Below are 69,001 nucleotides of genomic sequence, written 5' to 3' on the forward strand. Positions count from 1 at the left end.
TTGAGGGAGTATTCATATGGCTAATTTAGAAAAAATTAATAAATATGATAAATATGTGTTATATTTAGAACCAAAATTAATTTAACAATTAACTCCTATATTAAGGATTGAAGGAGTATCTTTTTAGAAAAAATGACCAAAAAAAGAAGCTATAAATTTATAAATACCAAGTGGAAATGTCAATAAAAATTTGTTGTCATTTACAAATTTAATATTATCAACACAAATTAAAGTATTGTTATCATTGATTAAGAATTTAGTAACTTTCAACTCTCTTTTTTTTTGTGTCATTCTCCCATCTTTTTAATTCTATAATTTTAATCATGTTAGTCTCAAATGATGATTATCATTTTTTGTGTGTCACTCATTGTTATTTTAAAAAATTAAACTTAATGTGTTAGTATTTATAAATATTTTGTTAACATCTAAAATTTCAATGTGATCACCAACAAGCTATTGGTTGAGGTGGTACGCAGCCCTACTTTTATAAGAAGGAGAACATAAGTTTGATTCTTGAGAAGCGTAGTTGTTGATAGAGATAAAAACTTTTTACATTCTAAATCTTGAAAGGAGAACTTTTGATTAAATAAAAAACAAATTTCAATGTCATCTTTTTGCTGTCTTAGAATTTAAGAACTAAAAAAGTAATTTGTAAAATTAAGAGATCTAAAGGTATCTCGTATGCATTTTTATTTATTTGTACGAGGAAGGAGCATTCTGAACCAATGAAAGTGATAGATTACACCAAGAATGGTTAAATAGAAAGAGTTGGTTTCTCACGGCATGACGAACCAATGTATGAATCTCCATTAAAAAAAGTATTTATATTTAATATCTGATAGTATTTTAAATAAAATTATCTTTAATAAAAAAAATATAAGTACCCAGTGATTAAAAAAATGAAAATGACGACTGATACCGCCAGCATAGAGGGGGCAGTTCTCCACGTCAGAATAAATGCCCGCTACCTTGAGACGGTGAAGCAACCCTCATTTAGATATTCCTTTGGGAAACGAACCTATGGCCTTCCTTAAACCTGCACCTTTCTTCTGTCTGCAGCTGCCAAAGGCAAATACGGTTCAAATCAGTAGCATCCAGTACTTGTTCATCTATGTCCTCTCGCATTTCCTTTTAAATTCTTTACTTTCCAATTGCATTTACTTCTGTAGTTCTGTTGACCAACAAAATTGTGGTAAAGGATCTTCAGATCACACTCTACAGACATTTTGACTGAGGCCAACGCACCTCTAATACCCAAAAGTAGCTAGGGGCCTCCCTCTTTGAGATAGCATTCAAGAGCATTTATAGGTATGTTTTAGGTAATTCAAAATAATTTTTTTCCTAAAATTATGTTTATAGTGTTAGGTACCTTGTCCTTGGATAAATCCAACCCCTTTTCTAAAATTTATATTATAAAAAATAATTTTTTCATATATATATATATTTTTTTCCATATTTTATAAATCACAATTAGAAAGCTATTTATAAGCTAATTATACGGCCCTACATCGTTAACAAAACGGGAACGATTTTATTAAATTATTTAATTATTCCCTCCTATCTCTAATATGTATTACATCCTGCTCTTAGTATAAGACCTATTTAATTAATTTGAGTAAATAAAAAAATCAATTAAATAATTATTTGTAACAAATATAAGTTGATTTTTCTAAAGTATTATTTTTAATTATGATTACCCTTGAATGAAAACCATTAAGGTACTTTATTTCTAATTAATGGAAATATTTTGGAGAATAAATTATAAACTTTAGAGACAAATTGGATTAATGTGTTATATTTGAGATCAAATACAACTATTAATTATTTCTTATATTAAAGATTGAAAGTAGTAGTTAGCTTAAGCTTACTTTTGATCATAAATGCAAGCTCTCAACTCACTGTCTTTCTATTTATTATTTTTTCTCAAACTAATTTGTTTCACCTAGTGTTATTAATTTATGATCTAATGTTATGTATGACTATTTTAGGAAAATCATGTTATATTTGTTTAACTAATTTATTTGAATATTTTAATGTATTAAAATTAATAAGTAGTTTTTATATTAAAAATAAAGAAGTATTAATAAATTTATACTCTCTCTGGTCCTTATCATAAGACCCTTTATAGAACAAATTTTTGGTCCTTTTTATAAAACTTTATGATAGTTTTAATGAGTATCAAAATTTTTTTTCCCATAAATGCTCATATTTAATAAGGATAGTGAGAGGATAGAAATTTTAATAGAGTGTTGAAATTTGGTGTAGTTAGAGAAGGTAATATTGAAAATTACTTATTTTTATGATATTTAATACTTTGAATTAGTATATGTGCATTAGTTAACAATCCCTTATAATAAAAATAGGAGGAAGTAACCAACAAACTTTTAGTTAAAATGATAAGTCAAATTAAAACACTAAATAGATACTTTAGTTTATTTATTTAGAAGTGATGGAACTTGGAGGGACGCAGCGGTTGTATTTTGTAACCATCGTGTCCACATGTTGCCATTGCCAATGGGGTTTAAATACGGCGGCAGGAGAGATAGCTTCGTTTTCGTCCACTCTTTTAGCTCAGTCCCAATGTGCCATAGCCAAAATGCTTGTCTCTGCAATCACCAACCCCCTCCCCTCTCTCTGCTTCTGCAACCACCTTCTCTGCTCCAATTCCAATAGCACCAATCTCCTCCTCCTCCTCCACCACCACTTCCCGGCTCCACGTTTTCGCTCGCCCCCGCCATCTCTTCATCTCCAACGCCTCCGCTTCTTCTTCCCTCCTCCTCCCTCCGACACATTCTTCCCAAACTCTTAGCTCTAACCCTAATCCTGATACTGATACGCTTCGCCATGTTGCTCAAACGACACGGCCTGATGATGATGATGATGATGATTCCGAGCAGGCTATGGTGGCTTCCGCCTCTGCTCTCGCCTCCGCTATTCGTAAATCTGCTACTTCCCCTGTTGAGTTCATCCAGCGGATTGAGAAGAAACGAAAAAGCGGACTTGTACTACCTAGTCATGATTTTCAGGGACTTTGTGTCGAACAGCTTGACCTCCTTCGTAGGATATTTCCTGAAGCTCTGCTCTCGGTTGGCCTCTTTTTCCTTTTTTTGTGCTTTATTTACTTGCCCAAAGTCTGGTGCTTCTGTTTGAGTAATGCTGATGATTTTTTCCCCAGGTTTATGTTAGACCAGCTGGTAGCTATGTGATGGATCGTCTGGAGTTGCGGAGGGTTTCTCTCAACCCACGAGATGCAGATGACGTTGTTATTTTAGTTGGTCATTTTAACATTCCTACAGGTTTACGTGGTGCCGAAGCGGCGCTTTCGGAGTCGCAAGTATGATCATTCCTGTTCTCCTTTTTGCCACTCTGATATAATTAATTAGTGAATTTGGGATGGATGTGAATATAAATTGTAGGCTGAAGTTGTTCCAGAAAGTAAGGCTGTGATTTTCCCAATGGTCAAACACCCGTTTGTTGTTGGCTTCTTGGTTGCCGAGCTTCCCGCTTATGGATGTTGGAACATTTGAGCAAGCTCACAGAGATGAGCGAGATAGGTGCCTCTCTGTCGAGAAAACTCATTCGTTGCCGCCTGTTTTGATAGAAAGCGTAGGCAAATTCAAACTGTTCAGGTCAAGGACAACCAATCACAAATGGGAAGTTCACTGACGAGCAAATATCAAATGCTGTCAACATTTCACGTTTCATAGCTGTGGCATATGTTATGGATCAGGTATACTGCATGCGGCAGTTTGATCATAGTAGTTTGGTCCTTACTCTGAACATTGAATACTGGAAAGTTATGATTTTTTTTAAAAAGTTCATAGCAATTCAAACTAAATGTAACATTGTTGTCGAGAAAAATTGACATTAATTTATAAATATTCATGTATTGACTGTTTCACATGTTGTTGGCTTCTTGGTTGCCGAGCTTCCGCTTATGGATGTTGGAACATTTGAGCAAGCTCACAGAGATGAGCGAGATAGGTGCCTCTCTGTCGAGAAAACTCATTCGTTGCCGCCTGTTTTGGATAGAAAGCGTAGGCAAATTCAAACTGTTCAGGTCAAGGACAACCCAATCACAATGGGAAGTTTCACTGACGAGCAAATATCAAATGCTGTCAACATTTCACGTTCAATAGCTGTGGCATATGTTATGGATCAGGTATACTGCATGCGGCAGTTTGATCATAGTAGTTTGGTCCTTACTCTGAACATTGAATACTGGAAAGTTATGATTTTTTTTAAAAAGTTCATAGCAATTCAAACTAAATGTAAACATTGTTGTCGAGAAAAATTGACATTAATTTATAAATATTCATGTATTGACTGTTTCACATGCTATGCAAATTGATTTAATTGATTTCTCATCCACTAATTGTTATATGATTGTGTTTTTAAGAACTACTTTGATGCTTGGCATATTGGTTCCTCAATTCTTCGCTGGCTCACTGGTGTTGTCCTTTTACAGAAAGCAATGTTACTTCAGCAGTCAACATGGCAAAATAATGTCCGGATGAGTAATCTAGTCGAGCAAGTATGCCTTTCCTCGTTTTTGTTATTGTCCTTTTTAATTTCACTTGATTTATTTAGCCCATCTTAATGTCGTTTTTGAACAAAACGTTCAACGCAGATCCGGGGTCCTCTTTCCAGTATCCAGACCTTAAGCAAAATCCTGTCCACTCAAACAAAGAGAAGTGAGGTTTGTATATCACTAGAGTCATACTTGATCTAACATGAAATTACATACAGATCATTAACATGTTTGTATGTGTGAGTGGGAGCCGTTTTGTTTTTTTCCATCTTATAAGTCAGCGTTAATCTGGGGCAGGATCAACTGACATCAACAATCTTTCCACTATGCGACACCTTTTTTGGTGGAATAATTTTATAAAATGTGAAAATTGTTTAGGCAGACATTTTTGTATTCTTAATTAGAAACCAAACAAACTGGAGATATAGTTATTTACAAAGTGCACGTTTGTGAGACCTTAGTTGGTGTGAGGGCATGAGGCTTGTTTTGGGTATGTTAAAATGTCTTGGGTTTATCATCTTTTTAGTTCTAGGACATAAGGATCATACGATTGCATACTATAGTGGGGGAAAAAAAAATCAGTAGTGAAAGGTGGTGTCAACATGAAGTGTGCGTATCCCCAAGTTTGGCTGTGTACATTGTGTTCTGAATTGTAACTCAACGACAGTTATCTATATTGCGTGTGGCATATTGAGAATATATTAAAATGTAACCTGGCAGGTTGCATATGACATTATTGAAGACATCCTGTTGCAAGGTGATCGTCTGAGAGATGTCCTTGGACAACTCCAGGATGTGTTACTTGACCAAGGTACCCATCTTCTCTCCTGATACAGTGTTGTAGAAGTCTTAGGGAGTAGAAGAAAGGAAGTAGGAGAAGAGAGAAGAAGGAAGGTAGAATCAGAGACACGAGAGAGAGAAAGGAAACTTCGATGAATATCATTCATCAATCATTAACAGCAACTCAATTAGGCTACCTAACTCATATATGTAGGTGATAGCCATGTAATGTATTAACTGTCTAATCCTAAGGCTAATTACCTAACTACCCTTGAGGACTTATGGACTTAATAACCCTTTGTTAATAAGTCCCTGTGGCTCATAGAATTAGTACACCACCCCCCCATTCCAACTATTTACAATTATATAACAATACCTCCCCCCCACACCCCCCCCCTCAAAAATAGGGAAAATTACACTCAGGTCCCACAGAGTACAATTAATATCAAAAAGGTCCCACGAAATCGCGAAATGATTCTGAAGTCCCCAGGGACCTGTGTGTAATTAATTCTAATTGTGAAATTACCTACTTACCCCTGTTAATTTTATTACAACAATTCGTTTACAATCTCAACAGTGGCTGTTAACAACCCGAGAAGACGTGATTGACAACCTCGGCAGTGCTCATGACAACTCACTCTGTGGAATGCCAGAGGCGTTGTTGAGGTTGTTAACTACCTCTTCTCGGGTTGTTAACAGCCACTGTTGATGTTGTAAATAGGTTCTAATTTTATTTACAATCTCAACAGTGCTGTTAACAACCCGAGAAGACGTGATTGACAACCTCGGCAGTGCTCATGACAACTCACTCTGTGGAATACCAGGGGCGTTGTTGAGGTTGTTAACCACCTCTTCTTGGGTTGTTAACAGCCACTGTTGAGGTTGTAAATAGGTTCAAATTAACAGGGGTAACTACGTAATTTTACAATTAGAATTAATTACACACAGGTCCCTGGGGACTTCAGAATCATTTCGCGATTTCAAGGGACCTTTTTTATATTAATTGTGTTCTGTGGGACCTGAGTGTAATTTTCCCAAAAATAATAGAACCTACCTTTGCCCTCAAGGGTCTTGTATCTGAAAAGAGGGAAACTACCGCTGCAGTTGGTACAGCAAAACCCAACTTACTTGCTTCTTCAGGAAGATTTTCCACTGCACCAACACCTCTAACAATTCGACCCTTCTAAACCCTTTGGATGCTCACACTTACACTGCATACACTACAATCGATTCCTCTTCTTTCTTTTATGTCAGATCTTTTCATCTCATTGTATCTCTTCCTCCATCGATATATAGGAGAAAGCTCCTTTGTTTTTATTTATTTATTTATTTATTTTTTTCTATTTTGTTGTTACTGATAATTTGTTGTTAAGAAATTGTCACAACTCACAGCACAGCTAGGTGGCTAGAGTAGTTCATGTTGACATGGTAAAGGTAGTGGTAATTGGTGTTCATCTGACTTAGTAGAAAAATGTGGCAGCTGGCCTTAGATGTCCTGGATCCATGGAGTAATCTAACGCCAACTTTGAGCCTCGGATCTTGTCTTCATCCAATGGCTTGAATCCATTCAAGTTAGTTAAGGAGATTGATATCAACTAGAAGAAAGACAGACCCACTTTAATGCATTCTCTAGTATATTATCTTATGGTACCAATTAATGTTACCCTATACTAGAAGTCCGTCTTCATTCTCGTCTCTCTCTCTTTTTGGGTAGGTTGACCTCTTAAGAGGTTGGGCTTTCTCACTATCAGATGCATGTTGATATTCTTATGCATTTAACGATTTGAACTTCTGATGTTTTCTTTCTTCTTGTTTTTTTTCGGGTCTACTATCTAGGCTAAACATACTGCGCTACAATGAAGAAGCTATCAAGAAAATGAATGGTTCCACTAATACTTGCTGAGTCACTAAAATCTCAGTTGTTATAACTTTCCAAGGGATGATTCTGAAAACAAATGCATAAATCTATTGAGTCACATTCTCTAAGTGCTGCTGCCAAGGATATAGAGATGCCCCTACCGCCTTTTGCTCTCGCTCCCTTGCAACATGGAATTAGGTGAGTTTCAATGGTAGATTAATGAATATGCTCCTTTTAATGAAGAGTATACTATAAAAAGCTATTTTGAGCTTTATAGGTATTATTCAAAGTCCCCTTATTTTTCAAAATATTTAATTCAGTTCAATTTTTTTTTTTAAAACTAAAATACCCTCTTTATAAAATATTGAAGTTAAGAGGGTATTTGTCCAGTTAAGAAAAGAAACTATTTTAGTTACAAAATGTATTCAGGTTAGTGGAGGATATTTTAGTTGAAAAATTTAAACTTGTACCAAAGAGCAGCATATCTTTTTGTTTCAGTGGATGTCCGTGTATATTTTAAAAGTAAATATAAGGTCTATGCGATTTTAGCAATGTTCAAAGGAGGTTTTACAACTGACTCTTTAATAAAATAGCTAATTTTCCTTATATATCTCTTCCATATATGTTCCCCATCATGAGTCATCTCCATGCTAATCTGCATGAAATGTAGACTATAATGTAGATTGTTTTTGTTGCATGTATTAATAATATTATCATATATTTCATTTTCTTTTTCATTGGCTGTTAGGTCATACCACCCCTCCCCCCCCCCCCCCCCAAGGATCAGATTATTTCCATAATTCTTTTGCTTATACTTTATTTTAAACGTCAGGAAGACCGTGCAATGTTTCTGAAGTATTAGCTGACTTGGTTGATGCTGCAAGACCTCTTGCCCGGAATCAAAAACGGACAATAGAACTAAATGAACTCTCAGCACCTTTGCTAGCTGCTGTAGAAGGACCTGCTTTGCGTCAGGCTTTTAGCAATCTCATTGAAGGTGCTTTACTACGTACACACGTGGGTGGTAAGGTTGAAATTGTGTGTACTGATGCTCCAGCAGGTGGTACCCTTGTAATGATTGATGATGATGGTCCTGACATGCAATATATGGTAACTCTCCCTCCTGTTATCCAAACAGAGCTATAATCAAACTGGTAGCTTTTGTTATGCATGTGTGCTAGTAGCATTTCCATGGGGGAACTGTGGAATGGCTTTGCTTCGGGAAGCTTGTGATGACATGTTTGAGATAGGGTGGAAAATACTCTTCTATTAAAAACATCTTTACCAGAAAGTGGTGAGGTAGGGAATAGGACATGTTCAAGGTGAAGATAATCAATCAGAATAAATTGAGCAAGGATTTCACTCAGTCTTTCTAATGGCTGGTGGGGAATCTCCCGAACAGAATTGATTAAAAACAAATGACCAGTGCAAGATAAATGATTCTACCTATAGTATATATAACTGATAGGACTTCATAACTGGCATTGCTGCCCTACCACTAAGTAAGACATAACCTCCTTATCTGCCAAGTGGGCATGACTCAAGTGCTAATTGCTTCACCATGCTTTGCGCTTATGACTTCTCCCTCACTTGGTAACTCAACTCCTCCCCTTGATGACTAGGCATCTGATCTGGTGTCTGACCAGGTGTTCCATGCCTAGGCATCCTGTGTCTAGAGATGTGATCAAATGCCTCTTGTCAGAAAGTGAGAGTGTTATGACCCACCTCTAAACAGAAATATTAAAAAGACTTGAGCCAGAAATAAACAACAAAGAGTGGGAACACTTGAGATTGATAATGGTTTTACTGAATAACAAGGGAATAGATGACTCCTAGATACTGATGCCTGAGTTACATAAGCTACAATGAAAGCGACAATTACAGACTAACAAGGAACAGAACAAGATTCAGCACCATGAACTGACAGACTCGCCATACTTTCAAAAGGTTGGCTCTCTCCACTCCAAGTGCCAAAACCGCACGTCTAAATTCTTCCTTGCCTCTTCTGCAACCAAAGGGAAGATTATAGACCCAAAAAATGATTTACAAGCCCTCACCTCAAAGACTTTGACTATAGCAGGCCTATAGCTACCCTATTCTTTACAACTTTCTTCAAAATAGCGAGTCAAACTTCTGCCCATCAAAAATATTTTTCCCTTTCCATGTTTCTTCTCCCAATTATCCAATGCGCATGATTGAAGAGAATAGTCTTGGGAGATCAACACACATTTGTGACAAATAACCAATTTACTAATTTCCTTGATATCATCTAATTGTTTATTTAGCTCTTATATTAAGGATTGTAGGTAGTATAAAGGAATAATAGAAAATAAAGCCTTATACAGAAAAAAAAAGAAACAAAGAAATAAAGCCGCCTTAGGCCAACTCAGGTGGTAAGGATGGGATGGGTTACAGATAGAAAAAAACCTTCCTAATGTATACGAAAAAGGAAAAAAAACAGAAAATATGACAAAATAGTGCATCATGGGTGATCGGCCTTTCTGCTATCTTGCCCCACTTCTCCACCATGTATCCTTGATGACTGGCCAGATCCACTCACCCCTTCTCCAGCTGATCTCCTTTTTGAGTAAGTAAATCTCTCATCATGCCATCTTCTGAGAGGATGAGTACTAAAAGTGCGAGGATATTAACTGAGAAATATCAGATTAATATTATAAAAAAGTGACAATCATTAAAATTAAAAATTAAATACTAACAGCATGAAACTTAGAATTCCTTGATGATGTAGTTGTCTAACCTTGAATCTTAAAACCTTTCTTGTTCACGCCAATGTTTTGGTTAGTTACACCTCTAGAATGTAAGTTATATGCATCATGTAGATGGATGATTAAAAATTAACCTACAGCTTTTTCCCCATTTTCATCTTTTCTATGAAAACATACAGGGACATCTTGTGTCTTCTGTTTATAGTTATTCTTTGACTTCTTTTGCAGTCATTTTAACTAATCACTAGTGTTGCCGTGAATCTGGAACAGAGATGAAGTTGAAGGCTACTGGATCTAGTAAAGATACTTGTCATAATTGTATAATACTATTAGGAAAAATGAAAAAAGATAGGACCAAAAGCGTTATACGTGTGTGATAGATTATTTATGTTGACCTGGCTTGCTTCTAATGATATTGATGGTTGCTTTTAATGCAACCCATGATGAAGGACTGAGTACATGTCATTTTGTGAGTGAACTTTGTTGGTTATGAACTTGTCTGCAGACCCAGATGCATTCACTAACACCTTACGGACCCGAACTCCTGTCTGAAGATATGGTTGAAGACAACATGACATGGAATTTTGTTGCGGGTCTGAGTGTTGCCCGTGAGATACTGGAGAGTTATGGATGTGTTGTGCGTGTGGTATCCCCTCGAATCAGGGATGCACCTCTAGGGGCTGGGGGAACTCGCGTGGAGCTCTGGCTTCCATCATCTGCAAACTCTGATTTGAGCAGCCACATGCAAGAGTTATAACAACGCTTTTGGGTTGTCCATAGTAGATTAAGAGACATTTCAAACTGATCCCATCACATTTTAGAATAGTGAGATAATTAGGATAAAGTGGTCTGGCATGTATTAAGAGTTCTTGCCTTAATCATTGTGAGAGATGCTGTTGGGTCCTGTATATAGTACGCTTGATAGCTCAATGTACAATTTTATCCTTAATACAATGTATAAATGATAGAAACCATAGCGCTTTAAGCTTTAGCTGGCCACACGCGGACCCTTTATGAATTCAGTATGAAGTTGATATAGTTGTCATGAATTGCCCATTGTCCCATTCGTTGATTTAGCCTTTCATATCAGTCTGGTTTTTCTCCACTATTTAATGAGTCCTGGTTGGGACTGTTACTACCTCCTCCTACCCTTAATATAAGAGTTAGATAATTAATTTAAGAAGATAAAGTAAATTAGTTAAGTTAGTTATTTGTTATAAATATATATTGATTTTTTTAAACTATTATTATTTTTAATTATGTGCATTGAAATTATTCATTCGTAGAAGCCATTATAATCAATAAGGATATTGTAGAGAAAAAAATTATAAATATGGGAGACAATGAATTGAAGTCTTGTATTTATAATTAAATTTAACCTATCAACTAGCTCTTATATTTATGAATAAAGGTAATACAAATATATGATTACTCATATCACCTGAAAAAAAAAAGAGAAAGAGATATGATTATTCATACTTGATATTATATATCAAGTAGGATATATTTTAAAATTTTAGGGTATGCGTGCGTGCGTGCGTGTAAAACAAATTAATGTGTGCAAATGAATCATCCCGAAAATTGAGTTTTGTTCAAGTGTTTTAAAGAATAGATAGACATTCATACCAATCAATCAAAAGATTTAGTTTTCTGCAAGTTTTCAAGTACAATTGGAATATTTTGGAATGAGAAAAAAAAAAAACGAGGGATACAAATGTCATGTGTTATGTCTGGTGTGAAAGTATACAAGATATGCAACTAACATGGATATGTCTGCATTTTAAGTATTGGTGCCATAGAGGACCATTTATCTCAAATATTAGAAGTCCAAATCTAAATTAATTTTTCTGTACATATCAATATTTTACGAAGGAATTGTAAATTTGATTATATTAGAGTTGCAGTGGCCTCTTCACTGCAATGCAACTGGATGAGATTCCAGCACAAAAGTAGTCATATCCCATCTGAATTTTCAACCTAATCTTGGCTCACATTACAAGTCTTGGGAGTTATCAAGTGGTATCAATTACACGTTGAAAGAATTATGAGGCTAAAAGTCATAATTGGAGTGCCAAAAGGTCATGAAGCCATAATAATTGTAGTTTGGCAATGCCTTTGGTTGAAATTAAAAGCTGAATAAAGGTGGATATGGATTAACACCATGATTATAGCTACTTCTGTGATCCGATTTATAAGGCATTTCCAGCATATTTCACACAGCCTTAAAATACATTAACTCTCTATTAAAATATAACAAATTTTTAACTTTATCCATATTTAATATATACACCTTTCAAAAAAGATAACTGCCTACACCATAATAAATGAAGGACAAAATAATATATTTACATTGAAAATTTAATAAAGTAACTTATAAATAAGATAAAAAAAAATCTCCTCTCTGTCTTATAAATAAGATAAAAGGAGCTTTTTTTTCATAGAAAAGAAAAGGCATGAGGACACTTCAACCAGAGACTATACAATAATGGCACACTCAAGAGTCTCAAAATACATAGCCTGAACTTAAGACTCTGGGGGCAAAGGAGAAGGAACCACCCCCCCCCCCCCAAAAAAAAACGGCTTTTCAATTCCTCCCTTGTAGGGTTGGGTAATACTTTACCCATCTTATAAGATGGATTAATACTAATTTTACTCCTTTAGATTTGATTTTATTTTGGTCTTGATCTTTGAAATTTAAAACCTTATTTTAGAAATTAAAAACACTATTTTAGAGATAAAAAATGTTTATACATATCAAAATAAGATTAAATTTTAGGAAATCAAACTGTGATTTCGAATACCAGAAATCAAAATTAAAATGAAATCAAATTTCAGAATTAAAGATGATATTACTCCAATTTTAATCCAATTGTTGCTATCACCGGGTAGATAGCGAATTACCCAACTTCTGGGATATGAGGGAAATTTAATTCTGAGTGGGACCAACTAGACAATGCTTCCAAGAGACCGGTGTTTCATGCATTTGAGGGCAAGTTAGGGGATTGACTTCTCTAGCATATTAACTGCAAATCAAATGCGTTTGTGTGTCTCTCTTTCTGTATTTATATCTAACAAAAAGAAAAATAAAACCTTCTGGTAGGGTTGAGTTAAATTTTAGGTGGCTTGGTCTTACCCAAGGTCAGTATGGTTGAGTAGAATTTTTTGGGGAAGTTTGATGAAAAATCACTATTTGAGAAATTTATTGGCAAGGGGAAAAAAGAAAATCCTGATTTGAGCATTATCTTTAGTATGTATAACTATTTTTTTAGTTATTGTACATGTTTTTTTTTTAGCAATGTGCAAATGACTTTTGTTGTGAAGACTTTCGCACATAATTGAAAATAGATTATATACAGTTAAAAAAGAGTTACACCATGAAAAATAAGTTGCATCATGTTCCTTTAATCAATAAAATTTTTAAATAGAGACGTCTCAACGAATTTTCTAATTTTTTAAGGAGTGATGAAATTCTTATATGTAGTTCATTAAAAAATGTTGACTTCTACAAATGTTAAAATTTTATGATTTTCTCGTAATTATGGTAATAATTTGTTGAGTATAATCCAGATAATTTTTACTTTTATAATATTGTAGTATATTTTTAAACTTAACCTTACAAATTATAAAAAAAATTATAGTGAGAGAGAATGTGTGATAATGAATGTCAAGAGATTTTTTTAATAAGGATACGAATGAAAATAGTAATTTAAAATTTTAGGAAAAAATGTTAGTATATTTTAAACTTAACCTTACAAATTATAAAAAAAAATTATAGTGAGAGAGAATGTGTGATAATGAATGTCAAGAGATTTTTTTAATAAGGATACGAATGAAAATAGTAATTTAAAATTTTAGGAAAAATGTTATTTATAATTCATGATTAACCCTATATAATTGCTCATATGTAGAGCCAAAAGAAGCACGTATAAAGTTTTACTAGCATTAAATTTTTATAACAATTCCATAAAAGCTCAAATGGGGTGACTTTTTGGGTTTTTAAAATTCATATGTCGTTTTTTATGAAATTTTTTTTATCTTTTTATCCCCATCACTTAAATTTGAAACCTTATTTGAAGATACAAGTCTTGAATTATTTAGTCCTCGTCTGGAGCTTTTTGTTATAAAGATGCTTACATAAATCAAGATAAATTTTTTTTTTTCATATTTATCTCATATATTGTAAATCATGATTGGACAGCTAATTTTTTTTAAAGATTTATTAATCACCATTTCAAGCGAGGCCTTAAACTACTGACTTTGATGAATGGCCAATTTGGATGTTTGGAAAATTGGAATGGGCAGGGCATGAAATAGCGGATGGCCACGTGGACTGGTTTGCAAGGTTAAAATGGGAAAGGCCAATGAGAAGAGGTCAATGGTGACGGGGAAGTCAAAGTTTGCGTGGCTTGATGAGCCGCATTTATGGGCCTCACATTCATGCCCTGCCTAACTTCATTCTCAAAATTATTGCACCATCAATGACTCCCCATCAACAAGTCAATGCCAATCAATTTATTATTCTGCTAAAGAAAAGTCTACAACTATTATTTTCAAAGACTTAATTAACTGTTTTAAAAATAGTAAAAACTGTAAATAAATTATTTAATTATAACATATACATATTACCTTATATTTTTGAAACACTTTTATATATTATTAGATTATACATCAATTTACATTATCTAAAAAATGATTATATATCAGTTTATAAGAAAAATAATAAATATAAATATTTTGAAATAATTTATTTAGTTTTTTTAGTTTTTTCAAATTAGTCTAACTGAATCTTCTATTAAGGACCGGCTTAATAATAAAACTCATTCCACTTGAGGGATGAAGTGCCATGTTTTGACAGGATTCAAAAAGTGGTATGTATATTTACCAAATCATCCACCCTTTTTTCCTCTTAAAATTATATATATCTCTCCTTGAAATTTATGTTATGTGTAGACAATCTTTCCAAGTTTTAAAACTTTATAATGAATCCCTTTAAACTAATATACTTATGCATATAATTCTCATATTAGTAATTTTGTTCACTGCTTATTTGCGCATATCTTAAAGTTTAAAGGGCTCTTATACTTTCTGGTAAAAAAAAAAAAAAAGGGCTCTTATACAGATAACTCAAAAGTTAACCAGGTTTTATGCACACCAAAATATACGAGTATGATTTAAGAGGGGGCATGGTTGATTCTTGGGGCCATCTACACATTGTTTTGAAAATTTAGGAACGGATAATTATTAAGTTTTAAATGTATAAAAAAATTATTTTAGAGTGTTAAATGTATCATAAAATATTTTAATACATATAAAAAATATTTTAAAATATTGAATACACATTCACGTTTTATAAAATTTTCCCTTTATTGGTTTATTTTCTCATTTCACGACTCTAGAGGAAGGGTAGAATTGCCCATACCATTACTAATAGTTGTGTTAGCCATTTTTGTTGGGTTATTTAGGAAAAGTTACAACGAGGTTCTAAGATAAAAATAATTACAAAAACAAATATGAGTTATTATTTTTTATTCTGAAACTTTCAGGTTGCTTAGGTTGTTGTGAGAATTTTTTAGTAACTATTTTCCTTCATTATAACCTCATTCTAATTCTCCTATTTATTTATTTTCACCAATCATGAATTATCCAACCAAATTAATTAAATCTGTGAAAGGGAAAGTATCCCTATAATTCCAATGAATGAAGTTAATACCAGTCTTCCCCCTGCTGTCATTAAAAAAATTACGTATTTATTATGATTTTGATTCAGGGCCCGTTTGCTTGATATTTTTAACAAAAATGATCTTTTAAAGATATTTTTGAGAAATTTTACAATGTTTGATTTTTTTCCCCCCTTTGCCATCATTTTACAACGCTTGTTTGGAAATCTAACGAATCTTTCCTGCCATCATTATTTTTTATGGTTAGCCTTGACTAACTATGTTTATTGCATTCATAACTTATTAATAGTAAAATTTCGGTTAAAATATACATTTAGTTTTTTAAATTCACATCAAATTTCAGTTTAATTTTTTTTAAAATTTATAAAATATATCTTTAGTCACTTAATCTTAACAATGTCAATCTCATTTAACAAAAAAAAAAAACTTATTTAACAAATCTTTCTTTTTTGAACTTAACAAGTCTATCTGGTTACTTTGTAATTAAATATAAAGAAAACATATAGTAAATTTTAATTCTTTTAATATAATAAGTTTTATATTTTAAAATTTAAACACATTTTGTTAGCATTTAAGTCGCTATTTAAATTTATTAAGTCAACATTTTTTATTAAATGAGATTATCGATATTAAAATTAAGGAATAAAAAATATATTTTAAAATTTAAAAGACTAAGTTAAAATTTCATATGACTACTTTATCCTATAATGTTTTTGTAAGTTTTATATTATCCATGATGATTTAAAAATTTGAGAAAAGAGAGATAATAAGAATATTAAATTTTACTGAACTTTTTTGTGAGATAAAAAGGTTCGGACTATGATTATCATATGTAATTGTCAGTTTCATTTTAGCTGAAATAGAAAGAAATTGTTCATCATACTAATCAATCCAGGAATACATCTTAATCACTAACTAATTCCTTTAATTAAGGTAACGTCACTGTGACAAAGAACTGTATTATGCAACTGTACGCCTTATTTCATGGAAGAGAATTTTCTTAGTCAGTTCAATGGATGCCTAAGCTGTTTTCTTTTTCCTTTTCGGAAAAATCATATTGGAGGTACTTATACTTTTTTTCAATTTTTAATTTGGTACCTATGTGTTTTTTGTTCTTGACTAAATCTTTATTTTTCCTTTATTAACATCATTAATCTTTATGTAGAGACTAAAAATATCAATAGAACAAAGTTATAAGAGCTAATGTTGCTAAAAAGATAAAATTAAATGTTTAATTAAAGGGAAAAAAACACATAGGTACCAAATTAAAAATTAAAAGAAAGTATAGGTACCTTCAATATGGTTTTCCCTTTCCTTTTCTAAATTGAAATTAAAACATCCCCAAGAAGGAATTCTATACTTTTCAGGACGGTCTGGTAAAAGAGAAGTCGTGAAGCACACAATGACCTTAAAAAGATTGACTGAAAAGTCGCCTTAATTCTAACATATATCTATCTATCTAAATCTCTCTCTCTCTCTCTCTCTCTCTCTCTCCATATATATATATATATATATCTCCTCAATGTACCAGTACCACCAACATTCGCTCAACCTTTTTCTTAAAAAAATAAGGTTGTTTTTGTTTGTTTTTTTGGGTGAAGAAACAAGTCCAGAGGAGTCGTGTTTCATTTTCAAATTTGAAAGTGGAAGAGAACGGGAAAACCAGAAAATCTCAAAGATCTTGTTCGCCAGTGCTGCAAACCCAAACCCAGTAGGAAAAAGATTCCATTCGTTTTTTCTTTATTTGCTTTCACCGGTAAATTCTCTGTTTCTTTGTCTCCTTCTTCTTCTGCGCTTGTTACCCTCGGAGAAGTCGAACCCCATCTCCTCAGAGCTCCGATTCCAATTTGCAGCCAGTGTTATTTCTCTCAATACACTTAGCATTTCATAAGAGCACCCTCCCCCTTGCCAGATCTTTCCTCGGTCATCAGGACTGCTTACAGGTATTTAGTTACCCAATTTTTCTGGTCTTTGCTTTGAAGAGCCTTACATTGAAGTAGAGATGCTGCAAGGTTCAAGCAATCTCTAGTCGCTTACTTCTTTGGAGTATCCCGTATATTAGGCTGTTTTCTTGAGCAATTGGAGATCACGTGTCCCAAATTTTGAGCTTTTTGACTCTATATCCCTTTAGTTGCAAGCTTCGGTTGGACTTTCTGGCTAGTCGATTTCGTGTAGGTGCCCTCTAACGCGGAATTTACTCCGAACTACGTGGTTTTAATATTTAAGGAGTTAATTTGGGCTTCTCTGAGAGATGGGTTTTCCCGTGGGTTTCCGTAGGCTAAGGGGCACAGTTGTCTAACTTGACTACAGAAAAATTAAAAGTTTTATTAATTTTTATTGTATTTAGAGGGTATCTCCAGAATTAGGCAAAAATTGATGCTTGAATGTGTAACTGCGGAGGTGCTGAGTTTACCTTGTTGAATCATATTTAATTGAAGAGATCACATGATTCGCTTGCCCTATACAATTATTTGCGGAGATCATTGGGGGTAAAGCACATGCTTTTCTTGCTTATGGTTCACTTAGTTATATTCAAGAATGGCTGCTTAAAATTTTTAGTTCCTTTGCAATTGCTTCTAGCATACTTATAAGCTATGTTGGAAAACTAGTAAGACTTGTGAATAATACTGGTATATTTAAGGTTTTAGGGATTTCCATGGAGCATAATCTTTTCCCCTCATGAAAATGCGTGCATGGTGTATTTTCCTCCTATGGTTCATTTGAACTACTGTCTGGTTCCGTTCTTTTAACATATTCAGTTCTGTCTTCTGTGTACATTTATCAGGGGCTGTATCCTAATAATCAGCACTTCTGTTCATACTTGGCGGATTGGTGCCATTTGCTATATGGTGAAGGGTGGTTTTTGTGTGTAATTTTATGAACATTCGGTCAGAGAAATTTGTAGATGATGGGGATCATTTCTCGCAGGTATGAGTCATATTTATTAAAAAAATTTTATGCTAATCATTCTCAGTAATGATTTTTAATGGCATCAACTTCTTTTTGGCTGCAGTCCGACTAATAGAAAACCAAGTGAAAGTATGAGGCTTATTGTAACTACTTTTGTTGGAGTGATTTTTGGCTTCTTCATAGGTGTATCGTTCCCAAAACTGTCAATAACAAAGGTTCGACATACTTTCATTGTCTTCATTCTATTCAGGGGGTACTACATACATGAGTGGAATATCTGAGTATATAATGTTGATGTGATCCCATTGTGGTTATGAATCGAAAACTTTGATTATAGTCTTACTGTTGACACTCCCATATCTCTTGTTTCTTTCATCCTTCTAAGGTGCACCTTATATTTGGGTGAATATCTGACAATTTTTTGATGACTTGATGTTATTACACTTTTGTGGAACACTAACCGTGATTATAAATATGCAGTTGAGTCTTCCATCCAGCCTGCTTCCATCCATTGATCTCACTTACATTGAAGACAAATATACAGGTAGCTATACTTGGTCATTTATGAGGAGTTCCAACAGAAGCTCATCACAAGATCAATCATTGATTGATTCATCAAAGGTGCACTTCTTTTCCCTCTCATTTTTTGTAAGGATGTTTGTACTATCTTTGATTGAGGGGAAGAGTATAGATATTTAGATTATGCTTATGAATAGTTACAAACAAGTCTTCAAATTCTCCCAAGATTATGCACTTATGATATGAAGGATGCTACGGAAGGCAGTGGATTTCACTTCTGTCTTGCCTCACCCAACAAAGAATTTGCAGAAAATGGAAAGGAATAATCAAATTCTTGTGTTTGTTGAGGCTGAAAGTAAATTTTAGTACGAGAGGACTCCAATGATCAACCCAACAATGAAATTGGATTCCTTGCCATGGAACGAAGCATCTAATGGCCATTTTCTCCTGCCTTGAGAGCCTAATGACCATCTCGCCATCCACTCATGTGCCCTCTGCTTACTCTCTCCACCCTCTCTCATCTCTTTCCTCCCCCACTCCTTTCTTTCTCCCCCTCTCTCACATGCACACTTTTTATGATCGTCAATCTTCAATAATTTTTATGGGGATTCTGGACTTTTCACATCATAAGCATTCCTTTCCATCATTTTAATACGCATACCAAAGAAATTTCACTTCAGGATTTCATTTGTTTTTCTTTACATACCAGATATAGTTTTTGGTCTGAAAATTGCATTCTATTAAGGTCAATTCCTTTTCTTCCCCCATTCCTATCCCAATTTCTTTAGAATCCAGACCCACATACCAAATAGGCCTTGAATATATTGGGAGGTATTTTTTGCCAACATATTTGGAAGCATGCCTAATGAACAAAACAGGGTGTATATATGTGTTTCTAACAGATCTCTTTTTCTTGTATTTTTATAAGCTATTATTGACGTGGCCTTTCAAATATAGTGTGGAATAGTTGTTGCAAGCAAATGCTGTGGATCTGTTACAATAGCATAGAGGATGAAAATAGGTTCCAGCAACTTGAGAATATCAAAAGGACCCTCTTTTTCCCCCTCCAACCTTTTTCATTTTTATGAACGTTGTTTTATCAGAAAATTCCTTACGTAGTAGGCGACTTACATTATTATTCAAGAATTCGTTTTTTATTATTGTACAATAATATCGGAAAAAAGTATCTTGCCAAAATTTATATTGATCAGGCATTTGCTCTTTATTTACTTGCTTCTCTGCAGATTTGGGTTCCATCAAATCCAAGAGGTGCAGAAATGTTACCTCCTGGAATAGTTGAAGCTGAGTCAGACTTTTACTTGCGTAGATTGTGGGGTAAACCTAGTGAGGTGTGCATCCTAAGAGCACTCATTGTCTCCATGCTGCTATATGATCTCCAATTGCCACAAAAGAAACTTCTTTTTATTTCATATTGTTTCTTTTACTTTTTTTAAAAAAAATTTTCTACATGTTTTTTCCTTGTTGGGTGTGATTGGTACATAGAGTGTGTGTTTCTTTCGAGGCACAGAATTAATGCAACAGATTGAGGTACTGTTGAGCTTTTCACAGCTATCAACAGAACTTGTTAAACTGAGGTCTTACATTTTTTAAACTGACTAATACCACTGTTTGAGAATGAAATGATTTTTGGAATGTAACACTGACAAGTAGTTTACTACATTTTTTTTTTTTGGTTCCAGTTTTATTTTTGGTTGTTGTTTGGTTAGTATCTGAATAATGAGCATTTATTATGTTGTTTTTTTGCAGGATTTAGCCTTCAAGCCAAAGTATCTTGTAACCTTCACTGTTGGCTATAATCAAAAAGATAATATTGATGCAGCTGTTAAAAAGGTGTCTATTCTCTCTTTTTGGCTGCATGTCTGTATTTATGTGTCTTGTGATTTGATAAGTTACTTGAACAGTTCTCAGAAGACTTCACAATCCTTCTCTTTCATTATGATGGCCGAACAAGTGAGTGGGATGAGTTCGAGTGGTCCAAGAAGGCTATTCATATAAGTGCTCGTAAACAGACCAAATGGTAAGAAGCTTTTTATTGCCTTTTTTTTTTTTTTTTTAAAACAATAACCATAATGCTTTACGGCCTAAATTGATGGTGACTATTTGATTTCTTACTGCCTAGGTGGTATGCCAAGCGGTTTCTGCATCCTGACATTGTGGCACCATATGACTATATATTTATGTGGGATGAAGACCTAGGGGTTGAGCACTTTAATGCAGAGGAGTTAGTATTTGATATGAAAATTTTTTTATCATGTTTTATTTTTTGTTTTACTGAAGATGTTGTATTCTTCTCTCAACTCAATTGCAGATACTTAAAGCTGGTGAGGAAGCATGGCTTAGAGATTTCACAGCCTGGCCTGGAACCTAATAAAGGGTTGACATGGCAGATGACAAAGAGAAGAGGTGATCAAGAAGTTCACAAGTAAGAATGATGGGAGTACTGTATTGGTTTTCTAGTTGTGCATGTTTTGTGTAAGAATCGAAACTAATTGAATATTCATTGAATTTTTGTCAGAGTAACAGAGGAGAAACCAGGATGGTGTTCCAACCCTCATCTACCTCCTTGTGCAGCGTAAGTAATTGCTTGTCCCCAAAGTACTATTATTGTACTGTTTGGATGGACTTTCTGTGTTGATCGTATCACATCAATGCAGGTTTGTTGAGATCATGGCTCCGGTTTTTTCGCGAGATGCTTGGCGCTGTGTGTGGCACATGATTCAGGTTTGAACTGTTGCTCTTAATTGAATCTCTTTCATGTTTAAAGTTATTTAACATATTAGATTACTCGTTTGTCCCAATCATTGACAATTGTAAACTTCGGTACTGCAGAATGACTTGGTCCATGGGTGGGGCCTTGATTTTGCTCTGAGAAAATGTGTTGAGGTAAGTTCATTTTGTCATTACTTTATAATCTATTTTGTTAGCTATTAAATTCTTATTTTCTTGGGGTGGCGGTGGTCTTAGTAGAGGCACACGCCAAAGAGAAGAAAAATAAATTACAATTGTGACATGCAATGCTACTTCAGACTGATTCTTCTCTGTTTGAAATAGCCTGCTCATGAGAAGATTGGAGTTGTTGATTCTCAGTGGATTGTCCACCAAGGTGTTCCTTCACTAGGGAATCAGGTAATTTTGTATGGCATGCTTTAAGTTTATTTGATTTATTAATTATTATCAATTTTGCCCATTAAAAAAAATAAAAAGAAAAGAAGATACCAGAATAGATATTCTTATGTATTTTTTCTGTGCTTTGTAGGGAGAAGCTCACACCGGTAAAGCACCATGGCAGGGGGTACGTATTGAATCCTCCCCCCCCCCCCCAAAAAAAAAAAAAAAAAAGCTTAATTACATTTTAGCTGGTTGCTTACATACTTGATACTTCTAATGATCAATATAAACAATAATAACGTGGTGTTTTGTTCATTTTTCTCACCCAAAGATTTCATAACAATAAATTAGTCAAGAACTTGAATGTTTATAATGAGGGAAGGTTTTGCGTTTGGTGGAATTTTTTTTTTTAAATTTAAATGTCTGATGTTTTAATGGTTGTGATGATAGGTGAGGGAAAGATGTAGAAAGGAGTGGACTATGTTCCAGAGTCGTCTGACGAAAGCAGAAAACGAATATTACAAGGCCATGGGAATTCATCCTTCCAATTCCACAGCTCACTAGGCACAATGAAGAAACCGAAAAAGAAAACGGGGGGAAAAAAAAAAGACATGTACACAGCTACCACCACCTCCACCACTGTGCTTAGTTATTTTCATTACAATTTTTTATGCCTTGTTCTCACGCATGTAGCCTCCTCGGTTATGTTAAGGAGAGTCCTAGTTTAGGACAATCTGGAACACTTTTGATGTATCTGGTTTATTTGATTATATTAATATTACAATCATATTCTTGGAATACACTGATGGAGCAGAGTGAAAATTTTGATGTTTTGTTGTGAACGAGGACAAAGGAAGCTGTCTGTTCACTTGCTGTAATGGACATAGGCCTACACCAAGGTGATGTTACTCCTTTTGTTCTTAGCCTATACACTAATCATCTATAGGCTAATATCTCTCTAAAGATAAGGAATATTCGTTAGAATTTGCTGTAATCTCTATATATGGGGCTATCTGTGTAATGGGGTGATGCTGGTTTGACCGTGATATGGATTTGGCTGGTTTATTGAATTAAATTGTGGTTTGTCTGGGAGCTAAAAGTAGACACAAATTGAGGAAGTCGGAATTGTCATGAAAGGGACAAATGGTTTGAAAGCATTATTTTTGAGGTTAAGCTGCAAGTGAGGGAAGATGCTAGGCCTCAGAACCGCGAAAGGTGGGCATGTGTGCCACCAGTCACAACCGTTGTGGCCACCGCATGCCTCCACACAACACGTGGCTTCCTCATCTTTCTTCACTTCACCGGTGAGAATCCCACTTGCAGATTTTGAGTGGTGGATTTTGGTCAAGCTTCTCTGGTTTTTTCCTCTGCTAACCATAAAACACAAGCTTTCACCATTTCATTTGAAGAGAATCCAAGCCCTATATATAGATTCTCTTGACAATATCCTTTTTGGGCTCAATGAGTTTGGATGAGTATGTTTTTGAAGGTTGTCATGGTTGGGACAAGTTTTACTGATTCGTTTCTGTTATGAATGTTGAAGTTAGTTAAAGAGTTTATTTTGACTCGAAATATAATATTTTAATTATTTTGTCTTTTATATATATATATATTTCCTTGAACCACCTCTACGGTTTAACAAGTCAATATTTATTTCAACTACTTTTTGTTTAGTTATTTATTACTTTTGTGTAGTTTTATTTATACAAAAATAGTCATTGAAATTTTAAAAATAATAGTAGTTAATAATTAAACTAGAATGGTCAATAACTATATAAAAATTATCACTGTGAGGGCAATATTGTTAGTTTATAATATTTTAAAATTTCAAAATAATGTAAAGGGTCTGATTTGATATTTTTAAGTTTATTCATCATAATTTGTCTTTTAACATTTTTTAGAATATTTTAGCGTCTTTTTTTCTTAGTTTTTTGTCTTTTATATTTATTTATTTTTCCTGAACCACTCTACAATTTAAGAAGTTAATAGACATTTTTTACAAATAATTAACTAACCTTGATGAATTAATTAACTAGTTATATTTACAGTCAACTTATCAAAAGTTTCTATAATTTTTTTTTTTGGTTAAGAAATCTAATCTTAGGGTCGAAGTCAAGGTAATATTTACAATTATTATCACCATGTTAACAACATATCTCCGTGAACTTTAGTTAAAATTGATTATAATCCCAAAGATTGATTTCTTAATTGGGGAAAAAAAAAATCAGAGTTTGACCCAAAAATCATGTTTTTCGTACTTGTAAATTATCTACTAAAACACGTGTGAGACTGATGAGAATGACGCTTAACAAAATGTTCATTCACTTTTCACATTACAGCACAGGTTGAAGATGCACTTTCACTGCTATGCACGTGTGCCACGTTGAAGCCCTGTCCCTACCACCCTGGTTAACCCCATGAACCTAACCTTGGTTAGGGTTTCCGTGGTTAGGATCTGTTGCTCTGTATTTATCAAGCCAGCCCAATCTTGTTCGACGCTGGCCTTTTTCTGGGCGTCTCTGTTCCATATCTCCTCCCCTGTTTTCCTCTGCTCAATTACAGAGAGATAAATGTGCGCGCACACACCTTGAAACAGGAAAGAAGACGAAGAACAACTATGGGTCTCTCAAATATCCCAAATTTAGCTGAAGGGGTACTTCCTGTACTTGTGGTGAACACAGTTCTGTCAGTAGTTCTGCTCAAGAACATGCTGAGATCTGTGCTGGAAGCCGTTGGAGTGACATCCTCGTCCTCCTCCTCATCGTCATCTTCATCGTATTCCCAGAACATGGAGGAAGATACAGATGAAGAAATAGAGCGAGAGAGTTGGAGAAGGAGGAGAGTGTCAATAACACAGTACAAGGTTTGTCAAGAAACAACAACAACAACAACAACAAGTGACTCTGGTCCGAGTGTCGGTGGTGGATTGGGTACGGTGGAGTGCAGCGTATGTCTATGTGGGTTCGAAGCAAATCAGGAGGTCAGTGAATTGCCCTGCAAGCATTTCTTCCACACAGCTTGCTTGGACAAGTGGTTCAATAACAAACACTTGACTTGTCCTCTGTGTCGTTCCATAGATTAGATTAGATCCTCACAAACCAATCTCAAAATACGTCTTTTTTCTTTTCCTTTTCTTAATGTTTAATCTGTGACCCTTAATCTCCTGAACTCAAAGTCCTTCCTTTATTTGTTTGTCCTCTTTCATGGATTCATTTTTGACCAAAATCGTAGCAGATTCTGATGATTTTTGTTCATATGTGAAGTGAAATCGTTAAAAAAGGTTGCGTAATGACGGGATGGAAATATATACTTCTGAATTTGATTCCGATGAATAAAATTGAATTTGAGTGCAGTTTAGGTGCGTGTAAAGTTTTCCGGCCACCATTCCGGTGGTCCGGCGGCGTGGGGATGAGTTCGATTCTATAGAGGTGGATCGTATCACTTGGTTCATAGTAATTCTTGATTCCAAGCATTTCTGGAATTGCTCTGTTTTTATTATACTGAGGTTATGCCTGTCTTGTTCTTTAATCTCCCTGCAAGCTTATGTCAAGTTTAAATTAATAAAATTTCTACTTTCAATCTAAACATGTTTTTCTAAAAATATATCATACTTTGAATCTCAATAAAAAGAAGGGAAAATTGTCGTAAAGTCACTGTTTGGGATCTTTTTTCCCCCTTGAAAGGACTTGGATTAATCGGTTACAACTCATTTTTAGTAGGGAACTCTACTTAAACAATTGTGTGTAATCTATTTTCAGTTATATACAAATATCTTTCACTTTACGTTTGAAGATAAATTGCAAATAATTAAAAAAGAGTTACATCCACTGAATTTGAGTTGTGCAAGGTTATTAAACAAAAATCCTCTATGTTTGGACTTTAAATATTTTAGTGGAAAATTTTTCAGTAATTTTTCATAAAAGAAATGGGGAAATTTCCGTTGCTGCGATTAATAATTAAAGCAGTTGTTTTCAAAATCTGGCCTTTTGAGATGTAAAAAATCTCAGTCAAGCACTGTTCAGTGACAACAAAAAATGTGAAATATACATACCAAACAGAATAATACAAAGAGTTAAAATATAGTGAGCACCCTGTAATATTTCTTGATTCATACAGTATTTTTAAGTACGTTCAGTACTTTAAAGTATTTTTTAATACTTCTCTGATCCTTAATATAATACCTATTTAACTAATTTGATTAGATTAAAGAAGTTAGGTAAGTTAGTTTATTATAAGAAAAGTGACACATTTTTTCTAAAACACCATAATCATCTTTTTAATACCCCTATCTTTCTTCTACTTGATTATAGTTGAGGGAGTATCTATAGGGGTAATTTAAAAAATTGATAAATATGAGAAATGAGTTTTATATTTAGGTCCAAAACCAACTCAAGAATTGAATCTTATATTAAGAACCGGAGGAGTATTTAATATCCTAAAACATTTTTTTGGGTGCATCCATCAGCGTTAAAAAAGTTTTGTGCACCACACATCAAGACAAAAAAAAAACTTCAAAGTACTAAACGTTCTTAAAAAAAAAAACTTCACGGTATTGATTGTATCATAAAATATTTTAAGATGCTAAGTGTATTAAACGTAATTTAACCGTAATATAAACCGCACATAAGATTTATGGTCGCATAAACACAATAATATATAGTACAACAACGTTAACTTATGCTGGTGCTGAGATGGTACTACAATCTCCAACCTCTCACATAAATATGACTAAAAAATGAACACAAAAATTAAAGTACGGCCTTCCCTCATCAGATGCATCAATTATTTTGATCAAATACTACAAAACTATAAATCACATATCACTCCCAAATTAGATCTCAAACTCCTCCATTGCACGTGTGCTGCAGCCAAGCTTGAGAGTAACTATTGTTCATAGCTTCCTATCTAAACAACTATAACTATATAGTTCGGTTTCATGTCAAAAACTATTAAAAATCATTATTTTTTTAAAGTATATAACTATACCTGCTATTATTAAAAAAAAAAACATGATTTTTTTGGTAGTTTCTAACATGAAACCAAATAAACATATACCATGTATAATATATATATATATATATGTATATATTCCTAATTACCTTGCACCTCACTTGAAGTCCGGTATAGCTATATATATATATATCAGTAAGGGTTGATGGACCTGAGCCTGGCTAACTGAATCCTGTCGTGTTCGTGCTTGATGAAAGCACCGGCTTCATCATCAACACTGTTGGGAGGTGAACCACGATCATTGTGAACGACGCCGTTTTCTGGTGGGGGCGCACCGCTGCCGGCGGTGCTGATGATCTCCTCTTGCTCAGCCTTAAATGCCACGTGGTGCTTGGGGCGGTGCTGCTGCTGCTGGTGCCGACGACTCCCGCCACCGTCATCTCCGTCTGTGAAGGAAGGGTTCCACGCTCTGTGGCGTCGTCCGTCGTAGTTTCTGGGGAAATATGGGTACTCCATTTTTAATTATCTGCTAGCTGCTTGCCTTGCTTTGTTTTTTCTCTGAATTGTTTGATCGTTGGCCATTGGGTTTATATAGGGAAGATATTTTGTCGTACACTCTCACCAGTGGTAACATTGAATCTGATGCCTCTGAACCCCACCACTAATAATGATATTTAGAGATATAGTAAGTAAATAATTACCATGAGAAATTAGTTAACTTTTCTGCCAAGAGATAAAAGTTTAGCCGTTAAATTTATCTTAAAATAAAAAATTTTCACGTTTTATTCCTAAAAAATAATAAAGTTGTCTTTAATTTTATACTTTTATCATCTCTCATCTCTTTTCTATGTTTAGTCATAAAAATCACACTAATTATCCTAATAACGTCTTATATTTTGGATCATATTTTTTTCCCTAACCAACGAGTTATATTATGAGGTGGAGAGAGTAATTTTTGAGTTGAGGAACGAACAAGATTGGAGAATTATGATGTGTGATTCGAAAGGCACCGCCATTGAATTGGGAATTGGAGGAGACAGAGACGTTAACGGAAGATTTGAATATATATATATATATATATATATATATATATTTCGTTCGTTTTGCCTGATTGATTGATGGTGTGTGAGAGAATACAATGCTCGATCTTGTTACTATTATCCTTCCACAATTGTGAATTTTGGTCGTTAAAGACAAAACCACGTGGATATTGTGTGTTAATGATTTGTTAATTGTTAAATTTTTTTTATCGGTTTAATAACTAATAATCAATCAAAATGGGCCCAAGGAAAAACCAATAAAGTGAAAGAATCTTGAAGAAAAGAGCATGTAATCAAATAAAAACATATATTGTTAAAATTAAATATTGACTTGCGGTGGTTACTCTTCTACCATGTTTGTCAGCTTCTACTTTGTGTATTTTTTGATGGAGGATTATTCTAGATGGATGGAAAGTGAAATCAATCAAATTCTCAGGAGTCAATTGGGAGAGTTGGGGTAGTTAGGAAATTTTGGTAGTTAGAAAGTTATTTGCTCCTATTTAATTAGAACTAAAAATGAAAAATTGCACAAAAAAAAAAATTTATATTAGAATTAAAAAAAGTGAGTTGCCTCGCCCCTAAGTTGGACAAGCTAGTTTGCACTTTTGACACGATAGGCCTTGTTGGCCCACCTTTAAATGGGTTTGGAAAATTTTTCCAACCCAACCCATGTTTTTTTGTTTTTGCCAAGTTGGTGAATACCATTTCTTCTGTTCTTTTTTATAAGATACATTTAACCGAATTGTATTGTTCAAAAAATTAATTAAGGTGCAGTAAATATATATAAAAAAATAAGTCTTATTTTTTTAAAAGTACCATCATTTACGTGGAAGAGGGAGAATGTGTAATAAATGTTTTACTTCGTCTTAACAGTGTTTAAACTAAACTTTCTCTCTCTTCCTCCCTACAAGAATAATGCTTCGGGCTTTGTGTTATATTCAGTACTTCAGCCCAAGTTTGTCAAACATGTGAATTAAATACGATGGTGGATTGAGTAATTTTCGTAATTAAATGAGGGTAAATTAAAAAGTTTACGAATAAATTTCAAGATAACTTTTAAGTGTCTCTTATCAAAAGAAACAAGGCATATCCAACAATTATATCTTATAAAAAGGATATAAGGGAGTAATGAATAATGATTCATTAGAACGCTTTTGAGGTGGAGTGGAGAGATATAGAGAGAAAATGGGATAAGGCGGGCTCTCTGGAGTGAAGGAATGAAATTTGGTTGAATGGAATTCCATGGAATGATGGAGGGAGAGGGAAATTCATGCAAACCAAATTGCTTTCCTTCTCTCTATTTCCCCCACTTTTTCATTTCCTTTTTAGTTATTTTTTTAAAAAACCAAACACAACATAAAAGAGGAGATGGCCCACGTCCTGTTTCCAATTTGCTCAAATGGATATAGATTTATTGATTAACATGAGTTAGAATTGAGCTTTTATGTTTGATTTCGGGCTCCTTTTATAGCCTAATTAACACTTTTGCACAAAAAAGGAAAGAAAAATATTCTCATGGATATGAAAGTAAGTTCAAATGTTCTAATCGAATAAGGGAAAGGCATATATTTCAGGCCAAATTTGAATGGCCCATGTGAGTAATTCCGCCAAGTTAGGATATGCCTTATGGGGAAGGAAAAGCATCCCATTCCATAAATTATTTTGATATGGTGTCTTCTTTTGCCAACATTTATATATATATATATATATATATATATGTGTCATGGTTTATTAATTATTAAACATCATTTTGTTGAATACTAGACCCTTTTTACGTCATGGAAGATTTTTAAAATTATCAAGTATTGGAATTAATTTCTCTGCTATATATTTATTTAATTTGAAATAAGTTTCTTGGAAAACAAACCCATTATCCCCCCAAAAAAAAAGAATTAAAATGATATTAGCCAATAACAAACTCACACATCATTTACAAAACATAAAATAAACCAGGATAATTGTTAAGAGAAGAAAAGAGATTAACTGGCGGGAAGGGAAAGGGAGCCACATGAGCATCAAAAGAGGCAAAAGATTTGAAGAAGGAGATGATGTCTTGATGAATAATATTGCAATAATCCAATTCCTTTGAGTTGGTAAGTAAAAGGAAATTCTTTGAAAGGCAGAAGAAATTTTCAATCTATCTCTTATAGTGCTTGTGAAAAATTAAGAATAAATGATCCAGCTCAAAATTGTGCGAAGACATTTTAGCAAGAAAAGACTGTTTTCAGAATAATGTTGCTTCTTTTTCAACTCAAAAAAACAAAGAAAAAAGAATAATGTTGCTTGTTCCATTAGAATTGCTAGAAAATGAAGTCTTGGAAGCACAACCAAGAGCAAGAAAAGGAATACCTCTTTGCCTTGTACTATTTTAAGAATATAGTCCAACTATTTTGGCATAACTACAAATGGCGAATATTTAGGATGAAGTAGGAAAAAGCTAGGTTAGAGAAAGAAAGTGTATTTTTAATTTCATGTATGATCAATTGGGAAGAAACAATTTTATCTTGATGCAGTCACTACAAAAAAATATGTCAATTGTAGCGGTTAAAGTGAGACATTTCTAGCGGTTTTAACCCTACAAATAAAATTTGTAGCGGTTAACAAAATCGCTAGAAAACCAGGCGCAAGAAAAAATTTCTAGCGGTTATGGCAACCGCTACACAGCATGGTCAAAACGCTAGACAATTTCTAGCGGTTAACCAACTGCTAGAAAATGCTGAAAGGGAAAAACAATTCTAGCGGTTTTATAACCGCTAGAAAAATTCTGAAAAAAATCTCATTTTGCCGGGAATTAAAAATTTTCATTAGGGCGCCAAAATTTCTAGCGGTTCAAGAACCGCTAGAAATTTCGGGGAAATCAAATTTTCCCAGCAATTAAATTTTTGGAATGGCGCCAAAAAAATTTCTAGCGGTTTGAACCGCTAGAAATGTTTTCCGTGCCAGAAAAAAAATTTGTGGTTTTTCATTATTAGAAAATATAATATTATAATTTTAAAAACCATTAAATAGATTATGTTGAAGAATTTTTGTTAATTTGTATAATTAGTTATGTGTTACATTTTATATATTTAAATTTTGTAATAAACAATATGTAATTAAATTATGAGTGTGTCAAAAGAAGTGAATTTAATTTAATAAGATAATTGAATTGAATATTTAATAAGATAGTTGAATTGAAGATGAGATAGTTTGTAATATTGAACCTATAGTGTTAGGTTGAGGAGTATTTGAATCAGTTGAGAAGGGCATGACAAGTGTGAAGAAGAAAAATCTGAAAGAAAAGGATAAATAAATATGTTAATAAATTTTAAGTAAAAACAAATAAAAGATACAATAATTTATAAAATAAAATTCACTTACCCATATAGTAAAGAGAAAGAAACCACCATATGAGAAAGTAAGAAAAAAAGAGAGAATTATGAGGAAGAATAGGAGAGGAAAGAAAAGAGATGGAGTAAATAAATGTAGAGAAGATATGATATTTATAGAGATCAGCGACACATTTGTAGCGGTTTTTTTGTAGCGGTTTTTTGCTTTTTGTAGCTGTTAGTCGTTTTCTAGCGTACACGTAACCGCTAGTAATTTGTAGCGGTTACATAACCGCTACAAATTTATTATTTTTTTATTTTTAAAAAGCTGTACCAATTTTAATTTATACATATGTCTTTATGGACGGAAAATTTTTTTTAATAATAAAAATAATTTTGGATGCTGCTATTCTCCATCATCATCCGGCCTGAAAGGACACATTTTAAAAAAATTTGTTAGAATTATAATGTATTTAGAAAAAATTAGTAATTAGTAGTTAATTATTTAAATAATTTAAGAAAAGACGTATACCTGATAATTGGCAAATTATCATCTCCTTGAGGAAAGAAGTCTTCAAAATTCGAGGGTTGGAAGGGTTCACTGTCATAAATAATGTCACCATCACCCATATCATAAAGATCCCATGGCTTGAGGTGAACGACTATATTCCAGTCTTTATGTTTCTCGTCCTCGACATAGTAAACCTGGTGTGCCTCAGAAGCAAGGATATATGGCTCATCATCTTCAGATGCCCCCGTATGAATAAGTCTAGAGAAATTAACTGAGGTGATGCCCAAATGGTCAGTAGCGAGTCCCCGTGAAGTTGTCGTATTTGCCCAAGAGCACTTGAACAGTGTCATGGTGAAAAGCTGGTAACTCAACTCAATAATGTCAATTAGCTTTCCATAGTAAGTGACGCCTCCAAAGTGCATATCGCCATCACTGCTGCTAGCATAACATCTTGTTCCGAATGTCCCGCAAACTCCAGAGTTTTGTGTGAGCAATCCCTGATTACGTCCAACCGTACAGAACTTGAAGCCGTTGACATTATACGCGGTAAACCTTCGTGCATGGTCTAATAGACCGAGAGAAAGAGCTTTGAATTCATCTGTGTATGGGCTGTTGTCATTACGTATTTGACGTGTAAACCAACTGGGAAACTCTTTGTGGACTCTTTTATCAATGTCAGCAGAACACGCATGCCCCCATAGCTGACGCCTGAGGTAACTCCTAAACTCACTACAGTAAAGTGTAATTTGTTAGAAGAGTTAGTGAGAAACAAATATAAAGTGTAAAAGCTAGTGAGCTTATATGATATACTTACTCCATGAAAGGTTCAACTTGACTGCAATTTATCAAAACGTGTCTGTGTGCCTGGAGTTTCTCTGTAGGAGTGAGTCTGAAGAATTCATATCCTCCAACTGGTTTCCCAACAAGAGGAAATAAAGTTGACGTGGAAGGACCAGGAGGAGAATCATCTACGCGACGCGGGCGGTTAAAAGATGTCTCCATGTCATCAAAGTACCTTGAACAGAAAGTTAGGACCTCATCTTCGGAATAACCTTCTGCTATTGACCCCTCAGGCCATGCCTTATTCCTAACATATGATTTTAATTTTCCCAAGTACCTGTAAGTTAAAATTGCATTAATAATTACGAGTAAATGAAAGAACAATGTGAAATTTAAAGAGGCGGGAATAAAAGATAATCTAGTACCTCTCTATAGGGTACATCCATCGATAGTGAACTGGGCCAGCAACATTTGCTTCTCGAACAAGGTGGACAGTCAAGTGAACCGTAACAGTAAAGAATGATGAAGAAAATATCATCTCCAAGTGACAAAGTGTAAGAATAATTTTATTTTGCAGCTGATCAAGCTCTTCCGCTATCAAGACCTTCGCACACAACTTCTTGAAAAATGAACATAATTCTACCAAAACCACTGATACATCAGAAGGAAGTGTGTTTTTCAAGGCCAATTGAAGTAACTGTTGCATAAGAACATGAGAGTCATGACTTTTCAACCCAGTAACCTTTCGAGCCTGCAGATCGATACACCTTGAGATGTTGCTAGAATATCTATCTGGTACTTTTATGTTCTTCAACGTCGAGAGGAAGATATCCTTGTTCTGCTTCGTCAAGGTGAATTTAGCTGGTTGAAACTTGTCGTTTTCATCAGGCCAAGCCTCTTCACGAATTCCCCAGGCCCGTAAATCTTTTTTAGCTGCGAGATGGTCTTTGGACTTTCCAGCTTCATTGAGCAACGTATATAGCACATTATCGCACACATTTTTTTCAATGTGCATAACATCCAAACTGTGTCGTAGCAAATTAGATTTCCAATAAGGAAGAGTGAAAAATATGCTTCTCTTCCGCCATTGCATAGGTTGCGTATCAGATGTCCCACGAGATCGTCGTCCCAATCGTTCGGGATCCATACTCTTACCAAACTCGACATTAACATCTTCTAACTGCCGCAAAATATCCATTCCAGACAAAGTAACAAGAGGATCTCTCTTCTCTCGTTTCCCATCAAAGCGAATCCGTTGCAATCTAAGTCTGTGCTTGGAATCAAGGAACCGTCGATGTCCTATGAAGCACCACTTGCGACTGTGTGGAAGGCGACATGGCACATAATCAAAATTGCACTCAGGACAGGCCAACCCAGTATGCACGTTCTAGCCGGACAAAGTTCCCAAATCGAGAAAATCACTTGTTGTCCACATCAAGGCTGCATGGAGATTGAATAGTTGCTTGTCATGTGAGTCATATGCCTCAACACCATTCGTCCATAGGTCGATCAATTCGTGTATCAACGGTTGCAGGTATACGTCTATATTATTACTTGGTGCTTTCTTGCTAGGAATGATCATGGAAAGCAAAAAGGAGCTCTGCTTCATGCACATCCAAGGTGGTAGATTGTATGGAATTAACACCACCGGCCAGATACTGTAACTTGTGCTCATGTTTCCGAAGGGATTGAAACCATCGGTTGCCAATGCAAGATGTACATTTCTAGGATCATTGGCAAAGTCTAGAAATTTCGCATCAAATGCTTTCCACGCCTCCGAGTCTCGTGGGTGCCTTAACCTACCATCTGGATTTTCCTCAGTCGCATGCCACCTCATGTGCTGAGCCATTTTTTATGACATATACATTCTTTGCAACCGTGGTTTCAAAGGAAAGTATATAAGAAAATAATATATTAAAAATTTAAAATATCGAATATTTAAATACTAAACAAGTAACACATCATAATCAATTGTATTAAGATTTCAAATATCGAATATTTAGAGACGGAACAAGTAACACACTGTAATAATTTGTACCTGAGAATTTTGGCCAGTTTCTTTTGCTTTTTGCCCTTCCGTACCGACTTATAGCGTGACGTCTTGCATCTCGTACAAATCTCTTTGTTTGCATCATCTCCCTAGTATAGCATACAGTCGTTTGGGCATGCATCTATCTTCTTATAGTTCAAGCCAAGCCTGTTAATAATCTTTTTTGCTTCGTAAAAAGATAGAGGGAATTCAGCTTGGGGGAAAGCATCTCCCAGTAATTCCAACAACATGGACATCACCTTGTCAGTCATATCACACAAGCATTTGATATGATACAGCCTCACTAAGAATGACAACTTCGAATACTTTGTGCACCCAGAATAAAGAGGCTTGTCAGCTTCGGTCATGAGATCAAAAAATTCCCGAGCAGTTTCGTTTCTTAGAAACTCCGGTTGAGGTCCCTCTACTTCATCTTCGTCGGGATTCGGGCTTTCGTGAACACCAAAAGCATCACGCACAGCATCATTCACGACATCAGCTTCATCCACTCGAACTCCCATCCGTGAAACTACTGGAACTGACTCAGTACCCATATCTAGCCGTTCCCCATGTAGTTGCCAAAATACATACTCTCGCGGAAAGGGCTTAAAGATTAAATGTTCTCTAACAATATCTTTGAGATGCCACTTCTTGAAATTACATTTAGGACAGGGACACTGAATCTTACCATTTACGGCAGCATTGGCGAAAGCAAAATCCAAGAAATAGTTTAGACCAGCCAAGTATTGCGGAGTCAACCGGTGCAAGTTGATCCACGACCTATCCATCACTAATATTGCTCAAATTTCGTGAACATATGACACAGGAAGCTCAAAGAGAAGTTAAAATGAAATTCAGTTGAAGTGTTTTAGCTTATAAAGGAGGCTGCCAACGGAGTGCAACGGTCAATTTTTTGTAGTGGTTTTAACGGAAATTTCAATTTTCCAGCGGTTAAGAACCGCTAGAAAATTTTTCAATTTTTTGTAGCGGTTTTAAAACGGAAATTTTCATTTTCATTTTCCAGCGGTTAATAACCGCTAGAAATTCAATCTCCAACGGTTATAAAATTTCTAGCGGTTTGTAACCGCTACAAATTCATTCCCGTGGTTAGGAAATTTGAGTTTCGGTTGAATTTTATAGCGGTTATATAACCGCTAGAAAATTTTTCCCCCTTGATTTTGTAACGGTTTATTAACCGCTAGAAATGATAATATTTTTAAATATTAAATATTACAAAAGTATTTTAAATACTGCGCAATAAATTAATAACATTTTTAGTATAATATATTAATTAACACGTGATATAAACAAAATTATTAACAAATTATTAACATTTATAAATATTTATTAAATTAATAAACAATTATAGAAATATTTAATTTATAAAAATATTTTAATTAATTAACATGTTTAACGTGTTTAATAAATTTTAATGTTCATGTAGTAATAAATTAATAAATATTTCAATATTAATTAATACTTGACATAAATAAAATTATAGAAATAAATAAAGTAAACAAATAAATATAAAATTTAAATAAATATCTAAATAGAGTATAAAATCATAAAATCAAAATTCTAATAAAATCCTATACAATGAAAGCAAGATAAATCATGGGTGAGGGGCAAAAGCAGCATCATCGTGATCGTCCTCCGCTGGATCCTCCTGCTGGGGGTGGGCAGGCCGCTCAACGTGCTGGGACTGGACTGGCGGATGGGGGGTTAGGGGCGGGACTGGTGGCAAGCGTAGGTCGGGGATCTCAGGAATCGAGATGTTTGGAGCCATACGGATCACCACATGACACATAGTCGTAGCAGCTGCCAAGAGCTGGTCAAGCTGCGCCTGGAACTGAGCATCACGCTCCTGCAACTGACGATCACGCTCCTGCAACTGACGATCACGCTCCTCGATCCTGGCCTCCACCCTGGCCTCGATGCTGGCCTTTAACTCTTGTCTGAGCTCCTCTCGCAACTCCTCTGAGGATGAGGAACCCGGCCGCTTCGCTCTCGCACTCGCTTGAGAGCTCCCGGCAGTATATGAAGGGCCAGCGCCACTTGAGCGGGGCAACCTAGTCGGTGTAGGTCCAAGTCCAAGCCCGCTAACTCGACCAGGGTGCTGCGGCCGGCCATGGCCCACTAAAAGTGAGGTGGTGGGATCCAAGGCAGACCCCTGAGACTCACGCAACTCGGTATTGACCTGAGTCATCTGTGCATGCCAAAATTAATATAAAGAAGTTAATTATAATAAAATGATATTTACACTGTGATATTATATTAATATTTAATTTATTACTTACCGCTATCTCCTTAACCTCATCCGATGCATGCTAGTGTCGAGGTCTATACACCATCGGCCACATCTCGCCATAAATGGCCGTGTATCCCCGCTCCTGCCGTATCTTTTCCCTCTGTAAATGAAATGAAAGAAATAATTAGTTACAAATTAAATACATATACATATTTAATAAATTTATTTCAAGTACTCACAATCTCGTCATAAGTGATCGCAAAGCTCCTGGATCCAGCCCTATGACGTATCGTCTGATGCCTGACGCTCCCAGCATTTCTCCTAGAAAGAGCCTGAAGCAAAATGTAAAAAAATTAAATTAAATTAGTCAAGTCGGATAAAAAATAAAGAAATTTATAATTAATACAATATTATCATACCATCTGGTCAGCTGTGATCCTAAAATAGACGTAACTGGACCAGTCTTGCTCCGGGACTCCACCAGGTACATCTGCCAGTATCTCCTGCAGGGGTCTCATCCCGTCACCTTTCTTCTCCCTCCACAGGTCGGCCCTCATGTTCTTCCATGCCATCCCAAGCCTCTTGATCGTGTTAGCCCTTAACTCCTCCCCCAGAATAAATTTACTCTATGATTAAAATAATTAATTAACTAAATAACAAATTATAAACAAACAATTAAGCAATTTCAATACAAATATTTAGTTTTTAACTAATTTAAAAATATTATAAATAAAATATAAATTATATCAATAACAAATAATAATTAAACATTTAAGTAATTTAAATGAAAAAATATTTTTACTCGACTAAATTTAAAATTATTATAAGTAATAAATTAATGAAATCAATAACAAATTATTTTCAAATAATAAAATGATTTAAATAAAAAATATATATTTATTTAACTACTTTTAAAAATATTATAAATAAAAAACAAATTAAATAAATAAAAAATTATAATCAAACAATTAAATTATTTGAAAACAAAATATATAATCATTTATTTAAATTAAAAAAAATTATAAATAACAATTTTATATTACCTTCATCATTTCCCAACCTTGCTACTTCTTGTCTGAGGTGATCTTCTTCCAGTCCTGCACGTAGATGGGGAACAGCGTCCACTGCTGACCAAGGAGGCGCGTACTTATTGTACAACTGGCCACCTTTCTTTATCGGTTGGCCCAACTCATTGAGCGGCACAACCACTCGTCCGCTCGTCATCATAGACAGCTCTCTGGCTGTCAGCCTCCTATAGGACCTGTTCCCCTCAGAGTCTGTAAAATTTAATTAATAAATAAATTATATATGAATAAATTAATACAATTTCTATATAAATTAAATACTTGTCAAATTTAAAAAAGTTAAATAAATACTTACCCACAAATTCCACCTCAAAACCGGCCTGACGTCTGGGAGCAGGACGCTGCGCAGTCTGGGGATTCTCATTCCCCTGAACCTGCTCCTCCTCGTCCTCTTCGTTAGCAGCATCAGCATCAGCATCAGCATGAGGTTGTCCATCCCCAGTGAAATGAGCCTCCTCAGTCCGCTCGATATCATCTTGCTCCATAAAGCTGAGGATATCCTCCTCGCTGAGATCGTAGTCATGAATGTTGGGGAATGGCTCACCAGCATCATGACGATCCTCACTGGGTCCAGCTCTCTCAGGATCAATTGGCTCCTTCCCTGGCCGACGACTCATCCTAATAACAACAAATAGTAATTATTTATAAATAAAATAAAAAGAAAAATTATTTATAAGCCAAAATATAATAAATTAAATAAAACATAAAAATAAAAATTATTTATAAATAAATTACTACTTCTACCTGAAAATAAGGATCTGCAACTGAATCAGAACTCGGATATATTTTGTGGAGAAAATTCAGCAGAGCTTTGCTTCCTGAACGACTGAAGAAGTGAAAGTGGGGGGGGAGTATATATAGGCCGCGCATTTCTAGCGGTTCTAGGAATAACCGCTAGAAAATTCTAGCGGTTCTGGACAAAACCGCTACAAAATGTTAACGATCACTCACCGCATTTAGGCACCTTGGGAATTTACACTTTTTCTAGCGGTTCTTGATAAGAACCGCTAGAAATTTCTAGCGGTTTTTAGAGAAACCGCTAGAAATTTCTAGCGGTTTTATCAAGAACCACTAGAAATTGCAACGGTCACATACATCTCCTCGGGAAATTAAATATTTTCTAGCGGTTTAAGTGGAAACCGCTAGAAATTATCAGTCTCTAGCGGTTTGTTGGCCTAAACCGCTAGAAAATAAACGCTACAATTTTGGCGCCAAGTTCTCGCCAAAACCCGGGAAAGGTTCTAGCTGTGAATTTCTAGCGGTTAGGTTACAACCGCTAGAAATATGCGAGCCCCACCATCTACATGGTCAAAGCGTTGCTAATTTGCAGCGGTTTTTCTTAAAATCGCTAGAAATGTTAGAATTTCTAGCGGTTTTGTTGAACCTCTAGAAATGTTCCGCTGCTAACGTAACATTTACTTGTAGTGAGTGCAATATCCCTTTTTTATTCATATGCGGCTGCCAACAGGATTAACACTTTGTTGGAATATGATACTTATATTTATATGGACAAAGACCAATATGAATTTAGATTATTAAAATTGTCAAAAAAATAACAATTTTTTTTTGTAGAAAAATTCCTAAAAAAAACTTCTAAAATTTTAAAATCCCAAATCAGGAACGACTACAAAAATATGTTGTTATCTGTTTTTTAAATGTATTGTCAATTGTTATTATAATGTAGTAAACAAGATTTAGAATTTTAAAATTTAAAGATATTTTTTTTTAGATTCTCCCTTTTTTTTACTAGAATGGAAAAAAACTATTTGGTGGGACCGTGAGTGTCTTTTCCTAGACTAATCTTGTATGAGGGCAAAAAATCGATTCTTTTTCAAAAAAGTTCACTCCATACATAATATCGGATTAAGAATCAAATGAAAAAGTGCGCTACTCGCGCCCGTAGCTATGAATAACACGTTATTTCAAATTCTGAAATTATTCTGTAGGCCCGTTGGACTGAAATAAAAATATGTTTTGAGGTTAAATGTCGAAAATACCGTTAATATCAGTAAATATAACGTGACAACTAGAGATTGATCAGATATTGGCTTGCAAAATCCCAACTCGTGCTCAGTAACTGGAGATAAACTTTTGTATGTTAGTCGCTCAGGTTTAAAATATAAGTTAAACTTTATTTATTATGTTTATCAAAAAACTAATTAAAATCAATTTAAAACAATAAATATGTAAAGTATATATTTGTTTTTTCTAATATACCCTTATTAATGAAGAGAACAAGTAAAAGATGTAATAAATGAATAAAAGAGAAAAAAGAATATATGGGGGTAAAATTGAAAAAAAACTCATTAAATGCTTGGATAAAAGTGAATGTTATCTTACAAAAAAAACCAACCTCTTTAAGAAAGTTTAACTTATATTTTGAACCGGACGGAGTAATTTTTAGGCTTAAAAGTGGTAATCTACCTTGAGGCATCTAACATTATAAGCTATTTTTCAGATGCAAATGTACTACCTCCGATCCTAATTATAAAACCCCGTTTGTAGTTATCCCAATTCACAAACGAAGTCTTATAATTAGGATCGAAGGTAGTATATAATGAAGATTTCAAAATAGTGCAAAAATATTACAATTGTTAAATCAATTAGTGTTAATTATTACCTTCGATTCCTAATATAAGAATTAGTTTGACTTTTAATTTTGTCATAAATATAAGATCCTAATCCATTTTGTCTCTCATATTTATCAACTTTTTTAAAGATAATCTTTGTAGTAGTTGACATATTAAATGTTTTATCAAATGGTAGTTTTAGTTAATATACATTATTAGTAACGATATTTTAGGAAAGACAACACCTATTTATTACGAGTAACAAATTTAACAAACTTTCTTAATCTACTCAAATTAGTTAACTAACTCTTATATTAAGGACCGGAGATAGTATTCAGCAAACATATCAATCAAAAAAATGGTATAAAAATGTCATAGACATTAAGTTAACCAACGTTGAATTAGCAAACAATCCTCATACTTCATACAACATTTTCGCCCTCAATGACTCTGTCTGCCACTATTGAGTCTTTTGCGCACACAATGTAATAGCTGCAAAATCCACTTGCTTTTTTTGGATTCTTCACGATTGATGAACATTATGAGAGGATTTGAATGTGTTGATCTGTGACGATGAATAAGTCATCCTCAACCTTCTCTTTGTCATCCTTGCATTTGTCTCCTTCCAGTATATATATGGCTAATTTATAACAACACTGCTTCTAATTCACAGGTTGTTAGCTTTGGAGCAACGTCACAAACCTAACATTGAGGAAACCAAAGACAGAGGGTGGATGAAGTAGCTAGGGAAACCAAAGACGTTGGGGGTTGTTCAAGAAACAATCGATGTTAGTTACTTAACGGCCCGTGACATTTTTATACCATTTTAAAAAGTTTTGGTATATTTTTGTACCATTTTTTTATTGATATGTTTGTTAAACAATTAACACTTGACTTAACAGTAGCATTTTTGCACCTTTGTTTTGAAACATTTATATAAATTTTTACACATGAGAAAAGTTTATGATGATAAATGTACATGGTGAAATGGTTCAGGGATGGATTTGCACCTTAATCCTAATTTTGAAAATGCCTTAAAATTGTATAAGTAAATGCCACATATAACAAATTAATTGGTCATAATCCTTTGTTGTTAATTAAAGAATTTTACTTATTATCTTTTAATCATAAAATATAATTCCAAGTTACCCCTACACATTTTTCTTCCTTCAATAGTATATAGGAAGAGAGTGTTTATTTGGGGGTTAATTTTCTTTGGGTCAAGTTAGGCTATAAATTTTCTGCACAACCTGAAATTTGATGATTGCAAAAAAAAAAAAAAAAACTAAGTGTCCTAAAAACCGGACTGGACTGATTAGTTTAAGCTAGAACTCCGCAAACCAGCCAGTAGTCTTATCCGGTTTATCCCCACACCAGAAAAACTTTAAACCAGCGTGACTCAGCCTAACTCGGGATTAACTCGGGTGGCTTGCTGGGTTAAGTGAGTCGCCAGTTTATTTTTCAAACTCGCAGTACGCCGAAAAAGAATGATTCAAACACCAACTCTAGTCACTGCTCGCCTGAGTTTCTCTGCGCTGAACTTCTCTTCCCTCTCCCACTGATCATTAGATCATCGCAGTTGATGCTTTAATGAGAGCTGATCAGATCTGTACCAGGAGAAGCCATGGACAGTGCTCTGAAACCCCATAACTCAACCTGCGCTGCTCGTGTAATGGCGGAAGGCAAAAGAGAAGGAGGAGGTTTGGAAATATAAACTAAGAATACCCAAAGGACAACTTTGATGCGGTGTTGAAGAAAGCTAAAAAAAAAAACACTGGTGAATAATTACATCCCTATGCCATTCATGAGATAAAGAGAATCAAAAGGTGGAAAAAAATAAAATGAGGAAGAATTTAGGGGTCACGAGTTGAAGGGAAAGTGACTAAAGAAATAAGGGAAAAAAAATACAATGAGGGATGAATTTTTATACACAAGCACTTCATTTAAGAATTAAAAATGATTTCTTCTAATTAAAATATAAATATTCTTACAGATTCTAATTATGTTATGTTATTTTATTTATTACCGGTTTAATTTTGATATGATCCATTAACCCTTAAACCACTGTTTCAATTGGACCGGTTTGCTTTTCACTACCTTTGAGAAAACTTGATAGGAACGGTTAAAAAGGGAGTTGCTTTATACTATATATGGCACAGATATTACTAAGCAAGGACAAGCAAAGACATACGTACATATGCATCTGACAATTAAACCAAGACCAGAGGTTGCATATGTGTGAGTTCAGCACAGGGCTCACAGGTGATAAAGCTTATTATAGTTAAGCTTCTTTTTTTCCTTTTTTGGGCAATAAAAGAGCTGATAGAAAGTTTATTAGCATGAAACAAGAAGACGCCATATTAGAGTGTTTAGGGTTGGATTAATCAGACTCCCTTCTGGTTCCAGTAGAGCTGCTGAAGGTGACTGTTAGGGTATTTAGGCCTTCAGTAGTGAACACTACTGTTGTAGGGATTATTGAGGCCATAGCTGTGAGACTCCATTCTCATCCTCATCTCATCCTCATGCTGCTTCATCATCATCATCTTCCCACCACCATAATTGTTGTTCGTGCTTGATGAAAGCACCGGCTTCAATGCTTCATCATCAACACTGTTGGGAGGTGAACTACGATCATTGTGAACGACGCCGTTTTCTGGTGGGGGCACGCCGCTGCCGGCGATGCCGATGATCTCCTCTAGCTCAGCCTTAAATCCCACGAGGTGCTTGGGCCGCGGCCACGGCGGCTGCGGCGGCGGGCCGCGGAGGCGTCGGCCGCGGGGGCGGCGGCGGCGGCGGGAGCCGCCACGGCGGCTTCGGCGGCCACGGCAGGCGCCCACGCATCCCGCGACCGTCATCTCCGTCTGTGAAGGAAGGGCTCCACGCTCTGTGGCGTCGTCCGTCGTAGTTTCTGGGGAAATATGGGTACTCCATTTTTTATTATCTGCTAGCTGCTTGCCTTGCTTTGTTTTGTCTCTGAATTGTTTGATCGTTGGCCATTGGGTTTATATAGGGAAGATATTTTGTCGTACACTCTCACCAGTGGTAACATTGAATCTCATGCCTCTGAACCCCACCACTAATAATGATATTTAGAGATATAGTAAATAATTACTATAAGAAATTAGTTAACTTTTCTGCCAAGAGATAAAAGTTTAGTCGTTAAATTTATCTTAAAATAAAAAATTTTCATGTTTTATTCCTAAAAAAATAATAAAGTTGTCTTTAATTTTATACTTTTATCATCTCTCATCTCTTTTCTATGTTTAGTGATAAAAATCACACTAATTATCCTAATAACGTCTTATATTTTGGATCATATTTTTTTTCCCTAACCAACGAGTTATATTATGAGGTGGGGAGAGTAATTTTTGAGTTGAGGAACGAACAAGATTGGAGAATTATGATGTGTGATTCGAAAGGCACCGCCATTGAATTGGGAATTGGAGGAGACAGAGACGTTAACGGAAGATTTGAATATATTTATATATATATATATATATATATATATATTCGTTTTGCTTTTTCCTGATTGATTGATGGTGTGTGAGAGAATACAATGCTCGATCTTGTTACTGTTATCCTTCCACAATTGTGAATTTTGGTCGTTAAAGACAAAACCACGTAGATATTGTGTGTTAATGATTTGTTAATTGTTAAAAAAAATTTTAATCGGTTTCGTAACTAATAATCAATCAAAATGGGCCCAAGGAAAAACCAATAAAATGAAAGAATCTTGAAGAAAAGAGCATATAATCAAATAAAAACATATATTGTTAAAATTAAATAATGACTTGTAGTGGTTACTCTTCTACCATTCTACTTTGTGTATTTTGATGGAGGATTATTCTAGATGGATGGAAAGTGAAATCAATCAAATTCTCAGGAGTCAATTGGGAGACTTGGGGTAGTTAGGAAATTTTGGTAGTTAGAAAGTTATTTGCTTCTGTTTAATTAGAACTAAAAATGAAATTTTGTTTTAAAAAAATTATATTAGAATTAAAAAAAAAAAAGTGAGTTGACTCGTCCCTAAGTTGGACAAGCGAGTTTGCCTTTTTGACACGATAGGCCTTGTTGGCCCACCTTTGAATGGGTTTGGGAAATTTTTCCAACCCAACCCAAAAATTTTTTTGGGCAAGTTGGTGAATACCATTTCCCCTATTCTTTTTTATAAGATACAATTAATCAAATTGTATTGTTCAAAAATTAATTAACATTAGTTAGGTACAATAAATATACAAAAAATAAATATTATTTTTTAAAAATACCCTCATTTACGTGGAAGAGGGAGAATGTGGCGGGGAGAGAGAATGTATAACAAACATTTCACTTCGTCTTGACAGTGTTTAAACTAAACTTTCTCTCTCTCCCTCTCCACAAGAATAATGCTTCGGGCTCTGTGTTATACTAATATACTCAATGCTTCAGTCCAAGTTGGTCAAACATGTGAATTAAATACGATGGTGGGTTGCGTAATTTTTGTAATTAAATGAGGGTAAATTAAAAAGTTTACAAATAAACTTCAAGACAACTTCTAAGTAGGAGTATTCAATTTGTCTTGTCTCGGTCCCGGTGAGTTCAGGACGGGACAAAAAAAATTCTAGGACGGGGTTGTCCCATCCCGTCCCTTCTCGAGATATTTTTTTAAAATTATTTATTAATAATTATTATTTTTATAGTGATTTTTAACTCTTAAGTTGTAGTATTATCTTAACAAAATCTCATTCCTCAATAAAATAATTCATAAAGACATTATATATTTTTTTTTCCTCTATTTTTTTTACAGTATTATTTTTACTTTTTTTACACTATATAATTGAGCTTTCTACGTAATTTTTTAATGTTGTTTTTATCTTTAAAAGCTCAATGAAAAATAAGCATTATAACATTAAAAAATCATATAAAAAATTATAGTAACTTTTTCAAAAAAAAAAAAAAAGGGAAGCGAGACGTCTCTGTCCTGTCCGATCCTAACGAGACTGGGATAGAATTGGGACAGGACGGGACATGGGACAAAATCCCTATCCCGGTCCCGTCTTCTCTCGTGAACACCCCCTACTTCTAAGTGTTTCTTATAAAAAGAAACAAGGCATATCCAACAATTGTATCTTATAAAAAGGATATGAGGGAATAATGAATAATGATTCATTAGAATGCTTTTGAGGTGGAGTGGAGAGATATAGAGAGAAAATAGGATGTATAGGTTCCAGGATAAGATGGACTCTTTGGAGTGAAGGAATGAAATTTGGTTGAATGGAATTCCATGAAATGATGGAGGGAGAGGGAAATTCAATTCATGCAAACCAAATTGCTTTCCTTCTCTCTATTTCCCCCACTTTTTCATTTCCTTTTTAGTTTTTTTTTTTTAAAAAAACCAAACACAACATAAAAGAGGAGATGGCCCATGTCCTGTTTCAAATTTGCTGAAAAGGATATAGATTTATTGATTAACATGAGTTAGAATTGAGCTTTTATGTTTGATTTGGGGCTCCTTTTATAGCCTAATCAACATTTTTGCACAAAAAAGAAAAGAAAAATATTCTCATGGATATGAAAGTAAGTTCAAATGTTCTAATTGAATAAGGGAAAGGCATATATTTCAGGCCAAATTTGAATGGCCCTTGTGAGTAATTCCCACAAGTTAGGATATGCCTTATGGGGAAGAAAAAGCATCCCATTCCATAAATTATTTTGATATGATGTCTTCTTTTGCCAACATTTTGATATATATGATGTCTTGGTTTATTAATTATTAAACATCATTTTGTTGAATACTAGACCCTTTTTACGTCATGGAATGTTTCTTAAATTATCAAGTATTGGAATTATTTCTCTGCTATATATTTATTTGAAATAAGTTTCTTGGAAAACAAACCCATTATCCCCCCCACCAAAAAAAAAGAATTAAAATGATATTAGCCAATAACAAACTCATACATCATTTACAAAACATAAAATAAACCAGGATAATTGTTAAGAGAAGAAAAGAGATTAACTAAAGGGAAGGGAAAGGGAGCCACATGAGCATCAAAAGAGGCAAAAGATTTGAAGAAGGAGATGATGTCTTGATGAATAATATTGGAATAATCCAAATCCTTTGAGTTGGTAAGTAAAAGGAACTTCTTTGAAAGGCAGAAGAAATTTTCAATCTATCTCTTATAGTGCTTGTGAAAAATTAAGAATAAATGATCCAGCTCAAAATTGTGCGAAGACATTTTAGCAAGAAAAGACTGTTTTCAGAATAATGTTGCTTCTTTTTCAACTCAAAAAAGAAAAAAAAGAAAAAGGAATAATGTTGCTTGTTCCATTAGAATTGCTAGAAAATGAAGTCTTGGAAGCACAACCAAGAGCAAGAAAAGGAAGACCTATTTGCCTTGTACTATTTTAAGAATATAGTCCAACTATTTTGGCATAACTACAAATGGCGAATATTTAGGATGAAGTAGGAAAAAGCTAGGTTAGAGAAAGAAAGTGTATTTTTAATTTCATGTATGATCAATTGGGAAGAAACAATTTTATCTTGATGCAGTGCAATATTCCTTTTTATTCATATGCGGCTGCCAACAGGATTTTTTTTTTTGACCAGAGGCTGCCAACAGGATTAACACTTTGTTAGAATATGATAAATGGACAAAGACCAGTATGAATTTAGATTATTAAAATTGTCAAAAAAAATAACAATTTTTTTGGAGAAAAATTCCTTAAAAAAACCTTCTAAAATTTTAAAATCCCGAACTAGGAACAATTATAAAAATATGTTGTTATCTGCTTTTTAAATGTATTGTCAATTGTTATTATAATGTAGTAAATAAGATTTAGAATTTTAAAATTTAAAGATATTTTTTTTAGATTCTCCCTTTTTTTTTTTTACTAGAATGGAAAAAAATTGTTCGATGGGACCGTGAGTGTCTTTTTCCTAGACTAATCTTGTATGAGGGCAAAAAATCGATTCTTTTTCAAAAAAGTTCACTCCATACATAAGATCGGATTAAGAATCAAATGAAAAAGTGCGCTACTCACGCCCGCAGCTATGAATAACACGTTATTTCAAATTCTGAAATTATTCTGTAGGCCCGTTGGACTGAAATAAAAATATGTTTTGAGGTTAAATGTCGAAAATACCGTTAATATAAGTAAATATAACGTGACAACTAGAGATTGATCAGATATTGGCTTGCAAAATCCCAACTCATGCTCAGTAACTGGAGATAAACTTTTGTATGTTATTCCCTCCCGTTTAAAATATAAGCTAAATTTTATTTATTATGTTTATCAAAAAACTAATTAAAATCAATTTAAAACAATAAATACGTAAGGCATATATTTGCGTTTTCTAATATACCCTTATTAATGAAGAGAACAAGTAAAAGATGTAATAAATGAATTAAAGAGGAAAGAGAATATATGAGGGTAAAATTAGAAAAAACTCATTAAATGCTTGGATAAAAGTGAATGTTATCTTATAAAAAAAACCAACCTCTTTAAGAAAGTTTAGCTTATATTTTGAACCGGAGGGAGTAATTTTTAGGCTTAAAAGTGGTAATCTACCTTGAGGCATCTAACATTATAAACTATTTTTCAGATGCAAATGTACTACCTCCAATCCTAATTATAAGATCTCGTTTGTAATTATCCCAATTCACAAACGAAGTCTTATAATTATGACCGAAGGTAGTATATAATGAAGATTTCAAAATAGCGCAAAAATATTACAATTGTTAAATCAATTAGTGTTAATTATTACCTTTGGTTCCTAATATAAGAATTATTTTGACTTTTAATTTTGTCATAAATATAAGATCTTAATCCATTTTGTCTCTCATATTTATCAATTTTTTTAAAGATAATCTTTGTAGTAGTTGACATGTTAAATGTTTCATTAAATGGTAGTTTTAGTTAATATACATTATTAGTAACGGTATTTTAGGAAAGACAAAATGAGTAAGAAATTTGACAATCTTTCTTAATTTACTCAAATTAGTTAACTAATTCTTATATTAAGGACCAGAGATAGTATTCAGCAAACATATCAATCAAAAAAATGGTATAAAAATGTCATAGACATTAAGGAGCTGTTTGGTTCAATTCCTATATCCCTAGAGATGGCAATGCAATGTAATGCAATGAAATATGATGCAATGTTTATTACCATCCATATGTTTGGTATGTTATTAAGAAGACTGAGCAAAAAAAATTACCTTTTATGTTTAATCAAATAAAGTTAGTACTGAAAAGTCTATAATGCCTCTCAACCGGGGGGGGAACTCCTTTCCCAATCCTTCCTTCCTAGATTCATTATCTTCCTTTACCAACAAAAGTCTGAAGCCCAAGTATAGATTCACAGTCTTCTTCCTCGAGGAAACCCAAAAAAAATAAAAATATTGTTGGAGGCAATTCATTGTGGTCACCACCATTTCCATGGCTATCTCCGATTAGAGGTAGTTCATGGTCATCAAACTCCTTTGGTTTTATGACAACAAACACTCTAATCAGTGTTATTTGGCGCTCCATATTGGGACATCATCCCTTTCCTTTTCTGCTGGACATAACAATATCACAGAGCCACTCTTTTTTATATCTGAACAATATAATCAGAATATTACAATATTTTGGGTGGTGAACATGGGACTGAAACGATGGTTATTGTGGGTGTTGGGTGTGGCGGTTGTGACAACCGTTCCTTTAAAACCCATTTAGATCAAAAGTTTCAATTTATTCGAACGATTAACCATGATAGAAAAGAAGAAACCTTAAAATTTTAAAATCGCTATCATGGTTAAAAGAAATAAACTCATAATAAGAGTAACATCGATCGTTACCTTGGGCCTTGGACTTCCAAAGTCCAGAAATATCGTTCAACCATTAGCCCAAACCAAACTGATATTTTCAAACATACGAACTGATAAATCATTTTAATATAAACTATAGAGCTCATTAGTCAAAAGTCAACACTTTCGAATGAGTGTAATACGCAAAGTCGTAAATATATATGGCCTTCCAATGACCTCCCATATCAGATAGTAGTAATTAAAAGTATTAGTTTACATCACTAGAGTATATGGGCCCTATGTGGCAATATATAACAAGTCAACACATAAAACAAAAGCAGGGAGGCTATACAAGCTATAACAGTACACTATGCCTCCGGAGCCTTCCCTGATGGGCCACCACCTGAACTATCGCCTGAAAATGTTAAACCACGGGGTGAGACAAACGCCTCAGTAACCAACTTTCTAACTCATCATACATACTAACATGTGCTCGTGAGGTGTCAAGTGGGATAATTATTAAATCTCAATATATATATATCACTGAAAATACAAATATGTATATTCAAATAATCTCAATCATCCAAATCCTCATTACGGGAGTTAACACACAAGCCACATAAGTCTATCCCTCACTATAGGGGATCAAACCGACCTATAGGCCTATTCCACACTTTGGGGGACGATTAAATAGTCACAAAAATCCATCCCTTATTACAGGCCTATCCCACACTTTGGGGGACGAATAAAAAGCCACAAGGGTCTATCCCTTACTCTAGGGACGAAGGAAGAAACCAACCAATGTGCACCAATGGCGACCTTACCACGTGGTAGGATAGCGCTCAATCCAAAATCCAAATAACAACCAACCATTCACAATATAACAAAAATGTCTCAATCTTTTCCCAGTATAATCCATAAGATATAAATCATATATCTTTTCCAAACTCCTCAATCACAATTCCAAAAATCCCACAAAACAATTTTTATAGCTCAAAAGATATAATTTATCTACTTGAGTTTCAAATAACAAATCACTATACCAAAATAGCAAAATACTCACAAACAACATATTAGCACATATAACAAGTGGAAAGTGATTACCTCTCGCCAAAGCAATACTAAGGATTACCACAAGGTCAATCCTTTGCTCAACCAATAATTAATCTACACAATTAATATAACCACATATTAATATAAACTAATAAATTAATTAAACTTCTCTATATTAGTTAAATTTCTACTTTAATTAAATTTTTATTCTAAATTCCCGCAACTCTCATAACCCAAAAATTATTAAGTATTTTAGCAACAACTTAAAATTTCTAACAAGCCAAATTATTTATTTACTACCTCTAAATTATTTACCTTAATAAAAAGGATTTTCCACAATTGTAATTATAAAATTATTTTTTTCTAAATTCTAAAAACTCTCTTTTTAAGTTTAAACCTCAAAATCAAACTCTTAAAAATTTAATAATACTTTAAATATTTATAACTAAATAATATAGTCAAAACTTTAATGGTACAACTACCATAAATATATATTTCCATAAATAATAAACTTTTTAGCTACAATAATTATTTTAAAATCTCTAGTCACCCAATAAATAAAACTAAACCGATTAAAATCTCAATAATATATCAAACAATCCAAATAAATTATTTAACTTGAATTTAATCGGTAAAAATATAATATAAATCATATATAACAGATTTTTCAACTAGAAAAACTAACAAATAGAGAAATCTAACCGATTAAAATTAACAACTCATTTACTTCTGAATTTCTATAGTCATCTTTTGTCAAAACTCAATACTTAGATCATATACAAGTCTCAAAATTTTCTCTAATCACTATAGTAATACTATTATTACGAAGCATAAAATATATAAGAAATATTTATAAAGAAAGTTTGATGAAAGGAAGTATATTTGTGTACCTAAATTATCTTCAAAGTTTGCCTTCTCTTTCAAAATGATCGCAGCTCTGCTTCTTCTCTCCCACACTCTTTCTCTCTTCTCCGCTCTCTCACGCCCCCATCATCTTCTATCTCTTTTATCTTTCATTTTCCCAACTACCATTGCATTTTTTTCCTTCCTTCATTAATTCCTTCTCCCCTAAATTCCTTTCCCTTAGTCAAATGGTGCAGCTTTCCACCGAATTCGGTGGAAAGCTGCTTCCTTTTTTTTTTTTATATTTATTTATGAAAACATTATTATTATAATAATAAATTATTATTATTTTATTATATATATTTTTTTTGAATTTTTTTATTAGGATATTACAGCGGTGCTCACGGTGGCAAGTTAATCAACAGCGGGAAGGGGTGGATGATAAAGAAAAGGTGGAAGAAGGTGATAAAGATTGGAGGGCACAAGAGACTTTTGAAGTATGCAATGAGATGGTAATAATGATTCATAAAGGGGGAGGTATGAATGAAGATTACCAAATTTTTGGTAATCATTATTACCATGCTAAAGAGCAACCAAACACTCATATCTTGGTAATGTAATTACAATTACCATTACAAGTCTGCAATGGGATTGAACCAAACAGGTCCTAAGTTAACCAACGTTGAATTAGCAAACAATCCTCATACTCCATACAACATTTTCGCTCTTAATGACTCTGTCTGCCACTATTGAGTCTTTTGCGCACACAATGTAATAGCTGCACAATCCACTTGTTTTTTTGGATTATTCACGATTGATGAACATTATGAGAGAATTTGAATGTGTTGATCTGTGACGATGAATAAGTCATCCTCAACCTTCTCTTTGTCATCCTTGCATTTGTCTCCTTCCAGTATATATATGGCTAATTTATAACAACACTGCTTCTAATTCACAGGTTGTTAGCTTTGGAGCAAAGTCACAAACCTAACATTGGGAAACCAAAGACAGAGAGTGGATGAAGTAGCTAGGGAAACCAAAGACGTTGGGGGCTGTTCAAGAAACAATCAATGTTAGTTACTAAACGGCCTTGACATTTTTATGCCATTTTAAAAAGTTTTGGTATATTTTTGTACCATTTTTTAATTGATATGTTTGTTAAACAATTAACACTTGACTTAACAGTAGTATTTTTGCACCTTTGTTTTGAAACATTTATATAAATTTTTACACATGAGAAAAGTTTATGATGATAAATGTACATGGTGAAATGGTTCAGGGATGGATTTGCACCTTAATCCTAATTTTAAAAATACCTTAAAATTGTATGCGTAAATGCCACATACAACAAATTAATTGGTCATAATCCTTTGTTGTCAATTAAAGAATTTTACTTATTATCTTTTACTCAAAAAATATAATTCCAAGTTACGTACCCCTACACATTTTTATTCCTTCAATAGTATATAGGAAGAGAATGTTCATTTGGGGGTTAATTTTCTTTTTCTTCCTATAAATTGGCTCAGATTTCTTTGGGTCAAGTTAGGCTATAATTTTTCTGCATAACCTGAAATTTGATGATTACAAAAAAGATTTTTTAAAAAAAAAACTAAGTGTACTAAAAACTGGACTCATCAGTTTAAGCCCGAAATCCACAAACCAGCCAGTTATTCTATCCAGTTTATCCCCACACCAGAAAAACTTTAAACCAGTGTGACTCGGCCTAATTCGGGATTAATTTGGGTAACTTCCTGGGTTAAGTGAGTCACCGGTTTATTTTTCAAACTCACAGTACGCCGAAAAAGAATGATTTAGACACCGACTCTACTCACTGCTCGCCTGAGTTTCTCTGTGCTGAACTTCTCTTCCCTCTCCTACTCATTAGATCATCGCAGCTGATGCTTTAATGAGAGCTGACCAGATCTGTACCAGGAGAAGCCATGGACAGTGTTCTGAAACCCCATAACTCAACCTGTGCTGCTCGTGTAATGGCGGAAGGCAGAAGAGAAGGAGGAGGTTTGGAAATATGAACTAAGAATACCCAAAGGACAACTTTGATGCCGTGTTGAAGAAAGCTTAAAAAAAAAAAAAAACTGGTGACAAGTCATAATTACATCCCTGATGCCATTCATGAGATAAAGAGAATCAAAAGGTGAAAAAAAAAAAAAAAGAGGAAGAATTTAGGAGTCACGAGTTGAAGGAAAGTGACTAAAGAAATAAGGGGAAAAAATATAATTGGGATGAATTTTTATACACAAGCACTTCATTTAAGAATTAAAAATGATTTCTTCTAATTAAAATATAAATATTCTTACAGATTCTAATTATGTTATGTTATTTTATTTATTACCGGTTTAATTTTGATCTGATCCTTTAACCCTTAAACCACTGCTTCAATTGGACTGGTTTGCTTTTCACTAGAAAACTTGATAGGAACGGTTAAAAAGGGAGTTGAATTATACTATATATGGCATAGATATTACTAAGCAAGGACAAGCAAAGACATACGTACATATGCATCTGACAATTAAACCAAGACCAGAGGTTACATGTGTGTGAGTTCAGCACAAGGCTCACAGGTGATCAAGCTTATTATAGTTAAGCTTCTTTTTTTCTTTTTTTGGGCAATAAAAGAGCTGATAGAAAGTTTATTAGCATGAAACAAGAAGACGCCATATTTATTAGAGTGTTTAGGGTTGGATTAATCAGACTCCCTTCTGGTTCCAGTAGAGCTGCTGAAGGTGCCTGTTAGGGTATTTAGGCCTTGAGTAGTGAACACTACTGTTGTAGGGATTATTAAGGCCATAGCTGTGAGACTCCATTCTCATCCTCATCTCATCCTCATGCTCCTCATGCTGCTTCATCATCATCATATTCCCACCGCCATAATTGTGCCCCATCTCATACTGATCAGCCACCTCTTCGGCGTAGCGGTTATACCCACCAGAGCTGACTTTGTTGAGTCCTCCGGGAACGGTGCTGCCGTAGCCGTGGTGGTTGTTGTGGTGGTGGCCGCCGCCCAAAGAACCGTAAGCAGCAGCATTATCCTCATAACTTTGGTGGTGGTGATGATGCATACCAAGTCCACCAGCAGCAGCATTATCCTCATAACTTTGGTGGTGGTGGTGATGCATACCGAGTCCACCAGCAGCAGCAGCAGCGCCACCGCAAACGGCGGCTGAATATGAAGAAGGAGGCTTCATGGGTGGAGAGCCCCAGCAGTGTTGCTGATGAACAGCATAGTGTTGTTGTTGTTGCTGATCCATCCACATGCCACCATCACTGCCGCCATAGCCATAGTATTGCTGTTGGTACCCACCTCCTCTTCCCATTTTCGCTTCTTGATGTGCACTCATGTTTGGGTTTGGAGCTCCTTTTTATAGCCAAACAAATGTGGTTCTCTGTTTCTTTTTTTGTTTTTGTTTTTAAATATTCATTATTATTTTTTATTTTCTGATTCTGATGGTCAGAGTTCATCAGGGGGTGTTGCAGAACGATAACGAATAAAATGGGAGGAAAGAATATTTGAAATGACACAGAAAATGGAATAGGCCTTATCAGCAATTCCCCAAGTTGAAGCATCCTATTCCAGAAGGTATTTTAATTTGATATCTGTTTGGCCTCTGGGGCCAGATTTAACACCACCACTTGGTTGGAATATGAGACACTTGTTACATTATAAAATACCTCTTTATAGTGATAAGTGGAGGTGCGAAAATAGTATAAATTTAGATATTACTATTAAATTGTAGGGTTCATAAAAATTTTAATCCTTAAAATTTAAGTTTGTTTTGATTTTGATATCTCAAATTTTAAACTTGTGGTTTTGGTCTTGAAATTCAATTTGTCTTAAAAGGTTAGTCTATAGAAGTGTAACAATATTAAAATATAATGAAATATCATAAACGAAGGTAAAATAGTTATGTGGATTTACTAGATTACACCTAACTAGATTTTTTTTTTTTTTTTTGAGTGATGCCTAGGTAGATCCTTTAGTAGATTTTAACACCATTACATTTCTAGAGACTAATGTTTTAAGACGAATTAAATTTCAAGAACTAAAATTATATGTTTGAAATTTGAGATACCAAAACTAAAATAGACCCAAATTTTAAGGACTAAAAATTATATATTGATCCCAAATTGTACTTGGAGTTAATCAAATTTGTAGTTTTACTAGAAATATGATGTCTCGAATCTTAATGCTAAAATATGATTAAGTATTAGATTGTACAAGACTTGAATCTCCCTATTTTATTTTAGGATTAATAAAATGTTTGGCTCTTATAATTTGTCATCATTTTGGTTTTAATCTCTATAGTTTTAAATCATAGATTCTTGTTTTCTCAATTTTTTTTATTTAAAACATTAATCTCTATATTTTAATAAAAACTAGGATCATTTTGTCTTTTGAGGGATTTAAACTTATGGTTTGAAACTATATATTAACCCTTTATTTTATCACTGAAATATACGTTTTGGCCCAAAAAACAGAGGGAAACAAATTGGTATTTACCCTTCAAACAAATAATACCCATTTTAACGTCCCAACCTCCCAAATATTTTTTTTCTTTGCCAGTAATATTTCCCTTTTCATCAATACATTCTATATAAAATAAGTAACATTTTGACATCTGAAGACAATGAAATTAACTAGTTCATAAAAAAAATAAAATTAAACAATTTCATCACCATAAAATATCAAAATATTACTCTATCCTTTTTGTGAGAATCCAATGATGAAAAAGGAAAAACAGATATTTAAGATGTTCGAACATTATAAAAAGCATTAAATCGAAACACATTGGAAACCCCGAATCCCTCACTCTATATTCATCCAAAACTTACAAAGAGCACAGTTAAAGCAAACAAGACGAGGGCAGCTCTCGCTCACGCAGGGGATTCATGAAAGGAGAATTCTGAGGGTGAAAAGAAGAGTGAGAGAAAAACCAGGCACATAGCCCCACAGAAAATTAGCAACGTCGCTGTTTTTCTTAAAAATGTTCAAGGCCAAATTAACTTTTCAATAGAAAGGGCGGCATTATTCCCTTTTTAACACTTTCAGGATGATATTGAGAGGAAAAAAAACTTCCACATACCAGCAGTTCCTTCGTGATTACTTCCAAGGGAAAAGTGACCATTGACACCAAAAATAAAAATAAAATAAAAAAAGTACAGAGAGAGAAAGGAGGACACGCATAGAGCAAAGCACTGTAATTTGACGGATGCGCGCAGAACTGAACGGACAATGCATCAAATGTGTGAATATATATAACAAACAATAAGAAGAGACAAATTTAGCATCAAATAAAAATAAAAAAACAAATTAAATTCGTTTCCAATACAAAACTTCCCGAAGGAAACGAGTCATCTAACATATCGGGGATCAGCGACACTTGTAAAACAGAGTGAACTCAAAAGGATCATGTTCTTACAGCCAAACTTTCCTTTGCTCCCCCGGACAGACACTCTGCTGCCTCTTGAATGCAGTCCAACTCTTTATGTACAGATTCCCCTATTCCACCCAGCATCATGGCATCTGTCTGATCTCAATGCATTCTCAAAGTATATATAACTGAACATGAACATAGCCCAGGCCTCCAATTGAGTGATAGTCAGTAAAGCTTCAGTTAAGTGTCTCTCGAGCGGCACAGAACTCTTGGACATTGGAAATTTGTCTCCAAGATCATTCGCTCTCTCTTACACAATTTCCGGGCAAGAGAAATTTGAACTTCTCTGCATTCTCCAAAAGATAAGCAGGAAGATGAACTGCAGAATAAGAATGGGGTATTGGTCCCATTTTACCAATGATTTCCTTGAAGGTGTACTCCTCTGGAAGCATGTCGAATAAATCGTCCCCTTTGCAGATTACTTTCTGAATTCTTTTGGGATTTAAATAATGAGAGAACCTTACTCTGTCATAATGGCTGTAGGCTTTCATCTTAAAAATGAAATCACTGATTCGGCGGAAACAGAAGCTACAATGCCAGCCAGAATCCGCCAATAAGTCATCAGATTGGCGAAAATGAGCATACCTTGTTTTTCCACTCTCATACCTGTGAACTGAAGCTCTCCAGCTGTCATCATCCACATGAAACTCAAAGGAATAGAGATAATTCTTCAGTTGAAGATGGAGGATTGAAGGTATGTCATCACACCACCTCAAGAGGTTAACAGTGTGAGCACTTGGTATCTCATCAACATCAGACATAATCAACAGGTCATCATCTGAAATACCAGCTATCTTAAGAAGCTGGTCGAGTGCTACTCGCTGATAGGCTTCCTCAATAAATGGGTTCTCTCCTTTCCTAAATCTCCCACCAACTGTCCCATATGTCAATCGGGACTCAACAAATTTGAATTGCCCCCGATTGCTTTTGAAAACAAGAGGCTTAGGCAGTCCAGTGAATGTAGAATTTGACTCAAGAAGGACAAATTCTGATATGTAAGGATACAATTCTCTCCACCTTAAGTTCAGTATTTCCAACTCATTACTGAACAAAACAGCATCATAAACACGTCTTGGGTAGTCACGGATTCCCCAGCCATGAAGTCTGCAGAGATTCTCCATTGACACATTTTGATTGTAGTAATGCGGGATGACCTCGAAAGGCTTGGGTGGTTTTTCCCAGAGTGGCCGCAGAAAGTATGAAATCTTCTGTCCATGCACATAAATTCCAAAGACACACATCGGGACGACAGCAAAAAGAAATATGTAGGTTTTTACATCCAAGCCACGCAAAATGCAACGAACTCTTGACATGCCTGATACTTGGTTTGATCCCTGCATATTAAAAGACCGAGCATCTAAGAGAACAATAAACATTTCCTTCAAGAACGAAAGATCACAAAAATGACATAACAATGCAGCTTCATTCAATCATGAAATAAAGAGATGCATAATCAAAATGCTCATGTTCTTTTCCATGAGTGTGTACATATATAAATTGCAATATCCAGAGAATTTCCACAACACCGAGGACAACCAGGGAAATCGTACACTCTAAGCCCTGAAAAAGAGAGTAATCAAATGCCAAAATCTTATACAACTTATCCCTGCTCCTATATCCAAATTTAGGTCACAAATACTGCGTAGACACTATACATACCCAGAGAAAGTGTCAGCTAAGAATTCAAATCCTCTCTTGTGCTCGAGGATTGTGCTAAAAGTAAGGGCAGAAGCCTTTTAGTCATCTATTTTTTAAATTTTTAGTACACTTTTTCCACCTTTTAAGCCTCAGCTTCTGTGCACAGTAGGTGCTTTGGTTGGCAACTCAAGAATCAGACAGGGCAGAAGCCTTTTATTCATCTTTTTTTCCAAATTTTCAGCACACCTTTTCCACCTGTAAGCCGCACCTTCTGTGCACAGTAGGTGCTTTGGTTGGCAACTCAAAAATGAAATAGCTATGACTAGCCTAGGCTGTATTACTTCTTCTAGGCCACTGAGAAATTTTTAGCACACTCTATTACAATTGTAGCTATTTGGAAGCCACAAGCAATACAACTGGGGAGAATATTTTGATTCAAGCAGAGCGCGGACTATAGTAGTGAATAAAAATGTCAAAATATTGCCCGTTTTAGGGATCCATCGAACTTGGGATTGCCTCAGAAACCCAAGTAACCGGAACTATAAACCCTAACCGGAACCATGGTAGAAGATCAATGAACAATTTTCTAAGGAAGCAGACCAACAAGAAAACTAACATAACATACCTGGCCACAAACATCGCCGCACAAATCATCGGTCTTCTTGGAACAGTAATGCCCTCCGGCTTCTCCCATCATCCACCACATTCTGCCGTTTACTCTATTGACTGCTGAGCCCAACAGCCCCACCACCTGAAACCAATCAAGCAAAGCAGATCGATATCCGAACAGAGATCACTCGAATGCCGGATCGCTACTCTCAAACCCCAGAAGCAGCAAGCGGCGGCACTATATGATAGAAGCTCAGATTCAATAGGAAGAACTTAAGGCGTCGAATGGAAGAGAGGATTGGTGGTATGTAAAGAGCGGCGTCAAAGTGAATTATCAGAGTTTGAAAGCGAAGCAAAAGAGAAATTCTTAACGGAGAAGGAAGGTGTTTGAGGAGAAGGAGGATTAAGGTATGTAAAGGAGGAAGAAGAAGAAGAAGAAAAGGTTAAAGAAGGAGGCTTTCTGGGAATGGGGTGGCAATTGTCGAACTCGAAGCCTCACAGAGACACACACTCGAAGCCAAAGAAGCCGTTCTCCTCGAACGCCGTACGGTATGTTCTCTGCCGCTTGCGCCTGTTATTCATATCTATTATTTAATCTTCTAATATATAAAATAACTGCCCAAAAATAAAATAATAATACAGGCTGGACTTGTTTCAAGAATTTTAATAGTAATTATTGAAAAATTGGATTATGAGCTTTTAGCCTTCTGCTCTACACAAAATTTGAATTGATTTGTAATATATATTTTTTATTACTTATAATTAAAGTGACCAATTATCAATCTATAGATTATTAAGATGAATTTATAGCTTAGGAAAAGATAGAAGTTCAATAAGTAAATTTAAAATAAATTATGATACGCATAGATTGATGATGAAGAAGAAGATTTGAGTATTTGGTGATATTTTTAGCCATTCTCACGTTCAATTATGATAATGATATCGTAGAAAGATAAAATGACTCCTATTTTTGGTAATTAAAAAAAGACGTTAAAAATTAAAAAATTACATACAGAGATCTATTCACAAAAATTGTTGTCGTTTGCTTAAAATCAATACTAATGTCATAATAGGTCTTTGTTTATAATTTTCTATTTTTCAGGTCTTTTTTGCAATTTTTTCTTACTTAAAAAATGATATTGTAAATCATGTTAAAATTTAATATTTTGATCATAATTGCAAGTTTCAATCTTATATTCTTATTTTTATCCAACAAAAAAAGTTTCAATCTTATTAAATTGGAAAACTACATTGAGATCATGAGTGTAATAGTATTTAAATTTAAATTAATAGTATCAAATAATAATAATAATAATAATAATAATAATAATAATAATAATAATGTTAATATATTGTTCTAAGGTAGAACAAAGTCACACGTTATGTATTGACTGCTTCAACCATGACAAATCATTAGGGAGTTACACTAATAATAATAAATAATAAAATAAATAAATAATATTTTCTAAGGCACGTATATTCTTATATTAGTAGTAATTTTATTCAAGGTACTGTTAGATAATAAATATAAGCACATATCTTAAAAAGAATTTGAAATCTTAATTTATCATATTGTGATAGACTAACTCTTTTTTTCTTTTTCTTTTCTTTTCCATTAAGAGATTAATTCTTTCTACTAAATTTAATCTCGTTTGTATAATAATATTTTTGTTACCACCAAATAAAGGCAGTATTATTTTAGGAAGAAATTTCTAAAGAAAGTGCAAGTGTGACTGGGAGAGAAATGAGAGGAAAGTGTGGGATGATGGATGAGAAAGAAGGTGGGGCCTTCAGAGGCCTGGTGGGCCCCCACCACGAGGTTGTCTTCCTGTGGGCCCAATCTTTGTTCCATGTTAGGCCTAACGGATACATCCAATGTAAGTCCATTAAACTTAATATATAATTTTTGACATAAATAACCAATAAGTGTTAGTGCCAGTAGAAAGAATGGGGATACCTTAAATATTATATCCTGAGTTCAATTCCTGAGATAGTATATATGAAAAAAATACTGTTAGAAGGGGTCCTCATTACGGTGCTTGACAGTATCCCTTTTACTGTTCGGGTGGGAGGATATTCTGGGCAATGAAAAAAAAATTATTGACATAAATATATGACATATAATTCTCTGCATTTGTTTTTAAAAATGTTTTACCCGTTGATATTTTATTTTGATTCCATCATTTTTTCATATATATATATAGAGAGAGAGAGAGGTTTTAGTATTATCGGAAAGCTGAATAACCCTTTGCATGTTTACAAGGGAGTACTAATTCTTTTAACAATTAAAAATAAAAACAACTTTCAAAAGAAAACATAAACATAATATAAAAATAATACTATATTTTATTATTCATGTATCGTAATAGGCAATAGAAGTGTACCTTTTTAAAAAAATAGACATTGTATGTAGGTAGAAGACATAATACTCTTTTCGGTTCTAAACAGAAAAATTAGTGGAGGAGTTTGTTTTAATTTTAGTTCTAAATATAACATATTTACCTTACCTCCTCCCAAATATATAATTTTTTTTCCTGAACTATTCATTTTGATGGTATATATTTAAAGAGATTTTCATTCATGGAGATAATAATTAAAAAGAGTATTTTAGACAAATCAGCACATATTATTAAACAACTAATTTAATTAAGTTTGTTAATATCTATAATTTAGTTATGTAGTTCTTACATCTAGGATTAGAGGGAGTACTTAATAAACTTATTTTATTTGCATATCATTTCAGAAACATAATATAATTTGTGTTCCAACTTCCAAGGGTCAAAAAGCTCAAAACCATCACAATGAGCCGATTTAATCCGATACTATATTTAAGAAAAGATTAAAGGATGATGATATTTAATTAACGATAATAAATAAACATCAACAGCTACATATCTTTGATCATCGTCATTTAAATAAAATAAAAGTAAGATTCTCAAATTTTGGACTGGAATCATTTTTTTTATAAAAAAAAAAGGGGGGGATTCTATATGATACAAAATCAAATTCTATGTACTTTACTTTCGCAGCTAATGAAACTTAGCGTAGTACGAGGGGTTGTTCTAAGGAAGGAAGAGGAAACAAATGGAAATGATGACTTTAATTTCTTGAGCTGACAATTGAACGTGGATCCTCCAACTGGCAATTTTTAAGGGTCAACCACTAGACCGGTTCAAATTCAATTAGGAAAAAACCGTTGTTTGATTGAGTCTTCATATATAAAATCACACACACACACACACACACACACCACACACACACACACACACACACACGCACATATATAAATTTAGATAGGTGAAGAGTAAAAGTTGGTGTTGGTATTTGGTAGTACTTATCTCGAAAGAGATGTGCACTCTGATGTGGCCATATAATTGTCCGTAGACTAAGGGCAAGGACAAACTTAGTGCGGGAAGGTATATAATGCATTCAGGGTTATGGAATGTGCTTGGTTCGGGGAGAACTGAGGAGAGAAGAAATTTTAACGAGCTGGACTTTATAAAAGCTTTCAGTTTGATTTCTTAATTTTGAAAAATATTTTTTTAATTTTTTTTAACTCTGAAACCCTGAAAAAATGATGAGACATTAAGATTGTCAATATTAATAAAATATTCTCAAATGCTAATTTGTTGAGACTAATTTTCAAAATAATTATAATTGTGATTAAAAAATTATTATTTAAGAATAACGATTTTATGGTTAGAAAACTAAAAAGATACTTTCTAAAGTTAAACAATTAAACTGAAACATTGTATAAAATTAAAAGACTAAGAGTTTGTTTGTTTGTGTGCTTTGTTTTCTTGTTCTTTAACAATTTTATAAAATTGTTTCTTAGAACAAGTTTTAAAAACAAAAAACAAAAGAATTTGTTTGAGTAATAATTTAACAAAAATCACACTTGACAAGTGATGGTTGTCATTAGTAGTGATAGATAGGGCTGTTCATGAGACGGATCGGGACCAAGACCGGCCCGTTCCGATTCCGTCCCGATGAACAGTAACAGAACAGATTTTATGTCCTGTGTCCCTTCCCGTCTTGGTGTTGTCCTGGTTCCGGTCAGGACGGGACGGAACCGATACAGGACTAGGACGTCCTGATTATTTTTTTAAATTCTTTTAATAAAATCTGATTTTTTTTTCTAATTGCAGTTTTTTGGACCTAGGCCTTATAAAAACATCTTTTTTGTTATATTTTTTATTTCTTTGGGCACCCTTAAACAAAAGCCCAAAATATTACATATCATAGTCATTAAAAACTCTAAACAAAAGCTTTTAACACAATATAAACTTGCTAGAAATTTTGATAATCAATATTCTCAAATCATCAACGAATATAAAAGCTCTAAATAAATATATCCATAATTCTATACAATAATCTCAAATCTTTAAAAAAATATGAAAAAATGATATTATATAAATAGGATAAAAATAAAAAAAAATAAAAGGGACCGGGACGGGACGACCCGGGTCCCATCCCATCCTAGTCCCTTTTTTTTGTCCCATCCCGGTTTGTCCCGTTTTGAAAAATTTCGGGACAGGACAGAAAACCGGAACCGAAACGAGCCGACCAAGACGGGCCGGCCTTGAACACTTCTAGTGATAGGTGGTAGATAGTAGGTGATAAGAAAAGCAGATTTTTCAAAATTTTTTAAAATAAAAAAAACTAAATACAAAACCAAAAACAAGCTTTGGTTTTTTTTAGTTTTTAAAAACATGTCACTATTTTAAAAAAAAAAACAATTAACTAAAAACAAATTAACAAACAAGTTTTTTGTTTTTTTTTTTTTTAAAATAAAATTTTTTTTCAAAACAAGAAACCAAACAGCCCCTAAATGTTTATTTTCCCTAAATTTTACTTTCTTAGTATTTATGGTATATTTACAAACTTGTTCTTAAAATTTATACCATAAAGTTCAATTAAAAATAATTAAAATTTCTAAACACTTTAAGAAAAATGAAATAAGTTATCATTTATGAACATTTCAAGAATTAACTCCCTGAAATGTTTGAGTATGGAAGGTCTAACTAAAAAGGAAACCAATAATAGTAGCTGAATGGAATTGGAATTTAATTACGAAATGAATGGGCTCAGCATAGCTGGGGACATTCTCAATTTCCGTCAACCGTTCCCTTGAGGATGTAAAGTCAAATTCTGAACATCTCATTATCACCATTGACTTGGAATAACCCAAGGTCCTAACTTTTTTTTTTTCAAAAAAAAGTGTTATGGGCTTTCTTTTGGTCAAACAATATTATGGCCTTGGTTTTGCTGTATTTGGTTCTAAAAATAAGGATATTTTGGTCAATTCATGAATTGATAGTTGATATTTGATTTGTATTTTAAAAAACAAAAGGAAAATCTAAAAAAAAAATACATCTAAAATTTTAAAACTTTAAATCAGAAATAATTATAAAAATATGTCGTTATTTGCTTTTCAAATATTATGAATTATTATTAAAGTATCGTAAATAAGATTGATTTGGAATTTTAAAATTTAAATTATTATTTTTAGAGGATTCTCTCTTGAAAAAACGGTGAATTTGACTCTTCCATGAATTGACTTGTTTTAGATAAAGTTGAATTTTGTTAATTTATTGAATTTCACAGCTAAGAGTTTATTATGGAATTGGACTAGTGGAACCAAGTTTTCAGCATCTTATGGAAGGTTATGAACTTGATCCAAATAATTTAAGAAGGAATTGGTTTTTATATATTATAAAGTAAACTACATATAACATCTTAATATTATTTTGAAGTTGTATCCAATATTCTAATGCTATATATGGTACATCCAATGCTATTATGTTATTTTTTTACCATATTTTTATTTATAGTGTATCTATCATCGTAAATCATAAATGAAATTATAATGCTAGATATAACTGAAAAATAAACATTAAGAGTGCTGAATGTGCCAAAAAATTAACATCAATGTGCATCATAAATAAGATTAGGGACTGTAAACTACTTAAAAGTAATATCAAAGAGTACTGGATCGCTAGTTTAGCCTATATCATATCCATGTCAATATTTACATTAAATTTAAATTGCAGTTAAAGGTTGGTTTAATTGGCATGATACAGCTTATATTCAGAGAAGTGGATGAATTCAAATCTTATTATCAATATCAAAATTTATTCGTCAGACCACTAGAATGACATTTATAATTAAATACAGTTTATGAGGCTTGTCTTATCCCCATGAGCCCTCAAAACTCTAGTTTCCTAACCATTTTTTGGCCCTTTTAAGTGCAAGTTAAACATAAACTAGTTTATAATGCAATGAAAGTGGGAAGTAAATATATAGAAATTAAAAACACTAGCGAAGTTAATTGTTTTGTGGAAAAAATATACTACCTTCTGTTCTAAACATAATATCTAATCTGTAGTACAAATTGTATTACCAGCTAAATATTAAATTTAGGACTGAAAGTAGTACATTAGTTTTCTCAAAATATCTCATTTAATTATTTACGTTGAAACTGTCCTATAAATAATAATGTTTTTAATATGTGCAATGGAAGTAGTTTTTGAGAAAAGTAATAAATTTGGAGGATTAAAAAAAATCTCCTAACTCGCTCTTCATCTAAAAACTCTCTTACTATCAAAGGAAGCAATTCTTTTTTACTTGCAATTGAAGCCTCCTCAATGGCCGTATAATCTCATGGCATAAAAACTTTTTCATAAGTGGAAGGTGACAAGTTCTGTTCTGTTTATAACCTCAAATTGTTAAAGCTATTAGTGCTTGCACCTTTAATTTTGGGGGAGGGGGGAAGTGGGGAAGAAATTGAAGCCTCCTAATTTGGAAACAAATACAATTAGCTGAGGTACAATCTTGTGAGAGTCAAACAGGGTCAATTGATTCAATGAAACCAATGAACCAGCTCCTAGTCCAATGTGACGTTCGGTTTATGAAAATCAGTTCAAAACCCATGCATAGACTCAAATGAAAACAAATGCACCCAAAAAAAAATGAAAAACGAGCTATAATCAGTATAACCAAATAGGCGTGACAAACCAAAATTTGAATTTCTACCGGAAGAGATACCAATATTTAGTACTCCTCTGGTTCTTGATATAAGACCTATTTAACTAATTTGATTAGATTAAAGAAGTTAGGTAAGTTAGTAATTATAAGAAATATGACATTTTTTTTCTAAAATACCATAACTATCATTCTTAATATCCTCCTTCCCTCATTTATTTGATTATGACTGAGGAAGTATTCATAAGAGTAATTTAAAAAAAACTAATAAATATGAGAAATAAGTCTTGTATTTAGAACCAAAGTTAACTTAACAATTAGGTCTTATATTAAAGACCGGAAGAGTATTTTACTGTGTCTCGAATATGATTGTTTTTAGGGAAAATTACACTCAGGTCCCACAGAATACAATTAATATAAAAAAAGTTCCTGGAAATCGCTAAATGATTCTGAAGTCACTAGGGACCTGTGTGTAATTAATTCTAATTGTGAAATTACCTACTTACCCCTGTTAATTTGAACCTATTTACAACCTCAACAGTGGCTGTTAACAACCCGAGAAAAGGTGGTTAACAACCTCAGCAACGCCCCTGGCATCCCACAGAGTGAGTTGTCATGAGCACTGCCGAGGTTGTCAATCATTTCTTCTCGGGTTGTCAACAGCCATCCCACAGAGTGAGTTGTCATGAGTACTGTCGAGGTTGTCAATCACTTCTTCTCGGGTTGTCAACAGCCATTGTTGAGGTTGTAAATGAATTGTTGCAATAAAATTAACAGGGGTAAGTAGGTAATTTCACAATTAGAATTAATTACACACAGGTCCCTAGGGACTTCAGAATCATTTCGCGATTTCCAGGGATTTCGTTGATATTAATTGTGCTCTATGAGACCTGAGTGTAATTTTCCCTTGTTTTTAATGCAAGAATACATCTGCTTGGGTTGGGGGGTGGGGGGTGGGGGGAAGAATGCATGTGTATTCCGTTATTACCTCCGGCTTCCCAATAAAAGCTTTAAACCTTGCTTAGTTGGGCTGATTGTTAGAACATTGGGCCCAAATCAAATTGGAATGCCAATGGGTTTGATATTTATATCATCTAAGGTTGGGCCAAGGCATGGGAAAGTTGGAAGGCCACTAATACCATACTTATTTTATGTAAAAATTTCCCAATTGTACTTTTTATCTTTCACAAAAAATTGTTTTTTATTTTTAATCATTATTCATTAAATATCATTTTTCATAAAATATTTATCTTTTAGCGACACTATAATCTCCAAATTTTAGTTCTAAAGATGTACTTTCAATTATAAACAATAAATCTGAGGTCAAAAAAAGAATTAGAAACAATAACCATGATAACAATTTTTTTTTAATTCAGATAAAAAGTTTTTATTAGGCTTGAGAACAAAATTTTTAACCATAGACAAATTTAACGACAAAATTTCATCAATTTTCTAATTTCAAATTTAAAATAAAAATTCAAAAAACAATGTTATACGCCCAAATTTCTAAATGCATGCATTTCCGTTTCTCTCCTTTCTTCCTCTTGGCCATGAATACTATCACCTCAAAATATGCTTGATCATGTTGAAAATATTTCTTAATACTAAAAACAAAAATTTCTTTTAATTGAGTTTTATTTTATAAATTTTAGGGATAAGTTTTTAAATATGCGTAATAAATAGTTAAATACTAGGGAGATTTGTTTCTGCTCAATACATTACTTACCCAATTATGAAAAAAACGTGAGAGGCTAAAATTTTCAGAAAGTTAAATCTTTCGGTGAACTAATTAGATATTTTTTTCTTTTACAGTTATGGAAAGTTTGACTTCCCATTCAAAGTTACTCTAACCAACTGACCCTTTAGTATTTAAAATATGAAACTTAATTGATTAACTGTGGTTTTGGAGAGAAAATTTGAGAAAAACCATCTTAACTCACAAAATCCAATAATTGATTAATTACATCGAAATTATGGTTTCAAGGGTAAAACCATGATTTTCCACTAAAACCAGAAAAAATTGGCTTCATGGAAAATCATGGTTCGCCAATATATATAAACATATTAATTACTAATTAGATATATAAAGAATAAATTGGTCTTACATATATATTATTTATATCTTTTTCAGTAATTTATATATGAAAAAAATAAATATGATAATAACCATCCAGATACTCTCAATTTATGTAAATATTTTTTTACACAGAATTTATTCTACTCAAAATCTATTTATAAAATAACCTTTTTCACTTTCTTAAGAAGTTATTCTCCAAAAACTAATCCAAACACCCTGTAAACAAGCACACAAACACAATGATAATACCCATTTCAGACAATCAGATAATGAAGCAAAATTAACATATAATAAAAAAAATATTTATCAATCTCTTCTCCCTATTCATTAATATTCAATTACTATTTATAGAAATGGTATTTTATTATACAAGTACTCACACGGATATTATATATCTTCGAAAAGATTAAATATTCCCATAAAAACGAATTTCTTTTTTCTTTTTTTTTGGGGGTGGAACAAAATGATTTCATATTATCTGCACATGTTGTTGTTGGATTTCATTCTCAGGAATGGCAAATAAATGAAAAATAAAAATAAAAGGATTCCATTCTCATGAGGAGAGTTCAATGAACTTACGTTAAAATGCATTCAATTCCATTCCTTAGGCTAAAGAGTTGTATTCTGTTTTCGCGTGATCATCAAAGTTGATTCAATTCCCTGATTTAAAATTGCCATCATCTTCTTCACAAACCAACTTCATTTACAACAGGCTCAAATTGACCTGATAAACTTAGCAGGCCTTTCAAAAATTGCAAGTCTAATCTATGAAGTGAAACAAGGCCTTTAAAAAGGTTTGAAAACTATTTCTATTTTCAAATAACCTAGGCCCTTTATTTCCATCTCTATCCTTCCCTTCTAAATTTAATAACTAATATGAGTAATTCACATTCATCATAAATGTGAAATCTTAATATACTTTATCTTCAT

The 69,001-nt window shown here is 33.7% G+C and overlaps 6 protein-coding genes across 8 annotated transcripts; 3 read left to right on the plus strand and 3 right to left on the minus strand.

The window, feature by feature from the left end:
* Positions 1–2,546: 2,546 nt before the first annotated feature.
* LOC114712052 (chloroplast sensor kinase, chloroplastic) lies at positions 2,547–10,944 on the plus strand. The gene is given in 14 exon segments (XM_028896503.1): positions 2,547–3,086; positions 3,176–3,334; positions 3,417–3,525; positions 3,630–3,730; positions 3,893–4,162; positions 4,469–4,534; positions 4,631–4,699; positions 5,252–5,342; positions 6,685–6,721; positions 7,148–7,202; positions 7,205–7,264; positions 7,267–7,367; positions 8,006–8,279; positions 10,401–10,944. Coding segments are annotated over 14 exon segments (1,830 nt in total). The 5' UTR covers positions 2,547–2,900; the 3' UTR covers positions 10,653–10,944.
* Positions 10,945–17,037: 6,093 nt separating this feature from the next.
* On the minus strand, positions 17,038–27,638 carry LOC114712064 (uncharacterized). The gene is made up of 2 exons (XM_028896516.1): positions 27,259–27,638; positions 17,038–17,058 (listed from the first exon to the last, which is right to left on the minus strand). The coding sequence occupies exon 1, from the start codon at positions 27,595–27,597 to the stop codon at positions 27,274–27,276; it is 324 nt and encodes a 107-aa protein (XP_028752349.1). The 5' UTR covers positions 27,598–27,638; the 3' UTR covers positions 17,038–17,058; positions 27,259–27,273.
* Positions 17,119–22,933, plus strand: LOC114712062 (uncharacterized). Its single transcript, XM_028896514.1, has 15 exons — positions 17,119–17,516; positions 18,359–18,501; positions 18,587–18,698; positions 18,964–19,104; positions 20,247–20,351; positions 20,770–20,853; positions 20,925–21,040; positions 21,143–21,244; positions 21,332–21,445; positions 21,539–21,595; positions 21,678–21,744; positions 21,853–21,906; positions 22,075–22,149; positions 22,280–22,315; positions 22,582–22,933. Exons 2-15 carry the CDS (start codon positions 18,479–18,481, stop codon positions 22,693–22,695), a joined length of 1,200 nt encoding a protein of 399 aa, XP_028752347.1. The 5' UTR covers positions 17,119–17,516; positions 18,359–18,478; the 3' UTR covers positions 22,696–22,933.
* On the plus strand, positions 24,444–25,713 carry LOC114712063 (probable E3 ubiquitin-protein ligase XERICO). Its single transcript, XM_028896515.1, has one exon. It carries the CDS (start codon positions 24,749–24,751, stop codon positions 25,211–25,213), a length of 465 nt encoding a protein of 154 aa, XP_028752348.1. The 5' UTR covers positions 24,444–24,748; the 3' UTR covers positions 25,214–25,713.
* Positions 27,639–42,790: 15,152 nt separating the features above from the next.
* Positions 42,791–54,681, minus strand: LOC114712068 (spore coat protein YeeK-like). 2 transcript variants are annotated; one of them, XM_028896521.1, is made up of 2 exons: positions 54,148–54,681; positions 42,791–43,165 (listed from the first exon to the last, which is right to left on the minus strand). In XM_028896521.1, exons 1-2 carry the CDS (start codon positions 54,667–54,669, stop codon positions 43,097–43,099), a joined length of 591 nt encoding a protein of 196 aa, XP_028752354.1. In that variant the 5' UTR covers positions 54,670–54,681; the 3' UTR covers positions 42,791–43,096. The 2 variants fall into 2 exon arrangements, with proteins under 2 accessions (XP_028752354.1, XP_028752353.1); XM_028896520.1 differs by lacking the exon at positions 42,791–43,165 and having other exon boundaries at positions 53,746–54,372; positions 54,433–54,681.
* A 1,870-nt stretch (positions 54,682–56,551) lies between these two features.
* LOC114712066 (uncharacterized) lies at positions 56,552–59,526 on the minus strand. 2 transcript variants are annotated; one of them, XM_028896519.1, is made up of 3 exons: positions 59,027–59,526; positions 56,999–58,097; positions 56,552–56,969 (listed from the first exon to the last, which is right to left on the minus strand). In XM_028896519.1, the coding sequence occupies exons 1-2, from the start codon at positions 59,105–59,107 to the stop codon at positions 57,000–57,002; spliced, it is 1,179 nt and encodes a 392-aa protein (XP_028752352.1). In that variant the 5' UTR covers positions 59,108–59,526; the 3' UTR covers positions 56,552–56,969; position 56,999. The 2 variants fall into 2 exon arrangements, with proteins under 2 accessions (XP_028752352.1, XP_028752351.1); XM_028896518.1 differs by having other exon boundaries at positions 56,552–58,097.
* Between the last annotated feature and the right edge of the window lie 9,475 nt (positions 59,527–69,001).

The sequence above is a fragment of the Neltuma alba genome, unplaced genomic scaffold (assembly GCF_004799145.2).
Source record: "Neltuma alba isolate B1F8T4 unplaced genomic scaffold, ASM479914v2 tig00011331_pilon, whole genome shotgun sequence".
NCBI lineage: Eukaryota > Viridiplantae > Streptophyta > Magnoliopsida > Fabales > Fabaceae > Neltuma > Neltuma alba.

Coding starts and splice junctions, on each gene's coding strand:
- LOC114712062 (XM_028896514.1), top strand. CDS start 18,479: ATGATGGGGATCATTTCTCGCAG. Junction 18,502..18,586: donor ATGGGGATCATTTCTCGCAG/GTATGAGTCATA, acceptor TTTTGGCTGCAG/TCCGACTAATAGAAAACCAA. Junction 20,854..20,924: donor TTGATGCAGCTGTTAAAAAG/GTGTCTATTCTC, acceptor TTACTTGAACAG/TTCTCAGAAGACTTCACAAT.
- LOC114712063 (XM_028896515.1), top strand. CDS start 24,749: ATGGGTCTCTCAAATATCCCAAATTTAGCTGAAGGGGTACTTCCTGTA.
- LOC114712064 (XM_028896516.1), bottom strand. CDS start 27,597: ATGGAGTACCCATATTTCCCCAGAAACTACGACGGACGACGCCACAGA.
- LOC114712068 (XM_028896521.1), bottom strand. CDS start 54,669: ATGAGTGCACATCAAGAAGCGAAAATGGGAAGAGGAGGTGGGTACCAA. Junction 43,166..54,147: donor ATGAGGAGCATGAGGATGAG/ATGAGGATGAGA, acceptor CATGAGGATGAG/ATGAGGATGAGAATGGAGTC.
- LOC114712066 (XM_028896519.1), bottom strand. CDS start 59,107: ATGTGGTGGATGATGGGAGAAGCCGGAGGGCATTACTGTTCCAAGAAG. Junction 58,098..59,026: donor GCGGCGATGTTTGTGGCCAG/GTATGTTATGTT, acceptor TTTAATATGCAG/GGATCAAACCAAGTATCAGG.